Genomic DNA, 72089 nt, shown 5'->3' with positions numbered 1-72089 from the left:
ACCCAACAGCGTGAAAAATTGCCCATGTATATCATGTCCGCAAAAGATAAGTCAAATCTAACCCGGCCAATTTGTACCCCATCAATCTACTCTCAATCATCAACAAAATGATGGGAGGTGTCATCAACAGTGTTATCGATTGACATTTACTCAGAAATAACCTGATCACCAATGTTCAGTTTGGGTTACACAAGGGCCACTCAGCTACAGACCTCATTGCAGCCTTGCCCCAAACATGGTGAAAAAAGCTGAGATGAGAGTGACTGCCCTTGATATCAAGTATTAAGATACCAGGGGGCCCTAGCAAAATTGAATTCAATGGGATTCAGGGGAAAATTCTCCACTGGTTGAAGTCATATCTCTCACAAAGGCAGATGGATGTGTTTGTTGAGAATTTAGCATCTCAGCCCCAGGACTTTGCTGCGGTCATTCCTTAGGATAGTCTCTGAGGCCCAAGCATTTTCAGCTGCTTTATCAATGGCCTTCCCTCCAACATACGATCAGAAGTGTTTGCTGATGATTTCACAGTGTTAAATCCCATTCACAACATCCCAGATTCTGAAGAAGTCTGTGCCCACATGCAGCAAGACCTGGTTTACATTCAGAATTGGGCTGTTAAGTGGCAAGTAACATTTGTGACACATAAATGCCAGTCAATGATTATCTCCAAAAACAGAGAATCCAGCCATCTCCCTTTGACATTGAATGGCATTGTCGTCACTGAATCCCTTACCATAATCTTGCAGGTTACCATTGGCCAGAAACTTAACTGGTCCAACCATACAAATACTGTGGCTATAAGGGCAAGACAGTGGCTAGGAATTCTGCAGTGTGTAACTCCCCTTCTACCTCTGCAATGCCTACACACCATCTATAAAGCACAAGTCAGGAGTGTGATGGAATGCTCTCCACTTCCAATATCACCCAGGGAGCTCAACACCATTAAGGACAAAGCAGTCCCCTTGATTGGCAGCCCGTCCACCGTCTTGAACATTCACTCCCTGCACATTCACTGGTGCACAGTAGCAACACTGCAATCTACAAGATGCAATGCATCAAATCACCAAGCCCCTTTTGTCAACAGCTTCCAAACTTGTGGCCTCTACCATCTGAAAGAACCAGGGCAGCAGACACATGGGAGCTCCTCCACTGGTAAGTCTCCTTCCAAGCCATACACCACCCTAACATGGAACTAATATAACTGATGTTGCATTAACCTTACAGTGCTGCCCTGATTTTGGTGATCATATTCGAACACAGAGAAGGCACTGCCCCTGCCTCCAGGTGCATCAATGCTAAAGGTATGGTTATTGCCAATGCTTCCCATAAAAATTCAGGTTTATAAGATTGTTATGTTTTGGAGCTCTGTCTTTAATATATGGTAAAAAGGAGAGGGTCATGTGACCTGGTCTGAAGTCTGTTTGACAAGAAGGGTTGTTAAATATCAAATTGGAGGCCCAGATAATGTCATGGGATGATGATTTAATGCGGTCATGTTTGGAGACAATGGCAACAATATCTGAATTAAAAATAGGTAGTCTCTGAGCTTCCTGAAATCCTAGAAAGGTGTTAAAAGTGTCAGGTTGTAAACAGTTGCGCTGTAAACTGTCCACTACTTCTAAGGTGAAAGAGAGTTAGGGTCAAGAATAGCTAATCAGCAGTACTACCTGGATGCAAGGCTAATGTGTTTCACATTGTCAGGGGGAAGAGTGCAGAAGAAGCCGTTTTAAAGATTAGGTTATTGGTTTACCTAAAATATAACTGAATATCACAAACATGAGCCTACCTGGATCCAGGAGGGAGGCAATAGAGGCCATAAAAGTCTCTATGGTCTGTGGAATACGGATGGAAGTTTGCGCTCGGATTGTAAAAATCAAATTTGTGGGGAATGAGGTTGGAAGAGTCGCCTAGCTTGGCCTCAATAGTAAGCCTTCAGGAAAAGAAAATCTCACTGTGAATTCAGTTCTAAGATAGTAAGTTACCAGACTGAAAAAAGAAAAGCAAAATATTGTGGATGCTGGAACAAAAGATGCTGCAAAAACTCATCAACACTGACGATAGATAGAAATGTAAGAGTTTTTTAAGCCAGTAGAAGGGGGAGGGGCAGGAAGAACAAAGGCAAATGCCTGTGGCAGGGTGGAGGCCAGGGAAGATTAAGTAACTGAAGTTCTCATGATGCAACAGCTCAAGATGTGATAGTGGATATAACAAAAAAAAACAAAGGTTGTGTTCAAATGAAGTGTGAATGGATACGTAAAACCATCTGAATGCAATGTGAAGGGATAAAGAAAGAAACAAGACAAGATCAACCCAGCAAAATATGATCTTATTTCAGTGGCTGCTAATGTCAATTCAACATGAGTGAGCATAGTGTGCGATGTGTCTGTGAGACATTTATTTCTGCCATGAGATATCTAAGAGTCCCCCATGTCTCTTTCTCTGGTGACCAGGCATGCCAGGTCCAGTGCTTAGATTTAAGCCTCCTCTGTCATTGTGGAAATGGCTGGCAAGCCACTGCCAATTCATTACCTCTCCCTGGTGTTCTGTCCTCTCTTTGCCTAAGAGGGAAAGAAAAGACCTATGGGTGAGAGTATGAGATGTGTTGAGTGGATGGGTGAACAACTTTTGTTGAGAACCATTGTGAGTGATAGTGTGATATTGCACTGAGATGAGGGTGCATGTCAATGGTGAATGGTCAGATAGGAATATGAGGAGGTTCATAGAGAGAGAAGGATGGGTTGCAAGGTAAGTTAGTATGAAAAGAGATATGCAGGAGAAGACATGGAAAGGCAAAGCGAGAGGTTTAGGGTGAGACTTATATCGGGGCATACTTGAAAGAACCATTGCATGCACCTTTCCAAATCTGATTGGTCTCCATAGACCTGGTACCAAACTCCTGTTGCTGAATTTCTCAGCAATCTTCAACCATGTCTATTTGTTCTCTGTGGCAGGCTTCTTCATGCTGCCAGCAGGGAACAGAATCTCCTTGTGGGCTCTTATAGCCCCCAGCATCAGTCCTAGGGAGTGAAACGAGTTGCTGCCTTGCAATGTTGAGAACTGAACACTGTAGTTTCTTGCACCTGTTGAAACACCGTGGACAATCCTTCAAATTTCACCCTAGTCCCATTAAATATTTTAGTTGAAATCAGTTCATGTGGGTTGTCAGCCTGCCCGCTTGTGCTAATTTTTCAGGAAACCTAATAGTCAGATGCAAATGCAGTGGCTGTGTTTAAAAAAAATACTTCGGCAAACATGCTGCTGAAACTCTGGGTTCCCCAGGCAGTGCTGGGCTCCCCCATCTACCAACAAGTCGCAAAGTGAAAATCCAGCGCACAATATTCTAAGGGCAGGATTTTCGAGTTGGCGGGCGGCCATGATCAGCCGGCCCAGGAGTGGCCAGGGAGCAGACCGCCGCCTGTGATCAGTCCCCAACTGCGATCTCACACTGGCTGGCCAATTAACAGCCGGCCAGCATGAAAGGCTCAGCGCTGCTGGGGTGGGGGCAGGAGGAGAGCAAGAACTGAAGTCAGCGCAGGCACGGGGGAGTGTGCAATGAAAGCTCCCTGAAGGCAGGGAGCTGCCTCAGGGAACTGAAGAACTTAAATTCAGTAAAATCAGATTTTAAAATCTGGAAAAAATGCCCAAGCATCAGAATTAGTCACGTAAACATATGGATGCTGAAATTTGCGTCCATTTTTGTCATTTTTTAAATTAATCTAGGAAACCTGATCCCGCCCTTGGATGAGGTTTCCTGAAAAATGCAAAGGCCGCCTGGCTGATTTCCCCGCCCACCAACTGTAACATTGGACGGGCAGCGAAAAATCCCAGTTAATTGTGCTGTTAATAGCCATAATAGCCCCCATAATTGTCAGCGGGTGCACTGCCGACTCTCAAGCATGCCTGCTGACCAAAATATCACGCAAGTGCGTAATGTCATCGTGGGGTATTTTACGCTCGAGCATGTCAGGCGTGCGTCCACACACCGAGCGAAAAATCCTGCCCTAAGTGACTGAACATAAAAGAAACAATTCCAAATATTTTCTATAAAATGCATACTTATTTAAATAATGTATGTTTAAAATAATGATGGATTTACTTAAATGATTTTATCTGCTTTAGTGCCAGTTCATAAAGGGATAGTTTTAACTTAGGTGCTGTAGAATTCAGAATGATGAATAGAAACGTGATTATTTCTGCTAAATTGCTTATGGCACAATGAAACTTCCTATGGTGAGCAGTTTAAAACATATTTTAATTTGACAAAAATTTGAATAAGCAAGCATTTATGGTCAGTAACTCAGTAACATCTAGATTATGATTTTTACAGATTTTTAGCATGCCGGTAATATTAACTTCAACCATGGTGTTCTTAATGAGACAAAAGAGCCAAGGAATTAAGAACATTCAGCATTCTCCTCCTTTTATCAATTAGGAAAAAAGGCTTTTAGCAGAGGAATGCCTTGGACAAAGCCATAACATAACCAGGACAATGGTGAGTGCCAATATGAAGGTTATCTCAAGGTTTTTCCTTAGTTGTTTCTATTAAATATATTGTCAGATAATATATAACAGTCAGTGTGCGACGTCGCACATTTCACCACACTGAAACAGACCTCTGACACTACAGAGGAAAAAGCGCAGACTGCGCACTGAACTGAAACTGCTCAATACAATTCGCTTTTGAAGCATCTTTCCTTTCCACTGGGACCTGGGAACCCTGTGGGATCCCGCCCTTGAACATCCTCGAGTCAAGTTCCAAGAAGAGGAGACAAGGGTTATGGAGCCTCCCCTGACATTTGCTGCTCAGGCATCAGCCTTTGCAATTAATGGCCACCTTTGCTTTAGCAGCCATAATTGAAAAGTGTGAACCGCATGGGCTCCAGTCAATAATAGTGTCAGCACACAAATGACACTTGGTGCTTTCTCTCTCAGATGCCCAGTCCTCTTCCTGCCTGGAAGTCACCTTTTATCCTACTCAGCATCCTGGCTTAATCCACTCTAATGAGGTAAAATACAACAGCCTAATGGCTATTCACAGTTCTCCCCAGAATTGGGATTGGGTAGGGGGCAGGGAATGTGGTGGCTGGGGTCTGGGTAAACGTGGAGTAAAAAAGTTACTTCCATGTGCTCTCTGAAGGCATATATAAAAAGCTAAACTTAATAATGTTTGGAATGCTCTAATTAAACAGTAATTTATCTTATAAATGAAAAATACTAACTCTAGTATTCATTTTTTTACCAATCTGTACATTTCTGAAAACTTATTCATAACTGGAAACCACACCATAAGTTCAGTTGTTGCAATAATTGCCTTTGTGTATTTTGCTTGTCATTAAACTTATATTTCATACTAACAAAGCCACATTTTCAAAGTGCCACATTTTCAAACATGATGCTTCAGCTAATAATAACTTTGGTAGCACATCAACCAGCGCAGTACACTTCTTGAACAATGTATTCAAAAGGGAGTTTTCTGCACATATGTTTTGTTTTATTTTTCCTCTTTTAAAAAAATGTATGAATTTTACTTTCTAATTATGTGATTTTGAATCAAACCACATGATCGTGAATAACTATGCTCATGAGAAAAATAAAGTGACAAAGCAGATTCTGGACAGATTTTATGTATGATGAAAACTTTTCTCTTTCCAGCTTATACATTAATGGTTCTTTACAAAGTACGTGCCATAGATTAACATCCTGTTTGGAGCCTCTGAAAGTAGCGCAAAGCAGATTTTACATATTAAGTAGCTGTTGGATAAAAACTTTAGCGCAATAGGTGCAGGATATGATTTATATTTATTTTGTAGGTATTAACTCATGCTTTTAAATCTTAACTAGTAACTAGTGCATGACTTTGATAGTTATTTTAACTGAAACATTGATGTGTTTATCTTAAATCGAACACAAAGCAGCATAATTTCACTATCGTTTGTTTGTTTTGCATATCTTCTCACTCTTCTCTCCCTTGGAAAATAATGTGGTTTGTTGGAAGGTTTTTGCAGGCTGATTAACAACCTGCTTGAATTTTACCCATTAGAAACAACACAAAAAAAAGCATGCTGAATAAGCGATGTCATATCAGCCTAGAGAGAGACACATTTAAAGTATTGGCTGGTTCACTGTAGCCCATGATAGCTTTGGCAGGAAATTTACAGCTGAGATCATAGTATGATGATGCACACCCATAGGTGGGGATAAATATTGTTAGTATTATTTCTGAGGTTGGATAATGCTGCTTATGTTTTAAATGCTTGAAGCACATTTTTTTTCTCCTTTCGCTTTTGGTTACAAAGTGGAGGGAGTATCATCTATTCTGCAACTTATTGTTAAATGTATTTGTGCACCTATTCCTATGCTGTACACAATTCCTTTACTCAAGGCAGGCAGCCTGTTTTCAGGCCTATGTTGAAAAAATATAAGAAAATTCAAGAACAAGGATAGATTTTTTGGCTGATTAAAGTTGGAATGCATTCACTATAGTTTTCTACATCAATATTTCAAGGAACTAACAAGGGAACAGGCTATTATAGATATAGTTTTGTGCAATGATTCAGAATTAATTAATGACCTTATGTAGTAAAGGAGCTCTGAGCAAGAATGATCACAAATATAATAGAATTTTAGTTTGAGAGCGTTTTAGTTAAGCCATAATTGGGATCTTTAATCTGAATAAAGCAAACCACATAGGTATGAGGGGTAAATCAGCTAAGGGAGACGGTGGAACTAGATTAAAAGCTATGATGGTAGTTAGGCAATGGAAAACATTTAAAGAATTAATTAATAATTTGCAATGAAAAGAAAATCATCCTTGACAAATATGTTAGAATTTTTTGAGATTGCAACTAGTAGGGTAGATAAGGTGGAACCAGTAGATGTAGCATACTTGAAATTTCAAAAGAATTGATAGGACACCACAAAATGAAGTCATATCGGATTGTGGGTAATAGGATGCATTGAGATTAATTCATGGACAGAATACAGAAAGCAGGAATAAACAAATCATTTTGCGCTTGCAGGCTTTAACTAGTGGGATTAGTGCTTGGGCCTCAGCTATTTACAATTTATATTAATGAGTTAGATGAGGGGGCAGAGTGCAATGTATCTAAGTTTTCTGACAACACAAAGTTAAAAAGGAAAACAAGCTGTGAAGAGCTTATAAAGAGACTGGAAAATAATTTTGACATGTTACACGAGTATGTAAGAATGCAGTAGGTGGAATATAACATGGAGAAATGTGAAGTTATCCACTTTGGTAGCAAAATAGTAAAGCAGAATGCTTTTAAATGATGAGGAACTGGGAAATGTTGGTATTCAGAGGGAGCAGGGTGTCCTTATATGTGAATCATAGAAAGTTAACAAGTGGGTTCAGCAAGCAATTAGGAAAGCAAATTGAATGCTAGCTATTAATCCAAAGAGCTTGATGTGTGTAAAAGCAAAGAAGTCCTATTGCAATTGTATACGGCCTTGGTGAGACCACGCCTGAAAAAGGATACAATGGGCCTAGAGGGAGTGCAACAAAGGTTCACTGGACTGATTCCCGGGTTAAAGGGATTGTTTATTAAGAGAAATTGGGTAGATGAGGCCTAGATTCCCTGGCGTTTAAAAGAACAAGAGGTGATCTCAATGGAATATATAAAATTCTTAATGGGCTTGAAAGAGTAGGAGCTGAAAGAATGTTTTCCTGGCTGGGGAGACTAGAATATGGTCTCAGGATAAGGGGTTGGCCATATTGGGCTGAGATGTGGAGAAATTTCTTCAAAGGGTTGTGAACCTTTGGAATTTTTTACCACAGAGAGCGATGGATGTTCAGTCATTGAGTATACTTAAGACAGAGATCTGAAATTTCTTGAATCTTAAGGGAATCAAGGGATATGAGGATAGTGTGGGATGGTATAGCTGAGATGGAAGGTTATCCATGATCTTATCAAAGGGTGGATCATGCTCAAATGGCCAAAAGACCTAATCTTGCTCAAATTTCCCATGTTATTAGAAAATTCATTCCTCTAACTTTGGAATATTAGAGTATGAACGCTCCATATTGTTTCATGGGGGTGTGATACCACAACAGACTGGCTTATCCATTTATTTTCTCCCAAAGAGAGCTTTGGCTGTTTGAGACTTTCTTTGTGATCCTGCAAAAATTAACAATTCATCATGTGCATAATTAAGAGGAAAAAGATTTTTTTTCAAGTTAAATTGTGGCCATAAAATAAATAAATTCAAGATACCAAAATATGCATCCTTTCTTTCATCACAATGACTGCATAATAATTTAATGAGCTACTTCAACACCATTCTCATTCACCTAAGAATTAATGTAATTGAAATGATCTATATACTATATTGTTCAAATTTTGTTCAGCTTCCAAAGTGTTTATAGGATGAATTTTAGGTGATGAGAAATTATCAACCTGTTATGATCACTTGATGAAAGGTTATTACTTCCATGCTATTGTGTCTTTTAAACTCTATTTTGAAATTGGATGTCATTCAGTTGAATTGTCACCTGCTTCCAAATTTTCTGCATTAAGTTCTAGAGTGGTGTTAAATGCAACTCAACACAAATTTTAACACCACTCTGAGGATATGCAATAGTTTTGAACAGGAATACATGGAATATTTTTATAAATATGTCTTACTTCATGTGGAATAATGTGGAAAAAGTGTAATGTGCAATGTTTTGTGGTCAGTGGCTAAGGAAAGGCACTCACCGTTCTTTTTTTAAAATCCTTTTTTGGATGTGAGCATTGCTGGCAAGACCAGCATTTGTTGCTCAGTGCTAATTGCCCTTGAGAACGTAGTAATGAGCTTTCTTGTTGAACTGAATGCGGAATCGTCTCAAATTTGCATTAAGTGTGGTAGCGGGTGTGAAAAAAGATATTTTACCCGGTGACCGCAATGGTAGATTTTGGCGCCAGATCATCCTCTTCCCGTCTCCTAAATTATGCAGTCACGGGAAACACACCGGATCACTGGCGGCCAGCCTCTGATTGGCCCACCATGTCGTTACCTCGCTGCTTCCTCACGCTGGGCACTACATTTAAGCTGTAGCCGCGCAGAAAGTTCTCAATGCGTGCAGCCCAGGGCTGCACCAGTGAAGACATGGCCCTGAAAGCAAAGAAGAGTGCAGCCCCCAGATTCAGTGATGCATCCCTGGGATGCTTTCTAGATGCCATAGAGGCCTGCCGCAATCTCCTTACCCCAGCTCTGGCCACAGGAGGCTCATCAGTCTCACCACTCTGGCTTGGGAGACAGTGGCAGAGATGGTCAGTGTCAATGCTGCACAGAAGAGGTCGGCCATCCAGCGCAGAAAATGGATGAATGATCTCATCCGTGCCGCCAGGGTAAGTCAACCATCTCATAGATCTCAATTCACCCACTCACAAGCCCATCGCGCATTCACTGGCATCTCACTCACTTCCAGCTCAAGGGACATCACCACTCAATCTTTCACACACATCCTCACATTTCCAACTGGTCTCATTTCCTCTGAAGTTAACCTCCTCATCTCGTCCATGGCTCCGCTCAGCACACATTCACTCCTGGCATCCTTCTCATTTCTCCTGGCATCTGCCTTGCTCTCGCTCTCTCTCTATCTGTCCTTCAGCAAGACAAGATTATGCACAATCAACGGGAGATGTCCCGGACTGGGGGCAGAGTCCCGGACATCAAAGTCCTCACTCCGTAGGAGAGTCACGCATTTGAGCTGGCCAGAGAGGTTGGCGGTGAACACCCACATGAGGATCCTGCATCACATCATCCCTCTCTCAGTGCTACTTTGAATCCACTGTTCTGTGTTCAACGTGGCTGACAAGCACGAATAACCTCCAACTTCTCTCTGAGGCACATGTTACATGTAGCCCTCAGGCAAACTTGACGCTGACCCCAGTGCCAGGAGCACCTCAGATGAGGACCCTGAGAGCAGCAATATTGCAGACCCGTCCCTCTAGCAGTGCAGCCACACACAACTCAGTGGTACCTAGATGTAGTGTATCTTCAGGATCACAAACTGGTGAGCACACATCACAATCTGTTCCACAGCAGGCAGAGGCAGCGACATCTGAGTTCGCTGGCACTCAGAGGACTGCTGGAGGCAAGGAATCTGCTGAATCCAAGTCAGATGATGAGCCTCTGGACTCGGTTCTCAATCAGTTGGTGGAGCTGCAAAGACAATCACGGGAACATCAGGAAGAGATATCTGATGCACTCCTTAGATTTCAAGGGACAATGGAGGAGTCTATATGCCTTCAGTCTGAGGTGATGGCACCAGCATGCCAATGCACCAATGTCAACACTGGCAGATGGTGGCCGCCATGGGGAACTTGGTCCAGGGCATTGGTCCTGCATGCTGCATCACTGAATCTGGGGGCTCAACTCCATCGCTTATGCCATGCTTGGCCTCCACGAGAGGGGTGCGGGACAGCTCGATCTCATTCCTGCTTTCCCTTGTCCTCAAGGAGTCAGCCAGGGGCCGTCGGGCACCCATAGGGAGGAGGACCAGCTGCTCGACACCCCAGGGCCATCCATCCAGGTGATTCTGGGAATGTCAACAAATCTAAATCCCCTCTCCCTGTGACCCTGCAACTCCAGCTCCACAGGACAAGGAGGGTGCAGCTGGCCCACACCAGGACACTGAATGCCGGCTGGAGCCCTCCAGATCTTGGCCCTCTAGAGGACGCCTGTCAAGGTCATCACTGACAGAGCTAGCAGTCAGCAGTCTGCCTCCACCTCCACTGTGGATGTCAGGGAAGCACCAAGACGTAGCAGCAGCAATAGGGAAGGTTAATAAGATATAGTTGCACAGCCTGGGCATGGTTTTAATCACTTCTACATAATATCCATGATTGTAAATAAACTCCCAAGAATGCCTCCTTGCCTATGGCTTCTTGTTCTGATGAGCAGTGTTTGTGTCACTCAGATGTGAAACATTGGTTCTTGCATAAGATAAAAACAGGTATCTCAGGCCAGAGCCTCTACCCTGTGCAGTGTGTAACCTTCAGACCAAAGTGATTGTCTGGCTTCACACTCACTGGACACATTAGTGATACCTGCACCTCGATAATGCTTATCATTTCTGCCAGAATGTTGTGGGCAGTGTCACAGAGTTCCGTCATTCTCCCTGTGTGCTCTCAGCATCTTTTGAGGTGGGGCTAGTCCCCCATCTCTTCAGCATCTGTGTCCGTGGACGCTGTGGTCCTGAAGGGATCAGGTGATGAAGGCAGACAAAAGATTAGATGCATTTAAAGTTTTATGGCTGCAACTCTAAGATATGACCCTGATCACAGAGTGCAATCAAGCTGCCCTCAACCAGACAGATGTCAGATATTCACAGAGGAAATGTGAAGATCTATGGAGTGTCCTCACTGCATGTTGTCATCATCCTTCCGGAATCTAGAGGCTATTAGGGCCTCCATTGCATCTCCATGACATGAGCCTGAGCATTGAGGGTATGTGCGCTGCCATCAGACATACAAGATTCAAACACTGACAGATGTAAGTTGACGATGTCAGAGTTGTCCTCACTGCATCTTGTCATCATCCTCTATGAATCTTGTAGCTATGAGGGCTTCCCAGATGTGCCTATGCCCATTGCAGTGCCAGGTTGTGTAGTGCGCAGAATGCTACAATGATGTGCGACACTCTCTGGGGGCTGTATTGCAGTGTCCTATCAGACCTATTGAGGCACTGGAGCCTCACTTTTGAGATGCCTATCGTTTGCTCCACTAAAGTCCATGTCACAACATGAACCTCGTTATACCGTGACTGTGCTGCAGCCTAAGGCTGCCGCAGTGGCGTTATCAGCCATGTCCTCTGTGGGTAGCCCTTGTCCCCGAGGAGCCAACCCTGCAGCCTCTCTGGACCCTGGAAGATGTCAGGGATCTGAAACCTGCTAAGGATGTAGGAATTGTGGACATTCCCTGCGAACTGTGCGCAGAGCTGTTGGATGTGGTGATCACAGACCAACAGAACATTCAGCGAGTGGAAGCCCTTGCGGTTGACATAGCTGACTGCATGTTACCATGGAGATCTAAGCATCACATGAGCACAGTCAATGACACTCTGGACCTGTGGGAAACCTGAGATCTGCATAAATCCCAGTGTTCTTGCTTCCTGGCTTTCCTGAGCCCGGACAAAATGCACAAAATTCCTTGCCTTCGTGAAGATGGTCCTGGATGTACTTGTGCATGGAAGCTTGCGAAATCCCCACAGGTCACCTGTGGAGCCCTGGAAGGAGCCATTGGCAATGTATTCCCCCCATGTCCCTGTGGTGCCAAATCCTGCAGCAGGTGACATACGTGACCGAACAATTCCCTGCACATGCGCAGTTTCGGCGACACTGGTTCTCAGTCATCTTCAGGAATGACAGGCACCATCTATAGACCCTGGGTCAGTGACAGCTCTCTGTGGATCTTCAGCTGCATGCAGCAGACCCTGCCACCCGTTCAGCTTGAGGGAGGTGCTCCTCCCTTTGCTGAGCCAGGCGCCTCTGCTGCACTCCCTGTAAGCCATGAGGCAGACTGCTAAACCACCAGGCTCCATGATCCTGATGGTCTCCTCCTGTAGGATCAGAGAGAGACGCATGGGTTAGCATATGTGTCCTAAGAACCACTCTGAGTAAAGTCTGAATGTCCCTTCACGCATGCAGAAGAGTGCTGGCCACCATTTCAATAGCCAGTGCTTAGTGCACTTCATGACAAGCTAAAACCCCAACCCACTTCACCCCACTCCACTTGGCTGATTGGCGGCTGTTTTGCCCACTGGACTGCATGCTGTGCTCTCAGCTCAAGCTCAGGCATTCTCCTAACCCGCACTGCAAGGCTGGGCTGTTAACTTGAACAATGAGTGATACTCATCCAAATCTTAATAAAGACATTGCAAGGGGCTCTGAGCACCTCTACCAGTGACTGCACCATGGTCACCTTTCAGAAAGGAATTCTACAACTTGCCCAGCTGGTCAATTGTTCTTCTGCCCCTAAAATGCACATTAATTTGCAGTCTGTGCTTGAGGGGTGAACTGTTCTGGAGCATTTGGTTGCACTTTCGTGCTTTTGCTTTCCTTGAGTGGGCAGAGAAGCTTCAGAGGCCCGACTCCAAGCATGTCAATGGAGCTGCTGGTGAGCAGTCTCAGCTGCTGAAGAATGCTCACTTTTCACTAGCTTTTCCAAGTAGGCCACTTCCCTCAACACCAACCCCCTCCACTACACCTCCCCCCACCCCCCCCCCCGCCCCCCACCTTACCCCCAGCATGTGCTTGTGCTATGCTTCCTTGCTCCTCACAATCCCGATCCCATCCTAACTCACACAGGAGCCTTGCCCTGCTATTGTACTGAAAGCTAGCTGGGAAAAAGTGACTTGCCTTTTCAGGTAACTGTGACACTTGGACATTTTTGTTTTGATTTTAGAATCTTTTTGAATCCTTCAGCTCCCTGAGGCAGCCTTCAGGGAGTTCAGTGAGCTTTCATTCAGTGCCCGCCCTCCTCCTGCCCCCACCCCAGCAGTGCTGAGTATTTCAGCGCATGTTTCACGCTGGCTAGCCGTTAATTGGCCGGCCAGTATGAAATCGCGGTTGGCAGCCAATCATGGTCGATGGTCTGTTCCCCAGCCCGCTGATCGCACCCACCTGCTGACCTGAAAATTCTGCCCTGTATTTTCTTACCTTAATGAAGATAATTCCAAATTTATCATTCTAAAATTATTCATGGTTCTTTGGAAGGCAATGGCTCCCTCCTATCAGTACAATACAAACTTAAATAATTTATAAAACTATTCCAGCTATTTTGCATTTTATCAGTCCAAAATCATTTTGAATGACAAACTGAGGTATTTCGACCACCATTATTTCACTTTGGGGCTCCTATAGCCCAGGCACTAGTGGCCCTACGGAGTGCAATTTCATGCCCCAAGTCACTTTGGACGACATCCACATTCAAACTACTTCTCAAAGTTCAATAGTGGGTCAAGATATTTTTCATGGAGTCCAGCAGGCCTTAAAATTGCAAATCAGGGGCCAAATACTTGTTTAAAGCTTGCTAAGGAAACTAGATACAAATAAGTGGAATAAGATTCTTTTGCAGCTGTTGCACCCAAAGCAGTGGCCACCAAAAAATGGCACAATGAGTTGTAACAAGGTTTTCAACCTACTATAGGAAATATATTTGTATCAACACCTCTGAATCAAAACGTATTTGGACAGTGGGCATAATTTAAAAATCCTGCAGCTCTTGGCATTGGCAGTATCATTCATGCCAGATAAGAACAAGACTTTACTTCAATTGTCCAAAGTCTTACCTCATCACTTAGTCATGATGAAGTAGTAGATTTCTGAATATTCTCACAATTAGAGCTTTTATCAGATGAAGGTAAACTTTTCTTTTTCATTGATAAGCATCAACTGGTGGGGGAAGGGCAGCAGGTGAGAAGTGGAAGTGTTTTGAGCAGAATCCTCATTTTCATGTCCCCTCTCTCTATCTTCCCTCTCATAGCCCAGTCATACTTCCCTGCTAGTGATAAGCTGGAGAACACTTTGCTGCGCATTAATGGGTTTCAGGCACCTCTAAGCCACAGCAAGACTATTGTGTCAGTTCTGGCCATTTTAGGAAAGGTTCTTGAGTGAACGCAAAGGAGATTTATCAGAATTGTTCCGGGAATGGGAATTTCAGCTGCAAGGTTAGGTTGGAGGAGCTAGAGTTGTTCTCCTTGGAAAAAAGTAGAAGGGTGAGTTTGATAGAAGTGTATAAGCTGATGACAAGTTGGATAAGGTAGAGAAAGAAATGTATTCCCATGAGCTGATGGCACGAAGATTAGGGAACTCACATTTAAGATTTGGGGTAAGTGATGCTGGGGAAATATGAGGAAGAACTTCTTTACACAGCACTGGTGGAAGCAGGGACGATCAGTGACTTCAAAATGAAACTGGATGGCCATTTAAAGGAAATAAACTTGCAGGAATATGGGAATAGATCAGGGGAATGAGAGTGACTGGTTTGCTCTACAGAAAACCAGCATGGGCTGGATGGGCCAAATGTCCTCCTGTTCTGTAAATGACTCTATGATGCTATCGCCCACCCTTCTCCTCTGTAGAGATAGCGCAATCAGCACCTTCTTCCTCTTGCAACTTGTTCTTGCAGCTGTGCTATGGGTGCAGTGCACAGCACGCCACTATCATTCTTAATATGTGAGCTTGTGCATGCTGAATGGCACCTGCAGATCTGTCCAGGCACCTAAGGCACATTTTCAGCATTCCAATTGCTTGCTCAATGGCCATTCTTGTGATCAGGTGGCTTTGATTCTATCACCACTGAGCCTCAATGATTGGACTCTTAGTGGATGTCATCAGTCATTTCTTCAGTGGGTATCCCTTGTTTTCAAGGTGTCACGATGTTAACTCTATCTTGAGGTACAAAGCGCTGAGGGACAGTTGACTTGTGTAGGCCAATAGCACCATGGCAGCTCCCTGGGAATCTTGCAATCACCTGCATGAAGATTTTTTTGAGATTGCACGTGAACTGTATATTTATTGAGTGAAAGCGCTTGTGGTTAATGAAAAAAACAAAAAAACTGCGGATGCTGGAAATCCAAAACAAAAACAGAATTACCTGGAAAAACTCAGCAGGTCTGGCAGCATCGGCGGAGAAGAAAAGAGTTGACGTTTCGAGTCCTCATGACCCTTCGACAGAACTTGAAGTTCTGTCGAAGGGTCATGAGGACTCGAAACGTCAACTCTTTTCTTCTCCGCCAATGCTGCCAGACCTGCTGAGTTTTTCCAGGTAATTCTGTTTTTGTTGTGGTTAATGAATGCTGTTGGGTGATCTGGGGATGCCTTGATTACCATATGTGCGTGGTTGAAAAGTCTCTGAACTGAAGTTTGGCAGATGGAAATTAGAGATCAGGCATAGTAAACTATAAAGTAATGGAAATGGCTTTCAAGACAGTGAAACTCACCTCCAAAGAGAAGTAAACACACACTCAAGACAAGTCCTGTGAGCAAAAGCTTTTCTCTGAGGCAAGGAAACTGTGAGGTCTGAGTATTATCGGAGATTTTCTTGCCATCGTACAGCCCTGTCAATTCGTCCCATCTTCTCAACTTGCTTATTAAAGTTGAAAATCCCCATTAAAATAGCTGTTAATTATGCCTCTTATCCTATAGGAACATAGTACTTAGGAGCAGGAGAAGGCAATTCAACTCTTTGAGCCTACTCCACCATTCAATAAGATCATGGCTGATGTGGTTGTGGTCTCAGCTCCACTTTCCTGTCTGCATCCCACAGCCTTTGACTCCCTTGTCTAACAAAAAATCAGCCTTGAATAAATTTAAAGACTTAGCTTCCACTACATTCTGCCAAACAAATTCTACACTTTACTGACTCCTGAGAGAAAAAAAAATCCTCATCTCTGCCTTAAAACGGAGACCTCTTACACTTAAACTATGTCCCCGAGTTCTAGTTTCCCTCACAAGAGGAAACATCCTCCCTGGATCCACCCTATTCAGTCTCCTCAGGATCTTATATGTTTTAATAAGATCACCACTCATTCCTCTCAACCCCAATCGATATAGACCCAACCTGTGCAACCTTTCTTCATAAGATAAGCCTCTCATCTCATGAATAAGTCGTGACCTTCTCTGAACTATTTCTAAAGCAATTATATCATTTTTCAAATAAGAAGGCCAAAATTGTACACAGTATTCCAGATGGGGTCTCACCAAGGCTCTGTACATCTGCAGTAAAACTTCTCCACTTTTATATTCCATTCCTCTTGCAATAAATACCGACATTCTATTTGCCTTCCAAATCTCATGCTACACCTGCATACCAATTTATGTGATTCATGTACCAGGACACCCAGATCCCTCTGTAACTGAGTTCTGCAATCTCTCTCCATTTAAATAGTATACTACTTTTCTATTCTTCTTGTTAAAATGGACAAGTTCACATTTATTCACATTATATTCCATCTGTAAAATTTTTTGCCCACTCACTTAATCTAAAGTCTATTACCCTTTGCAGACTCTCTATCTCCTCCTGAAAACTTAGCTTCCAACCTACCTTAGTGTCATCAGCAAAGTTAGCTACCATATAGTCAGTCCCTTCATCCAAGTCATTGGTATAGGTTATAAATAGTTGAGACCCCAGCATTGATCCCTGTGGCACTCCACTAGTTACAGCTTGCCAATCCAAAAAAGACCTAACTATCCCTACTCTGTCTTTCCTGCTAGCTAACCAATCCTTTATCCATGCTAATATGTTAGCCTTACATTAGATGCTCTTATCCGGTGCTCTTATCTACCTTTGATGTGGTACCTTATCAAATACCTTTTTAAAATCCAAGTATACCATATTCACGAGTTCTCCTTTATCCACCTTGAATGTTACTTTGTCAAAAAACTCTAATAGATTAGTTAAACATGATTTCAATTTCACAAAGCCATGTTGGCTCTGCCTGATCACATCATGATTTTCTAAGTATCCTGCTATAGCCATCTCAATAATGGATGCTAGCACTTTCCCTGTGACAGATGTTAATCTAACTGGCCTATAGTTTCCTGCTTTCTGCCTCCCTCCTATTTAAATCGGCAACCTGCCTCTCTCAAGGGTGTTCGTTGGATGTGGTTGAATGCATTAAATACAGCAGTCAGCAGGTTCAAGCCAGGTTCCTGACATGCTTTAATTTTCTGCACTTTGAACCACCCACTCATTTCTAAATCTACTCATTGTTAGATTAAAATTACCCCTATCCCCCACTTTTATACATGAATTAATGATAATCTACATCATTGGTATATTAGTTCTGTTAATGAAGGATGATATTGGTGCAAAAGTGAGAGATTACATTAGTTCTAAAGATCAGTAGAATCAGTTTGGGTAGAGATAAGAAATAGCAAAAATAATAAGTCACTTGTGGGAGTGGTTTATTGTCCCACTAACAGTAACCACATACTGTAGGACAGGGTACACAGGAAGAAATAATGGGGGCTTGTGAGAAGGGTACAACAATAATCAAGGGTTATTTGAATCATGTTAGTAAAGGAAGCCTGGAAGATGAGTTCATGGAGTGCTTTCAGGACAATTTCTTAGAAGAGCATGTTCAAGAGCTAACCAGAGAACAGACTATTCTAGACCTGGTAATGTGCAATGAGACAGGATTAATTAATGACCTTATAGTAAAGGTGCCCCAAGGTAACAATGATCATAACATGATAGAATTTCACATTCAGTTTGAGGGAGAGAAGTGTGGGGTTAATACGAGTATTTTAATCTTAAATAAAGGTAATTATCAGGGTATGAAGACAGAGTTGGCTAAAGTGAACTTGGAAATTAGGTTAAGGGAAAGGTCAGTGTAGATGCAGTGGCAGACTTTTAAGGAGATATTTCATAACACTTAGCAAAAACACATTCCAGTGAGAAAGGGGAAGGATGCACCACCGGTGGCTAACTAAGGAACTTATAGATAGTGTCAAATAGAAAGAAAAGGCATACAGTTCTGGGAAGATTAGTGGCAGGTCAGAAGATTGGACAGAATATTAAAAAAAGCAAAGATTGACTAAAAATTAGAAAGGAAGGAGATATAAAAGTATGAGAGAAAGCTATTTGGAAATATATAAAATGGATAATAAGAGCTTCTATGGGTATTTAAAAGTAAAAGAAACTAAATTGAGCAATTACAATCACTAGGGAAAGGGCTAAGAAAATTATTAGAACTGAAGAAGGCTGAAAAGTACCCAGGTCCTGTTGGACTTCATCCTTTGGTCTTAAAAGAAGTGGCTGTTGGGAAAGTAGATGCATTGATTTAAATTTTCTGTAATTCCCCAGATTTGGAAAGGTCCCATTAGACGGGAAAATATTGAATGTGGCTCCTCTATTCAAAAAAGTAGAGAAACAGAAAGCAGGAAACTACAGGCCAGTTAGCCTAACATCTGTCTTAGGGAAAATGCTGGAATCTGTTATTAAGGAGGTTACAGCAGGGCACATAGAAAATATCAGTGAAGTCAGGCAGACTCCACATAGTTTCATGAAAGGGAAATCATGTTTGGCTAATTTATTTGCCTTTTTTGACACAGTCACAAACAACAGGAACCTGTAGATGTAGTGTATTTAGATATTTAGATTTTCAGAAGGCATTTGACAAGGTGCCATATAAAAGGTTACTACACAAAATAAGAGCTCATGGTATAGGGAGTAACATATTAGCATGGATAGAGAATTGGTTAGCTTATAGTAAAGAGACAGTAGGCATTAATGGGTCATTTTTGGGTTGGCAAGATGAAACGAGTGGAGTGCCATAGGGATCAGTGCAGGGGTCTCAACTATTTACAATCTATGTCAATTACTTGGATAAAGGGACCGCCTGTATGGTAGCTAAATTTGCTGATGACACAAAGATATTTGGGAGAGTAAGTTGTGAAGGTCACATAAGGCATATGCAAAGGGCTATGGATTGTTTAAGTGAATAATCAAAATTTTGGCAGATGGAGTACAATATGGGAAAATGTGAACATGTCCACTTTGACATGAAGAGTAGAAAAGCGACATATTACTTAAATGGAGAGAGATTGCAGAACTCTGAGGTACAGAGGAGCCTGGGTGTCCTGCTACATGAATCACAAAATGTTAGCATGCAGGTACATCAAATGTTTAGGATGGCAATTTGTATGTTGTCATTTATTGCAAGGGGAATGGAATATAAAAGTAGGGAAGTTTTCTGCCGTTGGACAGGGCATTGATGAGACCACATCTGAAGTATTGTGTACAGCTTTGGTCTCCTTAGTTAAGAAAGGATATAATTGCATTTGAAGCAGTGCAGAGAAGGTTCACTCAACTGATTCCTGGGATGAAGGATTGTCTCATGAGGGAAGGTTGGATAGGTTGGGCTTATAAACAGTGGAGTTCAGAAGAATGTGACATAATCTTATTGAAACATATAAGACCCTGAGTGGACTTGACAGGGTGGAAGCTGAAAGAACGTTTCGCATTGTTGGAGTGACTAGAACTCGGGGACACAGTTTAAAAATAAATAGTATCCCATTTAAGATGGAGTTGAGAAGTAGTTTCTTCTCTTGGAGGATCATTAGTTTGTAGAATTCTTTTCCCTAGAGAGCAATGGGGGCAGTGTCATTGAATAATGTTAAGGCTGCGTTAGATAGATTCCTGACTGACAAGGGAGTCAAAGGGTATAGGGGAAAGTAGAGGCCACAATCAGATTAGCTATGACCTTATCAAATGGTAGAGCAGGTTCAAAGGGCCAAATGGCCTACTCCTGCTCCGAATTTGTATCTGCATATGTTCATAGAGCAAGGTGACAGGTCCGAAGTCTCTCTCAGCCAGAATGGGAATCAAACCCACACTGATGACGTTAATCTGAACCACATGCTAACTATTTAGCCAAATGAGCTAACCAGTCCCCTGTCTTCAGTGACATCATTGAAGAATGCCACATGGGCTCCACAGGAATCAGCTGCATGACCCCAGAAGAGCAATGCTGAACATTTTTTCTCTCCCCACATCAGAAATCTTAAAATAACCTAGGATAAGTTTCTTATTGTGATTTTATAAATTATTTTATTTGCCTCATCTAGCATTATGGTTGTGTGCAGTCAACATGCAGTATTTTGATGTTTATTGAAAATATTAGAAAATAAATAAAATGGTAAATTACTTTAAACATGACCAGCCGTTCTTATAAAGAAAGTTGCACTGAGTAGAACTAAACGCAATTTATCATGTTGTTAGAGACTTATTGAGCAGGCACGTTTCTACTCAAGAACTTCCATCACAAGGTAGCCATCTTGAATGTTAAGATATGTTCACACTACATCAGGTTCAACTCTAAGGGCAGAATTTTGTGTTCGGTGGGCGGGTGCAGTTGGCGGGCCAAGGATTGGCCGTGAAACGGGCCACCACCCGCAGCTGGCCCCCGACCGCGATTTCATGCTGGCAGGCCAATTAATGCCCACCCAGCGTGAAACACGGCTCCCCAGTGGTCAGGAAAGGCTGAGGGGGGTGCAGGGGCCTATCAGCCTCTGGGTCCAATGGTGATCCAGCGGCCGGTTTAAAAAAGGCACAGGCAGCCCCTGGAAAGCTGCTGCAGAAAAAAATTTGGTTCTGCATTCGCAAACTCAAGAGATGGAGTTGAGTGTGGCTGGAGACGCCAGGTGGAGGGCAGGTCAGGTGGGAACTTATCCCCAGCTTTTCGAATGTGTGCCTCATGGCCCTCCCGAAGGAGGTGGCTGCCATGAGGGACACCCTTGCCCCAAGGATGGGAGGAGGAGACCATTGCACCTCACAAACAGGGCATGGGAGGAGGTGTCAGCACTGGTGAGCAGCCATGACGTGATACGGTGCACATGGCTGCAGTGCTGTAAGAGATTCAAAGACCTGCAGCCCTCAGGAAGGGTGAGTACCATGTTGGCATTAGCCACCATGCAGGGTGTTAAGGCGTGGCTGTCCCCCAATAGACCTCAGGGGTGCTAGCGTCTGAGTGCCAACTGTCAATGATGCCCAAGCTGGCCAAGGGGGTGAGCTCTGGCTGCTTGGACTGAGTGTCATTCAGCTCGAGAGCCATGACTTGGATATGCCCTGTGAGGTAGGTGTTCCTTAGCTGGGGTTGACCAATAGCGCTGCAGGTAGACAGTGGACTAATCAATGCCCATCTGTCCTTTCAGGAGAGGACAATCCATAACCAATCAGAGAGGTCATGTACAGGCGGGCGGACCACCCAACCTACTGCTCCTGACCAGGTTCGAGCAAGATACCCTTGAGCTGGAGAGCTGGTATGCTTCACGTGCAACCAGGCCTGGAGAGGCTGGGGTGCCAGATGAAAGTAAGAGTGCAGTGCACAAAGGTGAGGTTTTCAGATTGTGCAACCATTCTACTGTAGTCCCTTCATTGTTGGGATCCTCGAACCCGGAGTCCCCATTGATCATTTAAATATGATGGCGCCATGATGCAGATCTCCATTGTCTCACCAGGGTCCGTGGCATGCACAGTGACAGTGTGATGACTTTAATCAATGACAGGTCTTTGTTCTCCCTTAGATTCGCCAGCACGGACTCGCTCTCTGGATCTTGACGACGGAGGACTGCTGGGCTTCATTTGCATCTGCATCACACCCGGTCTCAGAACCAGGCACCAGCGGAGATACCAATACGTCGGTCGGCATTAGACTGGCAGCAAGAATATTGGTGCATATTTGTGAGGGCACTTCACACTCGGTTAAGGTGGAGGTGGAGGCAGAGAATGACCAGGGCACAGGCAGTAGGAGGACTGCTGGGGACCAGTACGATTGTCAGTCAAAGGCCAATGATGAGCCTCTGGTGTCGTCCATTAGGCGGCAGATGCTGGATGTCCAGCAGGATCTGCAGGAGGATCTGGCAGAGATCCATGAGGGTCTGCCTGCCATGGCCTGAGTTGTGGAGGAATCCATGTGGAGCATGAGCACTACATTGACCCTCATGGCCGAGTGCACTACCTCCTCTATTGAGAGAGTGGCGAGTCTCTTGGAGAGGCAGATCCAAGCGCAGAATCAGGGGATCTGGGGTTAGGCTTGGACCTGCAAGCCCTCACACAGGCATTGAATCAGGTGGTCAGTGCCAGTGTCGGAGATGGATGAGGCACCCAGTATCCCAGCTGGGTGCCCGTCTGAGCACGGAGGTCAAGAGCAACTTCACGTTGGTGCACGAACTGCTTATTGTCCCTGTGGGCTTCTCTCAGGGCGCTCTGGATAACAGCAGTAGCTGCTCTGCCCCTCTGCCAATGACTGTCACATCTGATGAGGCTCTGATGTCTGGGGAGACGCCAACCGTAGCACTGGCCGTTCCCTCCCAGGTGGGGCCAGTACAGGCCCCACTGGCCACCGGACAACCTCCAAGGTCATCAAGGCCAACAAGACAGCAGAGTCAGCATGCTGCCTCCAATGCCGGTGCCAGAGCAGGGGTGGGCACCAAAATGTAGCGCTCACAAACGTAAATTAAAGACATGATGAGCATTAAGGGGACAGTTCATGGATGATTTTCTGTTCATTTATGTTTGGTTTATATGATGCTGGTGAGCACGTCAATACCAGTAATAGTAATGCCATTATGCCTTCAGTAATGGTAATGCCATTATGCCTTCAGTAATGGTGATGTCATTATGCATTCAATGTGACAATAACATTAAATTTGTTCTGGTTCTGATGGCCTACGTATGCTTCATTTTATTTCTTTTTCGTGCAGGGTATGCCAGTATGTAATGCTGGATGTGAGTAGCTGGATACTTTATTGCACAGGTATGGAGTGGACTTTTCAGACATCCGGGATGCAGGTGGCAGCCCTGTCGTGAGGTGGAAGCAGACCTTTGGCAGCCTAGCTGAAGGAGCGTTGGATCAAGGCATCTGTGGTGTCCCTGCCTCCCTGGAGGTTACCAAGGTCTGCCTCCATCACCTCAGCATTCTCCTTACCGTGCTCTTCTTCTGACTCACTACTGACTTCATCCTCTGTGGCCTGTGCAGCTGTGTCAAGATCCTCTTCCTCCAGTGGGTCCCCCCCTTGCCAGTACCAGATTGTGGAGAGTGCAGCATAAAACCACGATCAGTGACACCCGCTGTGGGGGTATTGTAGTGCACCCCCTGAACGGTCCAGGCATCAAAAGTGCATCTTGAGAAGATCTAAGGTCCTCTCTACCGCCATGCCTCCTTGTGGAGGCATGACTCTTATTGTAACACTGCTCTGCCTCTGCTCTTGGCTGGTGGAGAGACGTCATGAGCCACCTTTTCGACAGATAGCCCTCGTCACCCAGCAGCCATCCATCCAGTCGGGCTGGAGCACTGAAGAGCCTCAGCACCTGAGAGTGTCTCAGGATGTAAGCATCATGGAAGCTGCCTGGGTACCTTGCACAGACTTGTAGCATATGTATCCTGTGGTCACACACTATCTTCACGTTCATGGAATGGAATCCCTTCCTGTTAATGAAGGCAGCCTGCTGACCTACTGGCACCTTGATGGCCACTTGTGTACAGTCGAATGCGCCCTGGATGCGGGGGAACCCAGCATTCGCTGCAAAGCCTCTGGCATGTTCAGCTTTGCCGGCCTCATCCGTACAGTAAAGCATAAAAGTCAGGACCCGTCTGAACAGAGCTCCTGTCACCAGCTTGATGCAACTGTGGACAGCTGATTGGGAGACTCCACACAGATCCCCCACTGACCTCTGGAAAGTGCCAGAGGCATAGAGGTTGAGGGCCACGGTGACCTTCAGAGCCACTGGCATGGGGTGTCCACCCACACAGTCGGAGCTGATCTCAGGCCCGATCATCTGGCAAATGGAGGTCATGGTCTCCCTTGAGAGGCGAAGCCTCCTTTGGCATTGCACCTCAGACATATTGGGGTAGCTGCATCGCCGCCTGTAAACCCTGGCAGCAGGATAGTGGTGTCATCTGTGGCCCCTTCCACCTTGGACTTCCTGCTGGCCCTGTACCCCTTGTGCCTGCGCCTCTCCTCCCACAGGTCCCTCCCCTGGAAGCTGCATTGGGACACCTGGCCTCCTCTTCCTTCTGCCCCTTTCTTTCTCCTCAGAGGAGGTGCCACCAGTGGAGACCATACTCCCCGTTATCATGGTAATGGGAGGCTGTCTGATACCTGGAAGGGTCCACAGGACTGAATCTACCGAGGGCCTTGGAGACACCAATAAGTCCTGAACTGCAGCCTGGAAATGCTAAGAATGAAGCTGCCAAATACCAAGGAGCAACCAGCAGCCAATTATCTGCAAATCTCCTCACTAATCACACTGGCAATACCGCTGACCCTTTTTATCATGCCCTTGGATGAGGTTTAGCAAATTGTCAGCTGCCCACCTGCCCATTTTGCCCGTGCTATAAGCGCGAAATTCCATGGGCAACGTAAAATCTACCTTAATTGCCTTATTAATGGAACTGGCCTCGTAATTGATGACGCGTGCAGCTCCAACTCTTGCATGCGCCCCCCCCACCCACCCCCGACTGAAATATCATGCAAGTGCGCGATGACATCAGGACGCTCGCCCGACATCATCACATGCTATTGCACGCTCAAGTGGTTCGGGCACGTGCCTGCCCACTCAGCGAAAAATTCTGCCCAATGTTTTATACATTTGAAAGCTCAGATAGCTCCCTCCAGCTGCTTAGAGAACAAATTTAGTGCGATTTCTAACAAAAATTCTGACTACAATGAAGCCCTTTCTTTAATGCTGTCCATTTATGCTTCCACTGTATGCACATGCATAGAATTTAATCAACTCATTGATGCAAATGGGTAATGCATCTGTACAATGAATATATTAAAGTGTGCGCAAAACCTGGAAGGTCACCATAGCGCACACCAATCACAAAGAATCAATTCAAATCATATATGAGCCAACTTCTATACTTAAGACTCATTTGTGAATATGTACATAGAAGAAACCAAACAAGTGAAGTTGACACAGGTACAAATGCAAGAAAAAAGTAATTCTTGCATTTCCTTTCACAACGGGAAGCAACATAGGAGTCATCAAAAACAAACTAATCTTTGGCATTGTTCTATTTGGGATAAATCCAAATTAGCCTTGTATAGTTTTGTAATGTCATAAAAACTCTTTAAATAAAATACAGAGCATGGATTAATCATACCTTCAATTCCAAGCTAATTCTATATTTGTCTCCTTAAAATACTGAGAGGCAAAAATCTGGGGAAAACTTCACTGGAGCAATAATATACATGTGTAAGTTATTTATTGTTCATTTATACCTGTTTTACTAAATTATGGCATTTTTAATAAAACAGTTAAATTGGAAAACAATTGACTATATAGTGGATGGTGAACTTCCAGCCCATGCAATTAGATTTAATGCTTCTTGCCTCTATAAAATCTCTTTCAGCTTGGAGCATGGGATCAACAGGATTACAGACTGGTTTACTGCCACAGTCACATTGCTGCTCCATATTGAGCCTACAGGAGGTACGCTTGCTTTGGCCTAAGATGAGCTGTGCCTGCCCTGGGTTGGGCACAGAAACACTTCACCTCAGCATGATGCACATCTAATTAGCCTGACTACAAACTGACAAAACTCAGAACACATGTGGCAGGCAGATTCTGGAATCACAAGTCCTAAATACAAACCCCCTGAGCACATGAGTGTGAAGTGAGCATCCTAAGTGTTGTACTGCCACGGTCAACTGACTGAATATTTATTACATTGTAATTAGGGTCTGTCACAGCCTCCAACATTTATACTTAGATCTTTCGTGACCTCCGAATCCCACCAGGAATTATAACTAAAACCCTTGCATTGCTTCCAAACCTTGCTGTTTTTAATAAGGTGGCTAAGCATAATTACTATCAATAAATAGTAATAGTATCTCAACTCTGCCCCATCAGCAGCTCATAATTTGCCAGTGATGTTATAGAAACAGAGCAACAGTGACTCATTCTAACTTCTCCATCCTATATCTCCTAATTCTCCCTCTGATCCCAAATCCCATTAAATTGAATCATTCCAAAAGAAAATGGAGGTAATTAAAACCGTATAAGACTACCAAAAAATTGTGAGTAAAAAATATCAAAACAGGGTTGTAAACATAAGATATAACTTTTTTACAATCATATTGTGTGTTCCTTGTATGTAAAAATGAAGCTGAGCGTATTTTCTAAGTACTTCCCTAAATGGTACGTATAATTTAACTTTCGTGTGACAGACTATGTCACTGTATTATATTCCATTTATTTGTTTTGAAGTCAGAACAGATCTGACCGAGTAAATGAGTAAAACCTGACCTCCACTTGACAATGCAAATTCTGCATGTAGAATAGGTTGCTGTTTTATGTAGATTCACTGTAAGATCAGTTTTATCATTCAGGTACATGATAACTTGGCCCAGCAGAGGATTGAGCCTCCAATCAAATTTCACTTTTATAGCCATGATGCGATTACTCAAGATGTTTGCATGTAATCACACAGAGCATTATTATGTGGATGGATGGGGAACAAGTTTAAAAACAAACTATGTGAGCAAGTAACTGTGAGATGAAAGTATAAAAGGGGTTAACTGTCAGCAGCTTATGTTATGGATTTGAGCACTGAGAACCAAGTTGTGCACATTGTCCACCTTTCATTTCTGCTGACAAAAATTACAGATAGAAAGCAACAACTTAAGTAGTCCTTGATGTACACTTTGTTCATAAAATATTTGAAGTAGATGTGCTGAAAAATAAATAATTGTATTTATGGAGCACCTTGTCATAATGTTTCAAACAATGAATTATTTATTGTGAATTGGGCGGACTACTGTTACGTAACAAAACATTGTTGGCATTCTGCGCCAAGAAGCATGTCACAAACACCCATGAGCTGAATGGCTACTTGTCTTTTGGACGGAAACTTGGCCATAAAGCATAGCTTTCTTCAAATAGTGGCAAGGAATCCTAACATCCACCTGATCAGGGCCTCATCTGAAGCTTGACACAGTACAGGTACTACACTGAAATGCCAGACTAGATAATCTATTCACATCCTGTTGCAGGGCTCTGACCCAAAGCTAGAATGCTGCCAACTGAGTAAAAGAACACAATTCCTGTTGAAAAGATTTTAATTGCTGCAGTGCATTTTTAAAAACTATTTGAAGAGTGTTTGTTTCTATACACCAGTAAATTATTTGACATTAATACTTTATTATATAGTGGTGCAGCTATTTTAATTAAATTTTATAAACTCATTTTTGTTTAAAAGGCTGGGAGAAATGTACATAAGAAGTGATGGCAGAATGACGCCAGAAAATCTTCAGCAGCTCTTTAAAGTTGATAATGCCTAAAATCCATGCAGTGAGCTTCCATAGGATTAAACGATAAGAACTTAAACACATACAAGACTTTTCATGAGGAGTTCAGCGTATTCTGGCTCTTGCACCCCGTTCCTCCCCTTTTCCTTTACTTCTAATCTGATTTTTACTAGGACCCTTTGATCTGCCAAGACCCAGCAAGTCAGGTCCAGCAGCACAGATGGAGTAAATATGGAGATTAGCTGCTTCTCTTACAGCATTAGCTACTAATACCTGATTAAGTCCAGAATGATGCAATTGTCTCAGTGTCGGCTATTGGAGTGGCAGAGCTCAGAAGGGGGCAGGATGAAGGTTGATTCCGTAATAGATACTTATTTTATCCAAGTCCTCTAAGGAGATTAGGCTTCAGGGTGTCACATTAGCCAAGATCTGTAGGCCTCTGTTGCTGCTTAGCAGTTTTCAAACAGGCAAAGTCTCAGCCACAGAACAAACAGGCATCTTGGACATTCTACCTGGGAGTCCAGGGCCCCATGTTGTGGCATGAATAATGCGGAACATTACAAACTGTTTGAGGATCACAAACTGCTGTGTAAATTACCCAATTTTGGCTCTGTAGATGAGATCTGCAGTGACTTATTGCAGCTGTTCATTGCTACAACAAACCTTTCTGAACATGTTACTTTGCACTCACACCAGGATTACAGTTACACTCAAACCTTTCCTTATTGTCATTTTAACAACATGTCTCTTCAGAACTAATCAAAGGCCCTTCAACCATTTGTAAATTTACTGAAAATACTGTTCTTTAGAAATGTGCACTATATCTTATATCCAAACAAGTCAAAGTTATTTCATGATAAGATTTTATTAACTGAGGCATTACTTTGAGGGCTTAGTAATGGTTGCCTGACACTTTTATATCCTGAGGTTATTTTGAAACAATTTAGTAAGAAGAACATGTATTGTCTAGCCCAGTAAGATCACAGCATAAACTTGGAGGCCCTTTTGAGGCTGTTTTTGCTGATGATTTACTGAATTAGGTCTACAGGACCCTAAATTTGTGCCTGCAATAATTAATGTGTTTATCTGAACTCAACTATTACAGCAGAAAGATTGACCCATTAGAAATAAACAAACCAACAGGGTTGATTTTAACTCTAACCACCAGATAGACACCAGGCAGAGGAACAGTTGAAAAGAAATAGGGTACTCACCCGCTCCCTTCTCACCAAGATCTGACCAATGGGAGTACGGTGGGGGTGCCATCGGGGAGGGGGGTTCATAATTACTGTTCAGGCACAATCTACTGTTTTAAACTAAATGGGGAGCAGTGTGGTACTCATGCGAGGCCAAACCTGCGTGGAAGTGCAGCCAGGGCCAGAAGAGGCCCAGCAAGGTATTTTTTAAAACATTTGTTTTAGTTTCCTTGTGGGGCAGGAGGTGCAGGAGGGCTCCTCTGAGACTCACAAAGAAACCCTGGGCTTAAATCTGCCACTTGATCTTAACAGCTGGACAGCCACTTCTCATCTACTTCTCAGCTGCTTTGCTCCGTAAGTGCCAGGCTAATGAAGTCTGGTCATTGAAACTGTCTGAGCTTCACTGCTACAGCTCCTGAACAGGCTGGCCATTTCACCACGATCCCACCCAACAGTTAAAATCAAGGCCTATGTGAAAAGATTAATGCCAGCCAAGTGTTATATGGTTACACATGATTAACACATAGCCTAATCACAAAATGCAAGGACAGAAATTTATTTCAACTGACCTGCTCACAGATTAGGAATGGGATGGGGGATGGGGAGGATTGGGGGGAGTTGGGGGTGGGGGAGATGGGGGTGAATGGTGTTGGCGAAGTGGGTCAGGAGCTTGACTGTTGCTGAGGCAGCCTTTGCCATGGCTGTGTAACTCAGCCAAAGGCATTAGCATCCCCCTTGCTGGTATCCCTAGCAATGACAGGAGTGTGGGTGTGATGACAACCTGTACATATCAATGAAAGGATCTCTATTTAAAGGGACTCTGCTGTGGTCAGAGTGGCTGTATCCAACATTGCTGAGAATTTTATGTCCCTCTGGGGGCGGGTCAGCAGGCAGCAGAGGGGGAAAAATTTAGGCAGCATGGTGGCTGCAACATGCCTGTTGTCTACCCACCACTCGTGGGATTTTACCCATTGTGGGGGTGACATTGAGTGGCCCATCACCCCTGGTCCAACTGAGGTTCTTAAGTGGCCAATTAATGACCACTTAAGGGCCTTCTCCCACTGCAGCTGGAATCTTACCCCTGGCATAAGAGGCCAGTGCCGAGTGTCCAAAGCCTATTGCCCTTGTTTTTGGTTAGTCAGTCTGCCTCCTGTTTAGGCATGCTGTGCCCAATGGAGGCCACCCGCAGTGAGGCTTTCCCCAGCCCCTTATTTCCACCCCCAACTCCCCCTGCCCTGATGAAGCTGGCCTCCACATCCTAATCATCAGGGCCTGCCAACCTGGCCCCAGCGAAACCACTGATTTAACTTTAAGTCCTGGTTCATGACATCTCTTCTTTAGAGACTGCTTGTACATTGGCCAGCAGGTCTCAGAGATAGGACATCTGGAGGCAGAAGTCTTGCTTTGTTACTGGTTTGATGGCTGTCAGGTCACACTGCAAGGCAAACAGGCCAAGTGGAGGCAGGCTCACTTTTCAGCTGGGGGTGTGGCCACCGCTTCTGGAGGCTGAAGAGGAAGAATGGAAGAAGACATAGGGAGGCTGCCCCCAGTTCACTGACTCTACCCTGGAGGTGATGCTGGAGGCAGCGAGGATCCGAAAAGATGTGTTACTTCCTGCAGACAGAGGGAAGAGGCCGGCCACCCAAACCAAGCAGGCATGGCTGGAAATCTCCAAGTCAGTCAACAGCGGGAGTGTGGTCCTGAGAACATGGATACAATGCCACAGGAGGTTGAATGCCTTCATAAGGGCATGTGAGAGGCATATCTCTTTCAGGTGTCAAACCCCCTTCTCTGAATTCCCCAACATTCTCATTACTGCACTCCTCAGACTTACACACCATGCAGTTCCACTCATTCTCTCTTCCCTGATACCTTCTCACATCCCCATCAGGACACAAAGGACTCACACTCACCCTCGTCTTAGTGCCATTTCTCATCCATCCATCACAAAGCACTTAACACGGTTGTCATTCCATCCACTCCACACATTACACTATAACTCTCTGCTTTCTCTCATTGCATGAGGAGAGAGCTCACAACCCTAGGGAAGACAAGAGAACTGTGAGCAGATTTGCAATCGTAGCCATACTGACAGCTACAGAGGAGGAGACATTGGAGAACAGCACGGTGGCGCAGTCCATGGGCATAAGTAATGGAGAGATGGGGATCTCCCACTGACCTTGTGATAGAGTTCAATATCACACTGCCACTTGGCATGTAACAGTCATTTATGCTGAATTGATGAACCACCAACTGAAATACCCTCTATGTAGAGCTTGAGCCTTTTCCACATGTTAGCTCTAATACATGTCTTGCATCTCCTACAGGCCTTCCCAGGGTGATGGAGGAGACTGCAGCAGGAGGCTGAGGAGTTCTTAGTGGAGGGTTTATACTCTGAGGGATAACCATCACATGACCCTGTACACCCTCCACCAGCTCAGATATATTTTTTGTTTATTCATTCATGGGTGTTGCTGGCTAGACCAGCATTTATTCCTCATCCCTAATTGCCCTTGAGAAGGTGGTGGTGAGCTTCCTTTTTGAACTGCTGCAGCCCATGAAGTGTAGGTACAACCACAGTGCTGTTAGGGAAGGAGTACCAGGATTTTGACCCAGCGATAGCGAGGGAATGGCAATATATTTCTAAGTCAAGATGGTGAGTGACTTGGAGGGGAACTTCCAGGTGGTGGTGTTTGGAAAGTGCTGGCTAAGCAGCCTGTGGTGCATCTGCTGCTACCATGCGTGGGTAGTGGATGGTGTGAATGTTTGTAGATGGGGTGCCAATCAAGCGGGCTGCTTTGTCCTGGATGGTGTCAAGCTTCTTGAGTATTGTTGGAGCTGCACTCATCCAGGCAAGTGGAGAGTATTCCATCACACTCCTGACTTGTGCCTTGCAGATGGTGGACAGGCTTTGGGGAGTCAGGAGGTGGGTTACTCGCTGCAGGATTCCTAGCCCCTGACCTGCTCTTGTAGCCACAATACTTTTCCAGCTAGTCCAGCTCAGTTTCTGGTCAATGGTAACCCCCAAATAGGGGACATTCAGCGATGGTAATGCCATTGAATGTCAAGGGATGATAGTTAGTTTCTTGTTTCATAGAGATGGTCATTGCCTGGCACTTGTGTGGTGTGAATATCACTTGCCACTTGTAAACCCAAGCCTGGATATTGTCCAGGCCTTGTTGCATTTGGACAAGGGCTGCTTCAGTATCTGAGGCATGAATGGTGCTGAACATTGTGCAATCATCAGCAAGCATCCCCACTTCTGACCTTATGATCAAAGGAAGATCATTGATGAAGCAGCTGAAGATGGTTGGGCTGAGGACATTACCCTAAGGATCTCTTGCAGTAATGACCTGATACTGAGGTGATTGACCTCCAACAACCATAACCATCTTCCTTTATGCTGGTATGATTCCAATGAGTGGAGAGTTTTCCTCCTGATTCCAATTGACTCCAGTTTTGTGAGGGCTCCTTGATGCCACACTCAGTCAAATGCTGCCTTGATGTCAAGGGCAATCACTCTCTCCTCACTTATGGAGTTCAGCTCTTTTGGCCATGTTTGAACTAAGGCTGTAATGAGGTTGGGAGCTGAGTAGCCTTGGCAGAACCCAAACTGAGAATCAGTGAGCAGGTTATTGTTAAGCAAGAGCTGCTTGATAGCACTTATGGTGACCTCTTCCATCACTTTACTAATGATCGAGAACAGACTGATGGGGCAATAATTGGCTGGATTTGTTCTGTTTTTCGTGTACAGGACACACCTGGGCAATTTTCCATATTGCTGGGTAGATGTCAGTGTTGTAACTGTACTGGAATAGCTTGGCTAGGGACATGGCAAGTTCTGGAGCACCAGTCTTCAATACTATTGCCAGAATACCGTCAGGGCCCGTAGCATTTGCAGTATCTTGTGCCTTCAGCCATTTCTTGATATCACGTGGAGTGAATCAAATTGGCTGAAGACTTGCATCTGTGATGCTGGAGACCTCCAGAGGAGGCCAAGATAGATTATCCATTCTGCTCGTCTGGCTAAAAATTGTGGTAAATGCTTCAGCCTTATCTTTTGCCCTGATGTGCTAGGCTCTCCCATCACTGAGAATGGGGATATTTGTGGAGTCTCCTCCTCTAGTGAGTTGGTTAATTGCCCATCACCACTCACAGCTGGATATGGCAGGACTGCAGAGCTTATATCTGATCCGTTGATTGTGGAATCGCTTAGCTCTGTCTATTGCTTGCTGCTTATGCTGTTTGGCATGCAAGTAGTCCTGTGTTGTAGCTTCACCAGGTTGACACCTCATTTTTAGGTATACCTGGTGCTTCTCCTGGCATGCCCTTCTGCACTCTTCATTGAACCAGTGTTGATATGCCAGGCCATGAGGTTACAGATTGTGTTCAAGTATAATTCTGTTGTTGTTGATGGTCCACAGCACCTCATGGATGCCCAGTCTTGAGTTGCTAGGTCTATTCAAAATCTGCCCCATTTTGCACGGTGATAGTGCCACAAAACATGATGGAGGGTATCCTCAATGCGAAGATAGAACTTTGTCTCCACAAGGACTCTGCAATGGCCAGTCCTACCAATATTGTCATAGACAGATGCATCTGCAGCAGGCAGATTGGTGAGCATTAGGTCAAGTATGTTTTTCCCTCCAGTTGGTTCCCTCACCATCTGCCTCAGACCCAATCTAGAAGCTATGTCCTTAAGAACTTGGCCAGATCAGTCAGTAGTGGTGCTACCCAGCCACTCTTAGGTGATGAACATTGAAGTCTCCCACCCAGAGTATATTCTGCACCCTTGCCACCCTCAGCACTTCCTCGAAGTAGTGTTCAACATGGAGGAGCACTTATTCATCAGCTGGGGTGGGTGGGGGGGTGGGGGGCGCTATTATGTGGTAATCAGCAAGGGGTTTCCTTGCCATTGTTTGACCTGATTCATGAGACTCCATGTGTGTTGTGAATGGTGGCCGAGTTGGTATATTGTTAGAGTTGATCAACAGACACTTCTTGCGTGGAAACTTTAATTTTATTTACAAGGTACTCAGCAGCAACTACACAGGCAGAATTTTACGAGTCGGCGAGTGGGGGGACATGTGGTGAAACTCCCGACATCACCACGCCCCATTTAAATTTTCAGCAAGGCAGGAGCGCAGCAAAATCAGCAGCAGGCCCGCTGACCTGTCAATGACATGGTGCATTATGTAATTAAAGGACCTGCCTGTACAACCTTAAGGTTGGCGGGCAGGCCAGGAGCCCTGGCAGGAACTAGAAAAAACATGAAACTTCATCCTTGGGCGGGATGAGGTTTCATGTAGGCTTTAAAAAATGTAAATAAAGTTTTGTGAAAATTATGGACATTTCCAACTCATGTGATGTTGTCACATGAGGGAACATGTAAGGGAAATTTTATTTTTCTATTTTTGTCTTTTCCACATTTAGAGCCGATCTCCCTGAAACAGCACTTAGCCTCAGGGAGATGAGTGCGCTCTTTCATGCACTTGCGTGAAAGAGCACATTCTCGATTTAGCGATTTTCCCCCCACCCGCACAGGGAGCGCACAGCGCTTCTGTGCGGACGTCACGCAGGGCAGGCCTTAATTGGCCCGCCTACGCAAAATGGTGGCGCGCCTCTGATTGGGGGCGCTGATCGGAAGCGCGCCCATATGCGCCCGCCCATCAACCTCCCAATCAATGGGGAGAAAATTCAGCCCCACATGTGCTTTTAACTCAAACTCCATCCCTACACTACTAACTACTAACTGCTGAGGTAGCCCGTGCTACTCTCCTATTGGGTACTAAAGATCTTGTGATCTTACTTAACAAGCGTTATTCTTAAAAGTATAGTACACACTAAATAAAACTATACTTATCACATTCCTCCCCCTTTACTCGAATATATATTTTATATTTACAAGTACAAATTTCTCGAAACAACAAAATATTTATGCTGGGTAAGGAATTTAGAAGTTCAGTCTTTCTGGTTGTTTCTTTATGCGTGCAGAACTTCACAGCTCTACAACATCAGGTGTTTTGTCAGGAACCTCTTTTTCCGGAGTTGCCTGAACATCAGGTTCTGTATCCTCAACTCTTACAGGAACATCAGACGTACTGGGTTGAGTACTCTTAATGATCCGGTCGTGAACACTGGTGTAATTAATTCTTGGTGATTTGTTTCTCTCTTCCTTAAATGATCCATGTGTCTCCATATGACTTGGCCTTCCACCACTGTATTTATTTCACTCCGTAACCACTTTGGTTCTCCTCCAAAGCTCTTCTCATATACCATCTCTCCCACGGTAAATTTCCTCTCAGGGCTATGCCAGTTGTGTCTAATTTTCTGGCTTCCCTATCTCCTTCCCACCTTCCCCTCTAAATTTGGCATTATTAAGCTCAATCTCATCCTGAGATGGTGTTTCATCAATAACTCCACAGGTGTGACACCTGTTGTTGTGTGAGGGGCGGTCCTATAATGGAAAAGAAACCGTGCTAGCTTGGTAGTTAAGGAATCTCCAGTTAGCTTCTTCATGCCTACCTTGAATGTTTGAACCATCCTTTCGGCCAGTCCATTTGAGGAGGGGTGGTATGGTGAAGTTTTTACATGAGTGATATCATTGAGGCTGCTAAACCGTTGAAACTCAGCACTTATAAATGCTGTGGCTATTATCAGAAATGATTACTTCTGGGAATCCGTTAATGGCAAAACTTTGATGCAGCTTCTCAATTGTAGCAGTCGACGTTGGTGATTTCACCTCATATATGTCCATCCATTTTGAGTGGGCATTGACAATGAACAGAAACATTGTTCCCATAAAAGGTCCCACAAAGTCAATGTGTAACCGCACCCATGGTCTCCCTGGCCACTCCCAAGGGTGTAATGGAGCTGTTGATGTAACTTTTGCAGTTGCTGACATTGCACACAATTCTTCACTAAGCTCTCTATTTTGCCATCCATCCCAGGCCACCATATGCGTGCTATGGTCTTCATTTGGGATATTCCTGGATGTGCGCTGTGTAGTTCAATTAACAGTGGTTCCCTTCCCTTTGGAGCTATTATCACTCATGCTCCCCACAATAAGATACCATCCCGGCTGGTTATTTCATGCCTTCTGTTAAGGTATGGTTTCATTTTGTCAGATACAGACTCTTGTGACCAACCATGAAGCACTTGTTGTCATACTTGAGATAGGACTGGGTCCTGACTTGTCCAGTCTGATCTGTTGAGTGCATACCAGTGGGAAATCTAAGTAATTTAACAGTAAAACGAGTTCCTGTGGAACTGGGACATCCTCGTCATTTTCTTGTAAAGGCAAACGACTAAGTGCATCAGCGTTTGTGATTTGATTGCCAGGCCTATGGATGAAAGAGTAGTTGTATGTTGCCAGGTTAAAGCCCATCATTATATTCTTGCTGAGGCTTTGGGTGTTACAGCCTTGTCCTCAATAAACAATCCTAGAAATGGTTTGTGGTCTGAAATAATTGTAAAATGGCAGCCGTGTATATATTGGTGAAATTTCTTGACACCAAAGATGATGGACAGGCCTTCTTTTTCCATCTGCGAGTATCCCTTTTCCGCTGTGGTGAGCGTTCTTGATTCGTAACCTATTGGCCATTTCGTACCATCATCCATTTGGTGGGACAGCAGTGCTCCCACTCCATAGAGGCTTGTGTCACATGTCAGCACCAATTCTTTTGTTTGGTCGTAATGCACTAACAGATGGGTGAGTGCAACAATTGTTTCACCTTTATGAAGCTTCTTGCCTCCCAAGACCAATGTTGGTTCTTTTTGAGTAGAGAATGCAGGGGGCCCAGCACTGTAGACCAGTTGGGTAAGAACCGTCCATAATTGTTGATCATTCCAGAATGTTTTGAGTTCTGAGGTATTCTTTGGCACAGGTGCCTCTCTTATGGTTCTCACTTTCTCCTCAACCGGGTGGAGGCCCTGTGAATCTACCCAGTGGCCCAAATAGATTACGCCGCCCCCCACCGCACCCCCCCCCCACCCTTGCTTGGAACATGCACTTTTTTTTAAATGCACTCCAGCTTGCAAGAAACGTTTTAAGACTTCTTGTAAGTTTACCAAATGCTCCTTTTCAGTGATTCCTGTCACCAAAACATCGTCTAAATAGACAACAACCTGGGTTAGCCCATGCAGTAAGCTTTCCATTGTTCTCTGGAAGGTGGCACAAGCTGAGGAGACACCGTAAAGTAATCAAGTATCTTGGTACAAATTTCTGTGGGTATTAATTATGACAAATTCCCAGGAGGCATTACCTAACTCTGGTTGTTGATAAGCATGGCTCATAACAAGCTTCGTGTACGTGGTTTCACCTGCCAGCTTGACATACAGGTCTTCAATTCAAACGGAACTTCTACTTACAGTCACTGGGTGAGGTACAGTGCCAATTTATTTTCATTTGATTTCTTCTGTTAAACTTGTTTTATCCTCATCGCCTGATTGTTGTGATGGTCGCCGAGTTGGTACTATTGATAGAGTTGATCAGCAGACACTTCTTAGGTGGAAACATTATTTACAAGGTACTCAGCAGCAACTACACATGTGTTTTCAACTCAAATTCTATCTCTACACTACTAACTACTGACCATGAGGTAGCCCACACTACTCTCCTATTGGGTACTAAAGATCCTGTGATCTTACTTAACAAACATTATTCTTAAAGGTATATTGCACACTAACTGAAAACATAATTACCACAATGTGGTCCAGAGTCAATGTTGAGGACTCCGAGGGCAATGCCCTCCCAACTGTATACCCCACCATGTCTGCTGGGCCTGTCCTGCCAGTGGGATGGTGATGGTGGTGTATGGGACATTATCTGTAAAGTATGATCTGTGAGTATGACTATGTCAGGCCGTGGCTTGACTAGTCTGTGAGACAGCTCTCCCAATTTTGGTACAAGCTCCCAGATATTAGTAAGGAGGACTTTGCATGGTTGAAAGGGATGGGTTTGCTGTTGTCACTTCTGGTGCCAAGGTCGATGCCAGGTGGTCCATCCCGTTTCATTCCTTATTGACTTTTTAGAGTTTTGATACAACTGATTGGCTTGCTAGGCCATTTCAAAGGGCATTTCAGAGTCAATCACATTTTTGTTGACCTGGAGTCACTTGTAGACCAGACCAGGTAAGGACAGTAGTTTTCCTTCCCTAAAGGATACTAGTGAACCAGATGGGTTTTTACAACAATTGACAATGGTGTCATGATTATCATTAGACTTTTTGGGCAGAATATTGCTGTTGGCATGCTGGGGCGGGCCCGACACGCCAATGCGTAAAATGACACGAGATGACGTCAAGCGGGTATCCCAATATCATCACACGTCATTTCGATATTACATTCGGCGGGAGCGCGCCAGAAGCAGCTGCATGCCCACCGAACTGTCAACAGCCTATTAAGGCCATTAAAAAAGTAATTTAACTTATTAACAATGCTGCCCGTCCAACCTTAAGGTTGGCGTCAGTGGAAGAGCCCAAGCGGCCTTTGCATTTTTCAGGAAACACCATCCATGGGCGGGATGAAGTTTCCTGAAGGCTTTATAAAATAATTAAATACATTTTGCAGACTCCACAGCCATGTCCCAGCTCATGTGACACTGGTACATGAAGGGACATGCTTAAATAATTTTTTACTTTATTTTTAAAAATGTTTTATAATCGACTTAATCTCCATGCCTCAGGGAGATTGCTGTGCTGTTATGCTCACATACGCGAAAGAGCGCAGGCCCTGGCTCTCTCTCCTCCCCCCACCCGCACTGGTAATGCTGAGTGCTACCAGCTGCCCATTACGCTGGGCGGGCCTTAATTGGCCCACCTGCATAAAATGGCGACACGGAGCCGATCATAGGCGGCGATCAGCTCTGAGCCCGTCCCTGCCTGCTCCCCCCACCCCCCCAAGCCCATCTGCCATGAGAAGAATTCTCCCCTTAATTCCAGATTTTTATTGAATTCAAATTCCACAATCTGCCATATTACCATAGGTCTCTGGATTACTAGTCCAATGAGATTACCGCAATGGCTCCACCTCCTCAGGCGCTTCCCATCCTCTCAATGTGTACTGCAGTTGAGACAGTTAGGTTGTTGCATTGTGAGGTGCACATCACATGAGACCAAAAGAAGCTCATGACTGGGACAGTATTGGAGAATCTCCATCTGAATACACAGAACTGTCCAAACTCTCCTCAGCTGGATGAAGGTGCTGAGACATGAGGTTCACCCATGATGAGGATACTTCTAGAGTAGCAATGGGAAATGTATGTAGATTTCTCAGCATTTCCAGAGACACTGCACATTCTGAAGAGAGATTGGAGGAGTCCATATTTACCATGAATGCCATGATGTCTCAAGTATTTATGTTGATATCCACCTCCATGGAAAGAGTAACCACCAGCATTGAGAATCAGACATGGCCACTTCACACAGGATAGAGGAAGGCTTCATCTTAGCCATTTAATGCCCCAGTGAGGTGCAGCAAAATGCTTTCCAGCTATTGGCTTGAAGGACTGTGCATTTGGACTATGAGGGGGAAGAATGTGAAACAGACGTGGAAACGGGGAGTCTTTTCAAGGTGCTCCCACTTGTCATCCCTTGCGCCTTCCTTTAAGTCAGAGCCCCACATCCTGCCTCCTGTCCGATGGTTGAGTTTTCCCCTGCACATGTGCAGGTAAGGCCCTCACGGGCTCTAAGCCTCAGAGGATTTCGGCCACAGGAAACTCATCTGTCCCAGCAGGGAACAAACAGCCAGCCTCGAGCTCTACTGAAACTATAGGCGTAACACCATGTAGAAAATGGAAGAGGAAGACTTCTTACTGGCACTAGGGGACTCACATGGTTATTTTTAATGATGTCAATGAAGCTACTTATGTGGAGTTACTTTATTTGAATTCACCATTGTCCTGCCATCGCCATTGCTGCATTCCATATACCAGATGGACATTAGCCAACAGGAGAATGGTATGAGCAGACTGGAGGACGAGCAAACTGTGTGAATGTGGTGGAAGGAGTTAAGAATGTGGCAATTGTTTGTGTGGGGCCAGGGGCCAGAGGCTAAGTATTAAGTGCCTTATGCCCTCATGCACTCAGTGTTTCTGAAGCCTACCTTTATGAAGCCATCCTGGCTTCTCTGTCAGCCAAATAAGCAGCTGCAGAAGGAGGATGCCAAGGAGAATTCCTCCTCCTGCAGTTCCAGTCCTCACTGCAAAGCACAGCGGACCACAACCATTCTGGAGACCCTTGCTAGTGCATTTTGAAAGATGCCCCATACCTGCCCAGGCACTTGAATTTCATCTTCACCAACCCAATGGTTTGCTCAATGATCACCATTACCTCTTGTTGGACCTCTCCTCTGCATCAGTGGTTGGGTTCCTTACAAGTTTCATCAGCCAGATGCCCAGAGGTTAGCCCTTGTCTCCAAGAAGCCATTTGCTCACTCTGTGTGGAGATGCAAAAACCTATGCATGATGTGACTATTGAAGAATGATGGAAGCATGGCAGCTTCCAGGATATGTTGCACAGACATGCATGTAAACCTTCTGTTGGTCACATATGAGCTGAATATTGTGTGAGTAGAATCCCTTCTGATTGTTAAATACTTCAGGCTAACCTGAAGGTGTCTTGCTTGCCACGTGTGTGCAGTACTTGTATCTTTGGGAATCAAGTCACTGCAACAAATGTGAGAGTCCTCTGTGTCTGTCTGACTGACCTCATCAGCGTCAAAGTGGACATAAGTGACAGTCTGTCACCTGGGAGATACATTATGGGCAGCAGACTATGAAATCCTGCAGCTGCCACCAGCAAATCCCTGGAAAGAACCGAAGTGAAGAAATTCTGGGTTGTTGTGACCTTGATTCCTTCTGGCGATGGATACCCATCTGGCCCTCTTGGATGACCCTCCATTTGGGTGCAGATTTCAGGAACAACCTCCTGAAAAAAGCCTGATCCTCCTGAGACACTGTTGCTATGTCATTTTGGGGAAGCTGATCCTCTATACCCTGTCTTGAGGGTATCATCTCGTTCGAGTTGGAGCTCTGTGTCTGTCCTCTCTGTCCCATGGAGCAGAAGGGGACTGCAACTGCTGTTGGAATCTTTTGCTATTCCAGTTGTAGCTGAGGTTGTTGGTATTGGTAAGGCTCCTGCTGCTGCTCTTGCTTTTGGCATGGCAGCTCCTCTTGTTCCTGATCAAAGATCCATGCTGTAGCTGCAAAAGCTGCTCCCTTGCTGCAGTGAAGGCTTAACAGCAGGGAAGATCAGATCACGGTGAGTAAGTTCCAAATGAGATGAAATGGCTCCCAAAAGTTAGCAATCCTCTATCAAGCAGGGAAATCGTGATCTCAGAACAAGTGCTGCAAGCATCAGCAGGACAACAGTTAAGCACTTCCGCTGTTTAAAGGCTTTCCAGCCTGTCAGTTTCATTGAACAATGACTCCCCACTGTGCTCTTGCCATGTTGACACTGGTAACTTCCATGCAGCTCGGGAAATCTGTGCACAGGCTGGTAAAGCCAGGATCCAGGCTTAAAGTCTCAATTAATTGATTATTGAGATGACTGACCTGAAGGCTCCACGTGGATTTCCTGCTCATCTCAGAAGGCACCCTGGTAAAAGCTGGAAGTGGGTGGATTCATTTTGACTTTCCAACACAGCACCATATTTGGGTGATTTGAACCATCCCACTCCTTATCACCTGCTAGCATCTGAACCCACCCCCAATTGGCAGCTAAAATTTAGTCCTACGTCTCATATCAACCTTGAGTGATGTTAACCTTTAAAAGACATAGACTGGCAGTGCTTTTTACATTTTATAGACATTTGTAGTCATCTAAGTTTCAGTTTATAATGACTTATGTTTGAATAGTCTTGTTCATCTGAATGAAAGACCATCATGAGATGCTGGGGGAGCCAGTGGGGTAAAATTATTATAGACAAATTTGTATTCTCTGAAATAAAGAAGAGAGATCAATGAGGTGAAAAGTATACAGAGCAGAGGAAATCCACACTGTTGGGAAGGTGTTGTGAAATTGTTTCTTTTCTTTTCTTCATGGTTTCTTATATAAAAGCTATAATGATCAGGAAGCTGATGCACAAAGTAGTAGAGATATTCTAACTGATGTTACTGGAAGCCTTGTGATGAAGGGGTGAGGGAACTGCTTTCAGTACAAACTATCTAATTCACCAAAAGAGGTTTCTGGAGATCCAACAAGCCTGTTCTTCCATGTGGAAGATGGCTGTTTAGATTAAGTACTTCCCCTGTCTGGTTGGCTACTCCTGATGTGAGTGGAGATTGGCACTTTCCCACTCCCACATGATATCCTAGTCCTTTTATTCTGAGATTTGGTTTTGGATAGAAAAGCGTCTTCTATATCTACATTGCCTAAAATAAGATATATGTGCCTGGGAAATTGTGAAAATAAAACTGGATTTATAATGTATTGTGTACCATATACAAACTTTAAAATTCAGATTATTCTATATAAACCTTAAAACTATGCTTGCCTGTAGTTTTGGATTTAACTGTTGTATTACTTTGGAGCATTTCTCTGGTCTGTGTTAATACAACTTGTGACTCCAACTCACAAAACTTGAGTCAAGATGAATATATTATTAGCTTTGCTGACAAAAGAAGGCATGCTGTCAAAGCATAACGTCTTGCACTTATCAGGACAGATGCAAGAATATCAAATAGCAAAGGGAACAACAATTTATACTGCATGAAGAAAGGCAGTTGATTGATTGGCAAGGGGACTCTGATTGGTCAAGGCATTGCCATGGAGAATGGGCCAGGGAATAGTTATTCCCCATGCTTTTGTTTAATTGAAAAAGGTGCAATGTCTGGAAATATTATTTTTGTTTGCAGAGGCCAGGACCCTGCATATGAATATATGTAGCTTCTAGTGTCAGTTTAACTTAAACAGTGTTCCTGTCAATTTCATTCAAAGCCATGTCTTTCCAGAAAGCTTCCCCAAATTTGTATGCTCATAACATTTTTCACTTTAGTAAATTTGTAAGGTGAAAAACCTGTCTAGAAATGTGACATTAGTGTCAAGTTCTTTTCTTTGTTGATTTAAAAGAAGCATTACTTTCTTTATCTTAAGTGGGATAACACAGCTGTTAAAATAGCAAAGAGGGAAATTTGGTGTGAACGTACCAAGGCTGCAAAATTTGCCAATGTAACGCTAGGCTTTTCAATACTATGGGAGGTGTTTTACCTCCAAAATGACATCAGCAACATGTGAACATGTTTCTGGAGCTAGCTGCACCAGAAAGCCATTTTGGTGAGGGCATTAGCATGTGCACATGGAGCATGCACCTGAAGAATGTAGAGCAGGCAGATCATGACACGTAATGTAATGTTGATTTGACGCTTGTACTGGTACTTTGGATTGCAATATTCCAGCTGTTGCCCTCTTTTAACCCCATATAACTGGTCACATGTTCAGCAGTAGGAAGGACATCTGCCAGTGTTATTTCAAGGGATCATCAGCAATGTTCCAACTAATTGTATTTCGTGTGGGCAGGTAACTTCTTTAAGTGCATAGCCCCTCTAATTTTGTTTGAGCTGCCACCAACCCATGGTAATTTAAAAGGGCCAACTGTGTTCGACCTGTGGAGGTTGGGGTGATTCTGCACAAATCAGTTGCTCCCAGACATGGGTAGGGTAGTTTCTATTCCCCTTGGGCTACAGCAGACAGGAAGAATGATGAAGTAATACATAGCAGACTAGCTGCTGCAAGAGGGAGGAGAAAGAGGGAGAGAAGGGCTCTCAATAGGAGGTCATATTCACCAAGGGAGTTCAAGAGAGCAATTCTTCCACCTGAACCTCAACAAGGAACAGTGTGTCAGACATCAGCATTTCATCAGGAGGTCCTGACTGAAATCTGCAACCTGCTGAAGCCACAACTGCAATCTCAGTTCAGGCAATTACAGCATTGCTGATGGCTGTGAAGGTGATTGTTTTCATGAAATTTTATGTGTCTGGCTTCTTCTAGACTGGAGCAGAAAATATTTGCAACATCTCTCAGTCCGCCATTCACTGTTGCAGGAGGGACATCACTGAGATTTTGCACTTCAAGGGAGATGAAAATATTTCATTCTCTCTTGTCAGAGAGAAGCAGGAATAAACAAGTGACTTCATGAGAATTTTAAGCTTCCCTATGTTGCAGGGTTCCTTTGACTGCAGGCATGACACTTTAGGACAAATGCTATTGTTTGACAATATGGTTCATAATTGAGCTGCACAATCCACTGGCAAAATGCAATAACAAAAGCCATGCTGCTCCATGAAATGTGATAGAGCAGACCACTGGAGCAACACTTCTGTGATCTGGACAACTCTGGAGGAACCCAGCAGTACTTCACGGCATGGCTGTCAAGATTCATGGTGGTCTCCAGCATGCTGCACATCCTCATCATCATTTCCTTGTCACCAACTGAGAAGGAGAGCAAGGAGGAGGGAGAAGGCAAACAATATGGTGGGGGTGTGTTGTCCATGATCCACTCACTTGACAGTGGTGCCAATAAATGCAACTCCAATTTTCCATTCAACAATCCAACCTTAACTTTAATGAAAGCCAACAAAAAATGAGCTTTCAACCAAATTTATGAAAACAAACCCTGCAACATTTCATTCAAAATTCAACTGTCAAGGGTCAGCATGGCTCAGTTGGTTGTATTCTCGCCTCTGGATCACACTCCCAAGATTTGAGAACAAAAATTAAGGGTTAACATTATTGACACTAATTTCTAGAGTGACAGTTTTCAAATATGGTTTTGTTCCACTGTTTTCTTAATGGCACATGTTACGAAATTATTTTAGTTTTTGCAGCAGAGATTTGTCCAATCATGGTGCTGATATGTGCCAATCTTTCCTCTTGACACCTGGAATCAGTCACAGAGCCAGACTTCCTTGGCAATGAGCAAAGTTTCAGTGATTGTCAATGAAAGTCAGCATTCTTGAGTGTGAGTCTATACAGATAGTGAGCTCTGCTGAGAAAGTGAATATATACAATAAATACAGCAAGGAACAAAACTGAAACATGCCCATCATAGCGACCTAAGAACTCAATTTTTTGACCTACTTTTACATGGCAAATCTTCAAGTTAAAGCAGTGTAGATGTCGATGATGCAAATACATGATATGCTCACGCCTAGACCTTTTGGTTCATGCACAGGCTAGAGGTTTAATAATGAATTCTCCACCAAAGCACTGCTGATCATTCATTGGCGGAAGGTGAAAAAAAATGTGCATTTATCTTTCCTCCTTGCTGACAAATTTACTTAGTGAATTCAAAGTCACTTCATGAAACTGTTAAATAAATGATTCCTGATGGTTATGTATTGTTTTGTGGATAAGCTTAAATGAAGATTTTTTTTTACTAAATCCAGGAGTTTTGTAATGGTGGTGCAGTAAATTACTTTTTCTTTATCTTTTTCCATGAAAGTTGATATGCCTTGTGATCCTAAGATTGGTAACCATATGGGTGGGATTTTACGGTCCCACCGAAGTCAATAGACTTTTGAATGGCTCGCTGCGTTTTACAACCCCATCCCCCACTGTGACCGGGCCATAAAATTCCACCCTATATTGCTGAAATACCCCAGAATTTTACATTCATTGGTCAGGCGGCCGATTGCCGCTGGTGAAAAGGGTCATGCCGCCATTTTCCGCAGGTGGGCCAATTAAGGCCCGCACCGCAGCTTTGCGACTTCCTTGGAGAGCGGGAAAATAGTCGTGGGGGCGGGCAGCCTCAGACTGCTGGTTCCAATGGGGAGCCGGCAGCCTGCTTGAAGCAATGCACCACAGCCACTCAGAGAGGTAGAAATGCTCCCAGGAGGGCAGAGGAGGAGGAGGTGGAGGTGGAGGAGGAGGGGGGCAGGCTGCAGGAGAAGCCAGCAGGGGGCCACTGTGCACCCAGATTCTCGGACGCATGCCTTGCTGTCCTCCTGGAAGAGGTGGGCCAGCGATGTGATGTTCTGTATCCTGAGGATGGGAGGAGGAGGGCCCCCACGTTACCAGCCAGGCGTGAGAGGAGATGGTTGAGGCTGTAAGTGCCCATGATGACATCAGACACACTAGCACACAGTGCCGAAAATGCTTCAATGATTTGCTGCGCTCTGGACAGTTGAGTACCATGTCTGTCTGGGCTATTTTAGGCAGAAGGCAGCCTTAGCCTTTGTACCCCCCAACCTTCCCCACCCCACCATGTATGGCTGCCGTTACTGCGTAGGGCACCTATCACACACTGGGTGCGCAAATGGGTACCGACAATGCTTACATCAGCCTTAATGGTTGAGGAGAAGAAGGGCTTTCTGCGCCGCATATGTTGGTTTCTGTGGCATTTGAGTAGTTTTGGGGCAAGCTGCAGGGGAGGCTGGTAGACACATATTCAGAACTCCAACACATGTCATACTGATGGTAATGATATAGTCCAAGGGGTGCCTCAAGGTCTTTTGGGGCAAGTCCTATCTGCTGGCATTGGCGCTGCACCTATTTGATTCCCCTTTCCATGGGCGCTAGGACTCATGTGCTATTCAAAGTGATGGACGCCGTATGTGTCCAAGGGGACTGTTGGGGAAGGGTTTGGGACCAGCCGAACTATCTTCTGGGGACTGATCACCAGTAGTGTGGGCAGGAGCCGCTGGAGATCTCAGATGGCCCATTAGTTGGGGTGCAGCATGTGCCTGCAGAGTACATGAGCAATCAGCCCTAATAAATCCTCTTCTCTGTTTTGCAGGCAAAAGGTAACCACAGGTATTTGAGGTCCACAGTCCCATCCACTCTGTGTGCCCACCATCCAAACTACTGATGGTTGCTGCAATCGTTAATGCTGCAACACTGCTCATTCACAGACTGAGGCATTCTGACGTCTGGGTCGTGCATGAGGGCCCCTCATCTGCTTGAGGAATAGCCTCTCCACCACCTTCCAAAGTCACCTTATCCCATTTGTGACCACTGTCACCATTGTCTCACATGCCATTGGATCGCCGCTGCACACCCAAAGACTTATTCCATTTTCAGGGTTTGGGACCTCCAGCTCCCTCTCAGCCAGTGAGCCCCACATCACTCTGTCCAAAAGGTCCTCAGCGCCTCAGCTGTGAACCTCATGGTCTCAACTTAGATAAATGCCACCACGTAACTCATCCCTGTGCCAAGGGGAAATGTTGCCTTCTGCCCACCCGGTCTATGCCCCTCCTTACAGAATGAAGGGCAATAATATGACCTCTCAATCTCCTGAGTTTGGCGGAAAATGACACAACTGTTTGAAATGTTTCCTCAGCCGCGCAACTATCCAGGCAACAATGCATCCACATCAGATACCTCTGCACTCTCGCCAACCCTCTGGTTCGTTATAAGCCATGTGCCATTCATGAGACCATCTAACCAGCCTGTTTGCATGTGCGTTTAATGCTTGGGGCCCATCTTGACTCATTTGGACCTCACCAATGTTCTTCTTTTAATGGTACTTAAGCGTGAGCTACTTATGAGGCTGGGGGGGAAGGGATGAAAGGTTGAACTGACTGTACGCTAACTGATGCACTGTAATTGTTAATTTCAGCATCACCACCAAAGCGGCCCGCACATCCTCAATGCAACTCCCCCTTCATACCTGAGGGGCAACATGTGCAACTTGAGGCACATCATTTCAGCCAGCCAGGCACCAGCGCAGACACACATGCCTTGATGAAGACTTTACTGTCAGCTAGTGTCCCGGGTCACAGTGGAGAGAGCACATCATAATCGCTGGAGGACATGGTAGGGGCAGAGAGTGCTGATGGCTCCAGCAGCCGGAGGGCTACAGGGGACGAGGCACATGCTGAGTCCGGCACTGATGATGTGCCTCTGGAGTTGTCCCCATTCCAGCAGCTGCAGAAAAGGTGGCAGGAAGTGCGTTTGCATCTGGCAGGGTTGCATGAAGGAATGGTTCAGTTGCTTTCTGCAACGGAGGAGTCTAGGCAAATTGCATGTGAAGAATCAGCCCTCAGGGCAGAGCATCAGGATTCCTTCAATGAGAGATTGGTGACTCTCATAGAGAGGGGCTTCCACCAAATGGATCAAAATATGATTGGATTACGCTCTGACCTGCAAGTCCTCACAGCGGTTCTGGCCACAGGTGGTGTTTTCCATTGTGGGAGACGTTGTGGACGCCAAGCACCGGCACTCAGTGCCCATGCATCTGCAGTGAGCAGGAAGGTAGATTTGGACCTCACGTTGGTGCAGCAGCTGCTTGCCATCGATGCGAGTTCCTCTCATGGTGCTCTGGATGAGGGCAGCAGCTCCTCCACCCCTCTGCCAGTCAACGTTGCTTCCGTTGAGGCTGTGACAACTGGGGAGGTGCCAATTCAGGAGCTGGCCACTCCCTCCTAGGCAGGGCCATCACAGGCTCCGTGGGCCAGAGGACGCCCGCCAAAGTCATCTAGACAGCAGAGTCATCAGGCTGTCTCTCAAGCCACTCCCAGCGATGGGGCGGCACCTAGACGTTGCACCCGGAAACGAAAACATAAGGCACCTTAAGCACTCCCCGGGTATGTCACTGGTGATTTTGTGTTGGCCTTAGAATAGGGACCCCTTTTTGTAACATTGTCGAATAATCGTCTGGGCTTTAATTGCGGACAGAATAAAGTCCACCTTTGTTACCATGGCTGAGTGTCTTTTCATTGTGGTCCTTTTTTCATTTTCACATAATTATCATGAGTGTTAGAGTAGAGATTGATGTTTCTGTCCTAAGCCCTTATTTGTAGCTGATGAGGTGGAAGATGTAGCACCTAAGTGCCAGCTGTAGACGTGCCAGGCAATGCTGCTCCTGCTGATCCATGTGTGTGGGGCTAGCTGAAGGTTCTTTGGATTAAATTGTCCCGGGTGTCCGTGCCTCCTTGGTGTAAACGTGGGTAGTCGTTGTGGCCCTCATCATCGCCCTGTGCTTCCTCATCCTCTGAGCCACTGCTGGTTAACAGCCTCATCTAGGGCGTCAAGGTCTTCATTATCAATTGCATCCCCCCTTTTCAGTGCAAGCTCGTACAGGGCGCAGCAGACTACCACTATCAGAGAGACGTGATCTGGGGGGTACTGGAGTGCACCCCCTGAGCGGTCCAGGCAACGGGAGCGCATCTTGAGAAGACTGATGGGTTCTCTCCACCGCAGCCCTTGTGGTGCCCTGGCTCCTATTGTACCGATGCTCAGTTTCTGTTCTTGGATGGCAGAGAGGCGTCATGAGCCACCTTCGCAGGGGATAGCCCTTGTCACCCAGCAGCCATCTATCCAGCCAAGCCAGAGCACTGAAGAGCACCGGCACCTGGGAGTGTCTGAGGATGTAGGCATCGTGGGAGCTGCCTGGGTACCTTGCACAGACTAGTAAAATCAGCATCCTGTGATCACACACTATCCGCATGTTCATGGAGTGGAAGCCCTTCTTGTTGGCGAAGGCACTGGGCTCACCTGCTGGTGCCTTGATGGCCACATGTGTACAGTCTATTGCACCCTGGACGCGGGGGAAGCCAGCAATGACTGCGAAGCCTCTGGCCACTTGCCTGGTCACAGCTGAAGTAGATGAAGGTCAATGCCCATCTGAACAGAGCATCTGCAATCTGCTTTACACAAGTGCAGACAACTGATTGGTAGACACTACAAAGATCACCCACTAAGCCCTGGAAGGAGCCAGAGGAATAGAAGTGGAGGGCAACTGTGAGCTTCAGAGCCGCTGGCATGGGGTGTCCACCCACACAGTTAGGGGAGATCTCAGGGCCAATCATCTGACAGATATAGTTGACTGTCTCCCTTGAGAGTCAGAGCCTCCTTCGACACTGCACCTCAGTCATATTGAAGTAGCTGCTTCGCCACCTGTATAACTTGGCAGCAGGACAGTGGTGTTGTCTGCGGCCCCTTCCACCTTGGACAACCTCTTGGCCCTGCGCCCATTGTGCCTGCACCCGGACACCCAAAGGTACCTCCCTTGGAGGCTGATTGTCCTGTCCTGGCCTCCTCCTGATTCTATCCCTTCCTTCCTCCTCAGGGGAGCTGCCTCCACTGGAGAGGTCAGAACCCATAGCCCCAGGCTAATTGGAGGCCTCCGGAAAGCTGCAAGGCCGAAAAAGAATGCTGTCTGCAGAATGCTTTCACTTTACACAAGAACCTCTTGGACACCAATGAGAACTACTATGTTTTAAACACTTTGATCAATCATAACTTCATGAAAAACATGAACAACTCCTCTGAATCCACATACCCCAACATTGCAAAAGTTTTTTAAATAATCTCCTACCTGCCTTCCTGTTGGGCCCCTGCGCTGACCCGAAGTTCACACCTCAAAATCGTACACAATTGGCAAGTTAAGGGGCTTAATGAGCCCTTCAATTAATGGCGGGCGAACTGATCGCACCTGCCCACCGAAATATCGTGATGGGGCAACGCTGACGTCAGCATGCGTCATTTTACACGCTGATGTGCAGGCTACATCATCCGCACGTCAGCCAGAAAATTCTGGCCTAAGGTTCGGATTTTCTGGTGGGATCCGCCGCACGGGATGCGGCAGGCCAGCCAAATGTCTATTCACTTTCAGCAGGACTGGAAGATCCTAGCAGTGGGTGGGGCCAGAAAATCTGGGCCAAAGTTTCAACAAATGTATTTTTGTGCTATTAGAAAAAAAACTGTCAACACATCTTTTAGCATCAACAAACTGTACAAAGGATACTTGCATCAGGGGATTTAATGTAGTTTTAAATTTTGGAATGTTTTGCTCTTAAAGTTAGATGTGATGATTTGATATTCAAAGAAGTAAATGAAAGAAAGAATGCCACATGTATGTGCGCAAAAGGTTGCTGCATTCTTCAGGTGGTTAAATAAGCATTAAAAACAGATTTGTGGTAAAATTCAATGACCAAAAATGAAAAAATAGCACAAATTGTAAAAAGCTGCTCCAATTATTTCCATTTATTTATTACCGATATTATCCCCTTTACTTGTATGACATAGTCTAGTTGATTTTAAGTTCGTATTAGTTGATTGCTAAGTGCTGGAAAATCTCAACTCTAACACAATGCTCACAGTTTAGTGTGTGGCTCTAGAATACTTTTCCTACACTTGTTTGCCTTTCTTTAAAACCTACCTCTTTAACCAAGCTTTTGGTCATCTTACCTAATAACTTCTTATGTAGCTCAGTGTCATATTTTGTTTTGTAATGTCTCTGTGAAATGCTTTGGGACATTTTATTACTTTAAAGTTGATATATAAACTGATATTTTTGTTGTCATGTAACTGAAGCCAAAATGTCCTAACGTAAAGCCGTAATTATGTGATAGTTATATAGTTAAATGCTGAGACAACAAATTACATTTCCAAATGATTCCATATAATTATAATATACAGCATAGATAATATATATATATATATACATTACATGGTCTGGATTTTACAGGGGATGGGTGGGTGGGTGGAGGGGTGGGGGTGGGGGTGGATGTACTGCTCACACCTCTATCTAAAAAGTCAGCCGGAAACCAACTGATGAAGAGAAAGTCCATCCCACAGCAATAATATGCTGTGGGGCAACAATTGGGTAAATGTGGAACTTCAACCCCTCATTGAGAGAGAAGGCCCACCCTCAGAAGCTTCCGGCCAATCTGATTGAGAGACAGAGAGACAGAGCTCCATCTGTCCTGGGATCAGACACCGCAGGGAGTGGAGTGAGAGGGCTGGGTGTGTGTATTTTGCAGTGCAAGGGGTGAGGAAGGAAGGGGGATATTATCTTCCAGTGAAGTGCCCCGAATGCACAAAGGGCACCCCTCCAAAGATAGTAACCTCCTTCCTTCCTGTCCTTTTCAAAACTCTTTTGGAAGAACAGGCTTCCCAATTCCACCTGCCCTCCAATGCCAACTGTATTATAGTATGGGCAGCGTATTATTCATTGACCCTTAATTATTTATTTACATATGGTGGGCAGATTGCCAATTTTGGCACCCGCCCACCCTCTTTATTATGGGGGACAGCTCAGGGGTGGGCAAGAAGGTGGTGGTAACCACCCCTGATATTTTATTTGCCCCTACTGCTGAAAACATGCCCGGTAGGGGAGCCATAAAACCCAGCCCTACATGCGTAAATTATATAAGATATGCAAATTAGACATTTAACTCCTTTCCAAATGCTTATGTAGTTAATCTCTGTTCTCCCTGATTTCTGTAATGCCTATGAATAGCAGATTAGCAATCGATGTGCCCATGGAAAACAAGATTGTTTTCAATAGACACATCCATTGTTAAATGAATGCCTTAGATAGGATAGAAAGAAATAAGTGTAAGATTGAGCATTGTTAGGTGAAGTAAATGCTCAGTTTATAAGAAAAAGGCTTTCAAAATGGCCAAGAGCTATTTCAATCTCTTGTGTGGAAATAATAGGTGTTGATTACCTATCCAGTTAACCTCTGAAGATAAGTGTTCATTACTCAATTCACCTATGTAAGAATGCCAGTGAACAAAATGTCAATGAAGCCATTAAGTTGACAAAAGTCAAGTCCTACAGTTGACAATTGGGCAATTACAGAGACATTGCCAGTGGCTTTGAAGGCTGGAAAACCATATACTTGGGTGAGGAGGAGACCAAGATAAAAGAAGCCATTTTACAGGCTATGCAGAGGGAGTTAGACTGGCAGACCACAGCGCAGTCTGTAATGTAAGTGCAGTTGCAACTTTATGGGTAGAATTTTACCTCGTCAGGCGAGCCCAGGAGCGGCCATCAACAGACCGCCCGCCCACGATCGGGCCCCGACTGCAATTTCTGGCTGGCGGCCAATTAACAGCCGGCCAGCGTGAAATGCGCGCTGATAACCTCAGCGCTGCCCAGGTCAGAGGTGGGGAGGGAGGGGGACGAGTGCAGAAGTCAGTGCATGCACATGGGTGCGCTCAGTGAAACCTCCCTGAAGGCACAGAGCTGCCTCAGGGAGTTGGAGATTTTGAACATTAAAAAGACTATTTTCAAAGGAAAGTGAGGTGTGTCCCCCCATGTGACTCTATAACAACTTAGGAAACGTCATCCCGCCTGTGGATGGGGTTTCCTCAAAAATCCAAAGGTCACTTGGCCTATTACCCGCCCACCAGACCTAAGATTGGACAGGTTCGGGAAAAATTCTAATTAATAAATTAATTAATGGGCTTAACATCCATCTTAATTGTTCACGGGTGCGCAGCTGTCTCCCGCACATGCCCACTGGCGCGCTCCTGACTCCCGCACACATCTGCTGGCGCGCTGCTGACTCCTGCACACTCCCACTGACGCGCTGCTGACTCCTGCACACGCCCACTGACGCGCTGCTGACTCCTGCACATGCCCGCTGGTGCACTGCTGACTCCCGCACACGTCCGCTGGCGCGCTGCTGACTCCCGCACACGTCCACTGGCGCGCTGCTGACTCCCGCACACGTCCGCTGGCGTACTGCTGACTCCCGCACACATCCGCTGGCGCGCTGCTGACTCCCGCACACGTCCGCTGGCGCACTGCTGACTCCTGCACACTCCCACTGACGCGCTGCTGACTCCTGCACACGCCCACTGACGCGCTGCTGACTCCTGCACATGCCCGCTGGTGCACTGCTGACTCCCGCACACATCCGCTGGCGCGCTGCTGACTCCCGCACACGTCAGCTGGTGCGCTGCTGACTCCCGCACACGTCCGCTGGCGCGCTACTGACTCCCGCACACGTCCGCTGGCGTGCTGCTGACTCCCGCACACGTCCGCTAGCGCGCTGCTGACTCCCGCACACGTCCGCTGGCGCACTGCTGACTCCTGCACACTCCCACTGACGCACTGCTGACTCCCGCACACGTCCGCTGGCGCGCTGCTGACTCCCGCACACGTCCGCTGGCGCGCTGCTGACTCCCTCACACGTCCGCTGGCGCGCTGCTGACTCCTGCACACGCCCACTGGCGCGCTGCTGACTGCTGCACAACCCTGTGGACCCGCTGCTGACTCCTGCACACGCCCGCTGGCACGCTGCTGACTCCTGCACACGCCCGCTGACGCGTTGCTGACTCCTACACATCGCCGTGGACCCGCTGCTGACTTCCGCATACACCACAGGCGCGCTGCTGACTTCTGCACATCCCCGTGGACGCGCTGTTGACTCCCGCATACGGCTGCTGGTGCGCTGCTGACTCCTGCACATCCCCACGGACGTGCTGCTGACTCCTGCACATCCCCATGGCGCTCTGCTGACTCCCGCACATACCCCCTGGCGCTCTGCTGACTCCCGCACATGGCCACGGACATGCTGCTGACTCCTGCACATGCCCCCCAACTGACATACTGCACAAGCATGCGATGTCATCAGGATGCTCGCCTGGCAACATTGTAGACTATTTCACACTCGTGCATGTTGGGTGCACGCGCACACGCCAAACTGAAAATCCTGGCTTATGGACAGAATTTTGTCAGTTTTCCCAACAGTGAGACTGGAAGTGTGCGTCACTTCTGCCCTCCTGCTTTTTCCCATTTCCTAGGCGATTACAATTAAAATTTAAAGTGCCGGCGGTGTGCATGATCCGTGATCATGCAGCAGGGGATGCTTCTCAGTGGTGAAACCCACCATTAGCTGACAATGCTGCAGCTATGGATGGCTGTAAAAGAGCCTCCTGGCAAAACAGGGAGGCTCTGCCTCACAGTCAAAACTTTTTTGCCCAGCTCCATTGCCATTAACATAAGACTTATTGACAGACAGGTGTTTCTCCAATTTAAATTTCACTTATAAATATTACACATTACATTGTTAAGGCCTGTCCCCGGGCGAGGTCCCCCAATTCGTTTACTTCCCGAATGGGACCTCAATTTTGTTATGCTCCTGGGTGAGGGGGAATGAGCTGGCTCCCCTTTATTCAACCCCCTCAGCTAGTTGCAACAACATTAATTTAAAAGGCATCTCTTCCCCCCATGGATACCTTTTCCGAATCCAAATGTATTTAATTTTTAGAAGGAGCCAATTTAACCGGGCTTTCTTTGGTCAAAGAAAGAGTCAGTTTATTGGTTACTAACACCCGAGAAAAATAATAAAAATGCGACACACATACACACAGATCAGAAATGAGAAGTTGAGTCCAAAAATAAAAGTTGAAAAAAATATATGAATCAATCTATGGCTTGCCTGTGAGGTGTGGGTGGCAGTATGTTGTGGCCATTAAGTAGGGTCATTTCAGTACAGCTGACTTTGGCAGTTCCGCAATTGGTTTGGAGATACTTGGTTCTGCAGGGTGGCTGAAAGCTTGTCCTATTTCATTTAGATTGTGGCTTCTGCTGAGCTTTTCCTCCAGCAAAAGAGAGAGAGAGAGAGAGGTCCTTTTGTCTGCAAGCTGCAGGGGGTGACATTTGTTCTTCTGCTTACTGTCAAACACAATCGCCCACCAGAACCTCAGATTTTTAACTGATTTTTCACTGTGTATTCTGCAAGGGAAAAACTATGACTTGCACCCAGAGTCCATGTTCTTTAATCCCAGATGATTTACACATTCTCAGATATAAATCAACAGGATGTGGATTTCAAATGTCTGTTCAGATGTCCAAATCAGTCTTTTTCTCTCTGCAACCACAGGAGATTAAAGTTCAGTCTTTTGTATCTTTCCTATTTCCCTTTCAAATCTCCATTTGAAGAAGTCCATGACACCTTTTGGGTGTGACATTCCATATTCTCTCAGGGCTAGTAGGTCAACTATAACCCACAATAGAATTTTCCAGGGGATTGTCACTGCACATTATCAGCCATCTTTAGAGAAGTGTCTTTACTTGTATTTTTTTTTTTAAAAAGCACGGGTCTTCCTTAAAAAGTTCAAAATTGCCTGGAGGTCATTGGTGCCATTAGTCCTCTGTCATGACAACATTTGTTTCAGTTTATTCTTGCATCATCATTATTTGCTGAGTCTAGCTTAGTCAGAGAGCCATATATACTGTCACGCCTCATGGTTGGTATGCAATGATGGTTATGGGGAGTTAGGGATATTTCCTTTGTTGTGGAAGAAACAATGTTGTGTTTTTTTGTTCATTCCTTATTGAATGTTCATGTTAGTGTCCAGTGTTGTACTCACCACCCTGTGGGACAAGGCTGAATTTCCAAGCTCAGCTGTCCCTCCTTTCTATGCATCGTAAAGGACAATGTACGAGATCACTCTCAGCAGGAATAATTGAAATGTTGTAGGTGAACTCAAAGTACTGTAAGGACTCTGTCAGTCAAAACCCTGAAATGGACACACATTTGGACCATATCGACATTGCCCTTTAGATCCTTCATTTTCTTTCCTTGACTAGCTGTCCCCATCACCCCACCTCTATCACACCCAGAACGCCAGGCCCTTTCCACTTCACTATTTCATGCCCCTAACACCACCCTCTGTCCTTCCCAGGTTCCCTCTTCCACTCCTCCATGCCCCCGACCCTAGTCCACACACAACAACTCCCCACACCACTCTACTGACTCACCCTTGGCAGTCCCAAGCAGTGCACTGAATCATCCTTGCTGATCCCGAGCCCCCATGCAAGCTGTCATTCTCCTCCTTCCCTCTCTTCTTCTGTAGAGTCAAGAAAAACAACTGACTTCAGATATAATTCCACAATGCCAATTGTCACACACCACTTTTAAACAAACATGAACTGGGTGAGACAAGATTCTCATGCACTGTTGACCTTATCTTGAAAGTAGGCTTTCATTTTTTAAAAGTTTTACACTGATGAGCATTCATGGCATGCAAATGTAATACAATTACCATTGCACCACAGGCCCGCGTGAGGCTCGACACGCTGCAAGAATACAGACTAAACCTCTGCATCTTAGCCCACTGTCGGGAAATCAAAATTTCACATCCCGCCTAGGAATCTGCACACCACATGTCCTGCTCTTGCAGGCCCCATAAAATCCCCCCCATCTGTGTGAGTTCAGTTCTTTGTCTTTTTCTTCATAACCACCAAGGTAAAGAATAAGTATAGAGACGAAAAAGGCATGACATGTAAGCATAGGGTCATCTTCCACGTTTGTTAAAAATATACAACTTTGGGGGAATTTTAACTCCTAAGTACAAGTGAGTTGAAGGCATGTGGGTAGTTAAAAAGTTATTTTTTTTTAAGGTCATGACAATAACCCAGTTCCGTGACAGCCACTTCTGACTTTAACAGCGGTACATTGGGATGCCTGCAAGTAACCTACAAGCCGCAGTTAGGACTTTAATTAGTATAGGTGAGCAGGTATTTATTGGAGGAGTTAACATTTTTATGGTATGTTAATTAAGTCATTTTGCATTGCAATTTAGTTAACCTTGTACTGAATGTGTCCAGCAAGGGTTTCCTGGGGCTCGGGAAACCCAACAGCTGCTGTGATACGAGAAAGGCCTTCAGCAGTTAAGTATCTTCCCAGCAATGCTTATGGGCCAGAAGAAACAGAAGGTGTGTCCCTCCAGTCTCTCGAGCAAACCGGCTTTTTACCATGTGATTGGCATTTGTCATCCCTAGCAATTCAATTCCCAACTTCCATGTTCTCCCCACAAACTTCCATCCATGATATCTCTCAATCTACCAGTTTCTTCATCTGTCAACCTTGATCTTCTCCAGCCTCCCATTCATGTTCTCCCCCTCCAACCTGTTGACTCTTCAGCTGCAACGTAACAATGCAAGCCTTCCTGCCAACAGCTAGCCAGCCTCACAATCTAGCTGTACACTGGCCAAGAAACACAAAAAACTGGAATGCAGTCCTGTCATTTCCAATTTCCCAGCTACTCTGATGCGCCTCCCCATTTCCAAAAAATATAAAGGCCTTTATCTCTGACTCTTTGCCAAATGCCATTCTATTAAAATATCACTAAAAATGGGCATTCGGGTTTGTAGATGAGGAAGTGAATCACCTTCTCTAACATATAAATCTCTCTCTACAATATTTTTCACATAGAATAGTATAATGTACCTGAGGCATTCTAATTCATTTCATCATTACATTGAAACCAAAACAAAATTATGATTGATGTGTTAAGTTACATCAACTCTTGAATGAGGTGGGACTCCCTTCAATAAGACTGAACTGAGTTTCAAATCCTGCTACCTATCCTTTACTATAACCCTTACTTTCACATAAGGAACATCATAGAATCAGAGAATTGTTTTGGCAATGAAGGAGGTCATTTGGCCCATCATGTCTGCACAGATCTCCAAAGGAGCAATTTCCCATGTGTCTCTTCCTCAACCCAAATATCAGCAAAAACCACAGTCATATTTTTGCCACTAAAAGCTTCAATCTGACACTTTTCTTATCAACCTCCAAACAGATGTATTCAGAACCCCACTACTCAAATCCTACTCAAATTATCTGGCACACCATCATTTAAAGCTACTCTCAGCAACGTTGACCATGAAACTATTATCAGTTGTCATAAAAGCCCTAAAGGTTCACTAATGCCCTTTAAGGAAGGAAGGCTGCTATCCTTAGCTGGTCTGGCCTACCATGTGACTCCAGACCCACTGCAATGGGGTTAACTCTTAACTGCCCCTCTGAAATGACCTAGTAGGCCATTCAGTTCAAGGGCAATTAGTGATGGGCAGCAAATGCTGACCTTGCCCATGAAGGAGTAAAGGAAAAAAAATGCCTTGAGATTATTATTTTGTCTAAGAGTTCCTGCAATGGCAAGAAGAAGATACACAAAGACATGTTAAATAATAAAAACAAAAACAGAAATACCTGGAAAAATTCAGCAGGTCTGGCAGCATTGGTGGAGAAGAGCAAAGTTGACGTTTCAAGTCCTCATGACCCTTCAACAGAACAAAGTAGAAATAGGAAAGGGGTGAAATATAAGCTGGTTTAAGGTGCGGGGGGGAAGAAGAAGAAGGGGGTTTAGTTGTTGGGACAAGCAAGCAGTGATAGGAGGAGATAACCAAAAGATATCACAGGCAAAAGAACAAAGAGGGGGTGATATTATCTAAAAGAATGTGCTAATTAAGAGTGGAGAGCAGGACAAGCAAGGTAGCTCTAGTGGGGGTGGGGTGAAATAAATAATGGGTGGAATACATTTAAACATAATGGAAATAGGTGGGAAAAGAAAAATCTATATAAATTATTGGAAAAAACAAAGAGGAGGGGGAAGAAACGGAAAGGGGGTGGGGATGGAGGAGGGAGTTCAAGATCTAAAGTTGTTGAACTCAATATTCAGTCCGGAAGTCTGTAAAGTGCCTATTCGGAATATGAGGTGCTGTTCCTCCAGTTTGTGTTGAGCTTCACTGGAACAATGCAGCAAACCAAGGACAGACATGTGGGCAAGAGAGCAGGGTGGAGTGTTAAAATGACAAGCGACAGGGAGGTCTGGGTAATGCTTGTGGACAGACCGAAGGTGTTCTGCAATGTGGTCACCCAGTCTGCGTTTGGTCTCTCCAATGTAGAGGAAACCGCATTGGGAGCAATGAATGCAGTAGACTAAGTTGGGGGAAATGCAAGTGAAATGCTGCTTCACTTGAAAAGAGTGTTTGGGCCCTTGGACGGTGAGGAGAGAGGAAGTTTGCATGGGGAGGTGCCGTGGGTGGGGGTTGAGGAGTAGGGGGTGATGGAGGAGTGGACCAGGGTGTCCCGAAGGGAACGATCCCTACGGAATGGCGCCGAGGGGGTGGGGGGGGTGAAGGGAAGATGTGTTTGGTGGTGTCATCATGCTGGAATTGGCGCAAATGGCGGAGGATGATTCTTTGAATGCGGAGGATGGTGGGGTAATAAGTGAGGACAAGGGGGACCCAATCATGTTTCTGGGAGGGAGGAGAAGGCATGAGGGCGGATGCACAGGAGATGGGCCGGGCATGTTTGAGGGCCCTGTCAACTACCGTGGGTGGAAAACCTTGGTTAAGGAAGAAGGAGGACATGTCAGAGGAACTATTTTTGAAGGTAGCATCATCAGAACAGAAGTGATGGAGGTGAAGGAACTGAGAGAATGGGATGGAGTCCTTACAGGAAGCGGGGTGTGAGTAGCTGTATTCGAGGTAGCTGTGGGAGTCGGTAGGTTTGTAATGGATATTGGTGGACAGTCTATCACCAGTAATTGAGACAGAGAGGTCAAGGAAGGGAAGGGAAGTGTCAGAGATAGACCATGTGAAAATGATGGAGGGGTGGAGATTGGAAGCAAAATTAATAAATTTTTCCAGGTCCTGACTAGAGCAAGAAGCAGCACCGATGTAATCATCAATGTACCGGAGAAAGAGTTGTGAGAGGGGCCGGAGTAGGACTGGAACAAGGAATGTTCCACATACCCCATAAAGAGACAGGCATAGCTGGGGCCCATGTGGGTATTTGGAGGAAGTGAGAAGAGTTAAAGGAGAAATTGTTCAGTGTGAGAACAAGATCAGCCAGATGGAGGAGACTAGTGGCGGTTGGGGCCAGGGAACTGGAAATTGTTGATGTGACGTAAGGAGTCAGAGGAATCACGGATGTAGGTGGGAAGGGACTGGACAAGGGAAGAGAGAATGGAGTCAAGAAAGCAAGAAATGAGTTCCATGGGGCAGGAACAGGCTGACACGGTCGGTCTGCCGGGACAGTCCTGTTTGTGGATTTTGGGTAGGAGGTAGAAGCGGGCCGTCCGAGGTTGGGCGACTATCAGGTTGGAAGCTGTGGAAGGAAGATGTCCAGAGGAGATGAGGTCAGTGACAGTCCTGGAAACAACGGCTTGATGTTCAGTGATGGGGTCATGGTCCAGGGAGAGGTAGGAGGAAGTGTCTGCGAGTTGACGCTCAGCCTTCGCGAGGTAGAGGTCAGTGCGCCAGACAACAACAGCACCACCCTTGTCAGCGGGTTTGATGACAATGTTAGGGTTGGACCTGAGAGAACGGAGTGCAGTAAGTTCAATAATGTTAAATAATCACTCAGGATAACAGATGTAATGACAGGACAAAGAAAGTGCTGGCAATAGATGACCAATAGATAAAAAGAGAGAACAATACATTTTTGTGTGATGATACTTTATCACAACACATTGCTTTTGTTCAAAATTCATTTCCAATAAAGCTCCTTAACAACATTTAGTGGATTTAAAAGCAACCATGAGGTTTTTTTTTACATTATAAATATTTGTTTAAACCTTTCCACTGATGAAAGGGCTCAGCCTGAAATGTTAACTTGTCACTTTACTTGGCAGATGCTGATGTTTTCTGGGCAGAATTTTTACCTTGTTGGGCAGGTGTGGTGGGCGAGCGTGGGAGGGGCCATGAAACTGGCCATCACCCGCGATCTGGGCAACTGCGATTTCACGCCGGTTGCCCAATTCACGGCCAGCCAGGGTGAAACACACGCTGGGAGCCTCAGCGCTGCCGGGGTGGGGGCGGGAGGAGCGCAAGCGCTGAAGTGTGTGCATGCATGGGGGTGCGCTCAGTGAAAGCTCCATAAAATACAGAGCTGTCTCAGGGAGCTGAAGACTTTTAACATTAAAAATAAAGATTTAAAAAATAAGAAAAACATGTCCCCTCGTTTAATTGATTGGTTAATGGGCTTAACAATCCTATTAATTGTCGGAAGGCATGCTGCCAATTCCTGTGTGCGCCCGCTGACCAAAATATTGTGTGAGTACGCGATACATTGGGACGCTCGCCCGACATCAAGATGCGCTATTTCACGCTCGTGCATGTCAAGCACGTTCCTGCACACCGTGGTGAAAATTCAGCCCTTAGTGTAAACTGTCTATAAGTGCACTGCAAAACAGATAGAATATCTTCAGTCATTAATGACAACAAATAAATGTTTTTATTATAGAAAACTAAGTACTGGCAGTGCAGGTTTCTGAATTTTTAAATACTGATTTTCCAATTTTAAACATCAGTGTCAAAGTATACTTTGACTAAAAGTTCATTTTTTCTTTAGTATTAAAGAGGTTTATGCACTTTTTAAGCAGCTCTGGCAAATAACATCAGAAAATAGAATTGACATTTAACTTATATACCCCTTCCAGCCTCTGTGCAATGACTGTAGGATCTGTGCTTATGGGTGATCAGTGCAAATATTTTTCAGCAAGCGTGGAGTTCTATCAAAAATATGCACTGCTCCTTTTCCTGATCATAATGTACATTTCTAGCATCATTAGCAATCAACAGGTGATTAAGCAAAGAAGATAGACAAAAGCAAAATACTGCAGATGCAAGAAATCTGAAAGAAAAACAGAGATGGCTGGAAAAACTCAGCAGGCATGACAGCATCTATGGTGAGAAAAACAGAGTTGATGTTTCGAGTCCATTTGACCCTTCTTCAGAGCAAAGAAGATAGGCTGTCAGGAGCACAAGGATAAAGTAATTCCTGTTTATAAATGTTGGAGTCATTCTCACTCCTGTACTATTGGTCATGCTCCCAACATATAGATAGGCAGGACTAAAGGACTAATGCTTATCTTGAGAATCAGATCATAGTTTGGCAAAACTTCCCATATCTTAATATCAGGGTCAACATGTGCTGTAAAGCAGGAGATTAGCGTCAGGCAGCAATAAATGCTTGATGTAAATCTCATGCCACTTTTGGAGGAATGCAAAGCTCAGCATACATGTTGGTGTTAACAATTTAATCATGCCCTGGTGCATAAATTGATTTTGGGCAGCAGTAAGTGTAAATCCTGGGAGATCATGTTCATTTCTTATCATCCTTATCCAAACTCAATGCATTATCTATGGGACTGAATTAAAAATGTAACTTCAGCCGACAAATGTAACTAGGTTGTGAATAGAATAACACATAGCAAATCTCCTACAGGGAGTTCTATTCTGACACCTTTTTAAGGCTGTATTAAAAGTTATACACTTCTATTTCTTAAAGTAATTTTATTATTAGTTTGTATATTTTTGCTGAAATAATTAACAATTCCCAAACACTTCACAGTCTCTACTTAAAGCCGTGCATATAGCAAATTTTCCTTCCCTTGGCAAAAGATGAAGGTATAAATCACAGAGTTAATTTTATAATTATTATTTTTATTATTATTACTTTAATTATTACAAGTTATTTACTCATTCTCAGGTCTATTTTCTAAAATCTAAATTGTTGTATTGAATTGCAGAACATGATGGAAGCACTCAGCATGTTGCTGCATAGCCATGGAGAGAACCAACGAGTTGATGTTTCAGATGTAGACCTTCCATCAGAATGTCTATACCTTAAATATTGGGATGAATTTTCACCTTCAATAACTTGGCGATAACATTCTGGAGTGGACTGCCCAGTCATCAGCACTGAAATCAGAGGAATGAAAATTGAATGGGTTACAGAAAAGACAGACAATTCATAACTTTTATTAGTTTCTGCCCATAGTGATAGTAAAGAGTTCACCACCCCTCCTGCTCCTTATTCATTCACCAATTCTTTTCACAGAAGCTGACCATTCCTAGCCAGCATTCCTCCCTAAGCCAGCACAACCAATGGCTGCCACAATTGCTTGCATAACAGTCGCTATGCTTTCAAAGAGTACAGCACATTGAGCCATGTTTTAAGAAATGATCAAGCACAATGTAATATCACATTTTTATATAATTTACTTTGAAAAATTACAATGCTGAATTTGAGTCTTACTTCTGGGACCTGAGGTTAGATCAAATTCAGACTGAAAAGGTGAAAGTGCCCTTTCACTGCTAGCTGTAGAAGACAAACATAAAACATGATTGGTACAATCTAAATCATTTTCTTTGTGGGTGGTGTGCCCACAATTTGCAAAATCTTCCTATTATTTGATAATTGGTTTTCTGTGTTCAACAGCGCACTGTGATAAAAACAAAAAAACTGCGGATGCTGGAAATCCAAAACAAAAACAAAAACAGAATTACCTGGAAAAACTCAGGAGGTCTGGCAGCATCGGCGGAGAAGAAAAGAGTTGACGTTTCGAGTCCTCATGACCCTTCGACAGAACTTGAGATCGAGTCCAAGAAAGAGTTGAAATATAAGCTGGTTTAAGGTGTGTGTGTGGGGGGCGGAGAGAGAGAGAGAGAGAGGTGGAGTGGGGGTGTGGTTGTAGGGACAAACAAGCAGTGATAGAAGCAGATCATCAAAAGATGTCAACAACAATAGTACAAAAGAACACATAGGTGTTAAAGTTAAAGTTGGTGATATTATCTAAACGAATGTGCTAATTAAGAATGGATGGTAGGGCACTCAAGGTATAGCTCTAGTGGGGGTGGTGTTTGCACTGTGTGGTTGAAGAGAGTTACCATGCTTTTCGTTTTTGTGTATTAGTTTGCTTCTCATTTTCAGCCGATACCGCTGGCTAGCAGCAATGTGTAAATGAGAGACAAATGTGAAAGTTTCTCCCTGTCAGTTACAGCACCTCCATTGGGCAAGTCCTCAGCTGTGTGCCTCATGACAACACCCTGGCTCCCTTGTAGGCCCAGGCTAAAGCTTCTGAGGACCGTGGAACATGTTTAGCTCCCAGACAAACAATGTGCAGGCCCAGTAACATGTGGACATACCCTGGCACTCATGAACCAAACTGTCAGCTATGCATTTGCGATGACAGGACGCAGATTCTGCAAGTCTGTGCAAGGTACCCTGGCAGCTCCCATGATGCTTACATCCTCAGACACTCCCAGGTGCCAAGGCTATTCAGTGCTCAAGCCCAACTGGATGGATGGCTGCTGGGTGACAAGGGCTATCCATTGAAGAGGTGGCTTATGACGCCTCTCCGCCACCAAAGAACAAAGTTAGAGCATTGTTATAATAGGGGTCATGCCACCACACAGGCAGTGATAGACAGGACCTTAGGTTTTCTGAAGATGCGCTTCTGATGCCTGGACCATTCAGGGGGTGCACTACAATACCTCCCAGAGCAGGTGTCACTGATAGTGGTTGCATGCTGCACTCTCCACAATCTAAAACTGGCAATGGGGAACCCACTGAGGGAAGGGGATCTTGAGGTAACTCCACAGGCCACAGAGGATAAACCCTGTGGTGAGTCAAGAGCGGAGCACGGTGAGGAGAATGCTGAGGGTGTGGAGGCAAACCTCTAGATCCTTCAGGAAGGGAGGGACATCACGGACGTCTTTATCCAATGCTCCTTCAGCTAGGCAACAAAAGATCTGCTTCCACCTCGTCCCAGGACTACCACCTCCATCACAGATGTCTGAAACGTTCCTTTCCTTTGAATCCAAAGTTCACTCAGTGCCTATGCAATAAAGCTTAGAGCCATTCATATCCAGCATTAGATAGTGGTGCACCTGCACCAAAAAAAAAAGAGGTGAGGCATACTCAGGCCATTATGACAAAAACAAAATTTATGTAATTTTCACAATCAAAAAAAGAATAACATTACCACCTCTGGTGTTCATTTCCAAACCAGTAAACATAAACAAAACATTACAGAACAGAAGATCACTTGTGACCAGTCTGTCTTGTGCTCATGATGCCTTAAACCTACGTTCACAAGTGCTATACCTTGGTGCCCACCACATCCCACGCTTGCAGTGACATTGGAGACAGCCTGCTGACTCCAGTGTCTTGTTGGCCTTGATGAACTTGGTGATCATCCTCTGGGCAGCGCCAGGGCTGGCATCTCCCTAGTCGTCACAGCCTCATCAGATGCCACAGACGCTTTCAGAGGGGCGGAGCGTGCCCTAGAGGAGTCTGCAGATATGACAAGCAGCTTGTGCGCCAACATGATGTCGCTCTGGACCTCCCTGCTCGCCATTGATGGACGGGCACCTAGATGAGATACTGGGTGCCTCATTCATCTCTCACACTGGCTGTGACCTCCTGAGGTCATTGCCTGTGTGAGAGCTTGCAGGTCTGAGTGCAAACCAAGGAACCCCTGATTCTGACCCCGGAGTTACCTCCCCATGAGCATCGCCACTCTCTCAATGGAGGAAGCAGTGCGCTTGGCCATGAGGGTCAATGCAGTGCTCATGCTCCACATGGACTCCTCCATAACGGAGACCATGGCATGCAGACCCTCATGGATCTCCGCCAGATCATCCCGCACATCCCGCTAGACATTCAGCATCTGCCGCCTAATGAATGATTCCAGAGGCTCATCTTCTGTCTTCGACTCAGCATCTCAAGCAGTCCTCCGACTGCCGACTCCCTGTGCAATCTCTGCCTCTGCCTGTACCTCAAGTGAGTGTAAAGTGCCCTCACCATTGTGCATTGATATTGTAGCTGAAGATCTAACACCCACTGAGGTGCTGGTAACTGTGCTGCTGCCTGGTTCAGAGAGCGGGTGTGACGCATGTGCAGCTGAGGCCCAGTGGTCCTCAGTGGGTGTCGGGGGAGGGGGGGCTCTTCGGAGTGCTGCAGACAGTTGCCTGCTGGCAAATCTAAGGGAGAACAATGTGTCATTAGTTTGTCATCATATTGTCACTGTGCATGCCAAGCACCCTGGTGAGACAATGGAGATCTGCAACATGGTGTCTTCATCTTTCAATGATCAATGGGGACTCCAGTTTTGAGGCTCCCATCAATGATGAGACTTCACAAGAATGTTTGCACCATCCGAAACTCTCACCTCTGTTCATTGCATTCTTACCTTCATCTGACACCCCAGCCTCTCCATGACAGGCTGAAATAGATACATGGAACCTCTTCAGCTCCAGGGCATTCTGCTCAAATCTGGTCAGGATCAGGATGTTTGGGGGGGCCTCCACCTGTCCGTGACCTCTCAATGTTATGTTATGTTATGGCTCATTTTCTCATGAAAGGACAGAGGACCAATGGTTAGACCACTGTCTACCTGCAACGCCATTGCAGCCTGGCCAACCCCAACAGAGGAACACCTTGCAGGGCACATCAGAGTCATTGCCCTCAAGCCGTAAGGCACTCAGTCCAAGCAACCAGGGCTCACCCCTTTGGACAGCTCTGGCATCATCAATAGTTGGCACTCAGACTCTAACACCCTGAGTTCCATGGGGTTGGGGGGGGGGGCGGGGGTGGGGGGGTCGGCCAGCATTTAACACTTAATCATACTTATCCATGCCAACACAGTATTCATCCTTCCCAAGCGCAGTAGGTCGTTGAATCTTTTGCGGCACTGCACCCATGTGCATCTCGCAACGTCATGGCTGCTGACTTCGGCTGCCACCTGTTCTCAAGCGTTTTTTGTGTGGTGCAGAAGCCTCCTCCTTCCATTTCTGGGGTAGAGGGTATCCCTCCCAGCAGCCACCTCCTCCGTTAACATCACGAGGCACTAATCCAAAACCTGGGGGGGGGGTTGCTGGAGATGCCAGCCTTTCTGCCTGTCATCTCCAGCTGCAGTTGAGGCTGTTACTTCAGTCTACAGAACACAGGAGATATGTTCGTCCCTGACAGCCTTCAAGGCGCTGCCTATGCCATTTTTAAACCGCCTGCCAGGTCGCCATTGGAGCCAATGCCCGACAGGCCCCCGCCTGGCCTTCCCGACCATTGAGAAGTCGCATTTCACGCTGGACAGGCCTTATTCAGCCAACCAGCGTGAAATCGCGGTCATGTGCCAATCATGGGTCGGGGCCTGTCTCCCAACTGGTCCCGGGCCCACCGATCGTTCACGCCCACCAAGGGTAAAATTCAGGCCATGGTGTTATTGTGTAAAGAGTTTAATTCCTGAACACAACTATTGATGAACAAAAAAAAATCACAAAGAAATGCATATAGCTCAGAATGTAGTTTGCAGTATTATTTTAATCAGAAAATTGTAGGTATTTAATGACAATAATGTTATTAGAATTCCACAACTGGACTGGCAAGCACTAATTCCAAGTACTGTCTAGCATTCTAAGAATATATTTTAATAACCAGTGCAGTTCTCAGAATCAAAATCAAAATAGCAGTATACATTATCTAATGTCTCTGTTTACTAACAGCTACATTTCATGATTGCACAAGTTCTACTCTGGAATAGAAAACCTTTAGTGGATGAAACATTTTGACAATCACCTCATATTTCATCAGCAATCCGTCTCCTCTATGATTTCCTGTGGAAAGCCCATGTGCAGAGGTAACCATAACAAATATTTCCTCTGAAGGATTAATTTTGATAAGACAATGGACTGAGTGCTTTACCATTTCAGGTCCCCTAAACCTCAATGTCAGCATCAAGAACTCGCAAGTTGAATACAGCACATCTGGACTAAAAATTCCTTGACAATATTCCAAAATGTAGCAATGTGACATTTTCATTTTGCAGAAATGCTATATTAGCAATAGTTTAAAAGAGAAGAAGATTAATATTTGGATGAAAAAAAGGTAAGATTGTATGGGAAAAGGGTGGCACAGGGCAACAAAATGAATATCTCTTTCAGAGGAAGGATGCAAACACAATATTGAGAAAGTTGGAAAGATGTAGAGGAACAAATTTGCAAGGAAATTTCAGAATGATAGAGTAGTTATAATGGAACACTATAATTATCTAAATATAGACCGCGAGAAAAGTAGTGCAAAGGGCAGAAAAAGGTATGCGTTCTCAGAGTGTGATCGGGAGAAATTTCTACAGCATTATGTTTCCAGTTCAACAAAAAAGAAGGCACTGCTAGACCTGGTTCTTGGGAATGGGGTGGGCAAAGTCGATCAAGTGTCAGTCGGGGAACATCTAGGGAACAGGAATCATTGTGTTGTAAGATTTAGGTTAGCTATTAAAAAGGACAAGAAACAATCCAGAGTGTGAATAATTAACTAGGGGAAAGCCAAATTTAACAAGGTAAGAATGGGTCTGGGCCAGAAAAATTGGAATCAAAAGTTGGCAGACAAAACTATAACTGAACAATGGGTTACCTTTGAAGAAGAGATAGTTCAAGCACAGTCAAGGTATATTCCCACCAAGGGGAAAGGTAAGGCAAACAAATCCAGAGCTCCCTGGATGACAAAAGAGATAGAAATTAAGAAGACAAAGAAGAAATGTGCTTATGACTGAAGTCAGGAATAGAATACAACTGAAAACATGCAGGCTGAACATAGAAGATTCAGAGGGAAATTGAAAATGTAAATAAGAGAAGCAAAGAGAGAGTTTGAGAAGAGACTAGCAGCCACATAAAAGGAATCCAAAAGTCTTCAATAGGTATATAAATAGTAAATTGGTAGTAGAAGGAGGAGTGGGACTGATTAGGGATCAAAATGGGACCTATGCATAGAGGTAGGGGGCATAGCTGAGGTATTAAATTAATATTTTTCATTTGTCTTTGCCAAGGAAGAAGATGCTGCGTAGGCCACAATGAAGGAGACAATAATTCAGACACTTGAAGGGCTAAAATTGATAAAGAGCAGGTATTGTCTGTACTTAAATTTGATAAGGCACTAGGACAGGATGAAATGCATCCAAGGGTATGAAGGGAAGCAAGAGTGAAAATTATGAAGGTGCTGACCATAATTTTCCAATCTTCCTTAGACTCAGGGGTGGTGCCAGGGAACTGGAAAATTGTAAATGTACACCCTTGTTCAAAAGGGTGTAATTATAAACCCAGCAACAACAGACCATCAGTGCTGGGGGAGCTTCTAGAAATGATAATTTGGGCCAAAATTAATCATCACTTGGGTAATTGTGGGTTACTTAAGGAAAGCCAGCAGGGATTTGTTCTGGGCAAGTTGTAGTTAACCAAATTGTGTAAGGATCACATCTTTTTATTTCTATTGGACTGTTGTAAAGAACATATATTTTCATTTTCTGCTGAACTGTAGGTTAGAATTACAATGGCTGCAGGTTGAAAGATGTGTCCACTGGAACAGGGCGAGAGATATATACAATGTTGTAGTCCTGGAACAGAGTGTGCCATGAAAGACAGAATGGTGCCGCAAAGGAGTCCTGGACTAAGGGAGCTGCCTGACAACAGCATTTTAATTGGCTCCTGACCATAAGAACATAAGAAGTTGGAACAAGAGTAGACAATTCGGCCCCTCCAGCCTGCTCTGCCATTCAATAAGATCATTCCACAGATTCACGACCCTTTGAGAAAAGTAATTCTTCCTCATCTCTGATTTAAATCTACCACCCCTTAGCCTAAAACTATGGCTTCTCATTCTTGAATGCCCCAGAAGGGGAAACATCCACTCCACATCTACTTTGTCTATCCCCTTTAGCATCTTATATACCTCAATTAGATCTCTTCTCATAATTCTAAACTCTAGTGAGTATAGGTCTAAACTGCTCAATCTCTTCTCATAAGACAAGCCCAGCATCTCTGGAATCTTTCTCGTGAATCTGCTCTGAACCATCTCCAGTGCAACTACATCCTTCCTCAAGTAAGGGGACCAAAACTAAAGGGGATAGACAAAGTAGATGTCGAGTGGATGTTTCCCTTCTGGGGCATTCAAGAATGAGAGGGAGGGCAGGTGTGGTGTACCAGTTGTGTACCCACTGCCATGGAATTGTGCCAGCAGTGGGGAAACTGGAGAACAGCCTTATTTCTGTGATGTCCATCAATAAGTTTCTCAGCTGGGTGCAGCCCTAGCAGTGGCTACTGCTCACGATGGCACTGCTGAAGCTGCAGGTCTGCTGGCCGTCTGATTGGCTGGCAGCTCTTAGATGTGGGCTCTCATCCCTTAAAGGGATGGGATTCCTGACAGCAGCTCATTAGCTGTAGGACTGGCATTAAATCCAGCCAGTCCTCCAACAAATGGCCTAGGCAGTGTTCCTTTCCAGCTTGTTGTCAGGGCTACTGGCGCCCTGACAAAACCCAGCCCAATGGGAGGGAGCTGCTGCTGGAAGCATGTAGGAGTTGCACTACTGGATTCATGGATGAAACTCTGGAGGCCTTAGTCATAGAAGCGGACAAGAAGAGAAATGTCATGTTTCCACAGGGAACCTGGCAGCCCTTAAGGATCACCCTCCAAAGGAAACGGGATAGGGCAACCATGAAAATCAATGCCAGGAATCTAGACCGAAGAAACCTGGCAGCAGTGACCCAAGATATCTAAAGGTCTCACATTTGTGGTCCGTGTCTGCAAAGGGCATCCCATACTCACCACACCACCAGCCTTTCACACTGCTCAATGTACCAAACCCCAACTCATCCAGCAGTAGTTGCGAGCACTCAGGGCATACACTTAATATCCAAACACTCCACCTCACCCTCACACACATTCCAATGTTGCCAGCATCACAGCCAGCTCCGACTGCTTTCACATGCCACCAGGTATTAAAGTTTGGCAGGAACATCACCCAAATACAGTGTTACACAATCACTGACATTCTGCCCTTCTGCTTGCAGGAAATGGTAGCCCATAACTGCTGGGGGCAGAGAAGACAAGGACATCTACAGCCCCCAAACCCTATAGTGCAGATGAGGATGCCATAGAGCCCGTGGCACCTGGAATCACTGGAGAAATTGAGGATGATGGTCAGTTCCCATTTTATACCCCTTCCCAATTCCCACCTCACCCTCACCCTGCTATCTGGCATGCTATGCAAGCTGCTGATGGTGTGATCATAGATCCCCTAGTTTCCTCACCTCATTCCCATTCCCTCACCCCAATCTCTTCCTTTCTGGTTTTACACTTTCAGACCCCCAAGAACTGTCACCTGCCCAGCCACAGCAGCTCAAGGAGTAAGGGAGAGAGCCACATAAAGGCTCTGATGAAGACCTCCTGACACTTGAATGGAGAATTGCAGCCAACAGCTCAGAAACTGGTATGATATTTTCCTTAGAGTCTGCTATAGAGTCAGAGTCTGCACGTAGTGGGTCTCAGGAGTGGGTTGTGAGTCTGTCGGAGAATCAGGAGGGAAGGCAGGAGGTGGAGTGCCCATCAGCTTCGTAATGCCATGGGATTCTTTCAGAGGCGATGAAGTTCAAGGATGGCCACCAAGAGGTCAGTTGAGGCCCTTAATTTACTAAGTCAACCAGAAGTAGGGGTTGGTGGGAGGGGGCCCTTTGCTGCTTGGGGAGACTGCGCAGTAAAACTTTGGGGATTCCCTGGGGACTCAGTGGTGGGGTGGGTTGTGTCCTCCTGATCAGGACTCTGGCCAGCGGTGGGATCACCAAGCATCAAGGGCTGCCTCAATGGAAACACACCCCTTTCCCTCACCAATGACAACCACACTAGCTGGGGTCTGCCTGACAGGCCCCAACAACCCCAACTGCACTTAACCCCATGGGATGGCATCCATGAAGCTGTCCTGGCTCAGATCCCGTTCTAGCAGTGTCCAGTGCTCCCAATGCAGCTCCTGGGAGATGCTGGCCCTTTGATTATCTGCCAGCTCTTGGAGGTGGGATATCATCCTTTCAAGGGATGGAAGACCTGAT

The sequence above is a fragment of the Carcharodon carcharias genome, chromosome 3 (genome assembly GCF_017639515.1).
Source record: "Carcharodon carcharias isolate sCarCar2 chromosome 3, sCarCar2.pri, whole genome shotgun sequence".
Classification (NCBI taxonomy): Eukaryota; Metazoa; Chordata; class Chondrichthyes; order Lamniformes; family Lamnidae; genus Carcharodon; species Carcharodon carcharias.
The sequence above is the reverse complement of the archived record's forward strand: the minus strand, read 5'-3'. Positions refer to the sequence as shown.